General features: G+C 46.9%; 2 protein-coding genes across 2 annotated transcripts; one reads left to right on the forward strand and one right to left on the reverse strand.

The window, feature by feature from the left end:
* Positions 1 to 12,730: 12,730 nt before the first annotated feature.
* LOC132571034 (oocyte zinc finger protein XlCOF6-like) lies at positions 12,731 to 38,916 on the reverse strand (the record flags this gene model as incomplete). Its single annotated transcript, XM_060237665.1, has 7 exons — positions 38,852 to 38,916; positions 17,415 to 17,918; positions 16,687 to 16,801; positions 15,770 to 15,846; positions 15,428 to 15,554; positions 14,330 to 14,502; positions 12,731 to 14,110 (listed from the first exon to the last, which is right to left on the reverse strand). Coding segments are annotated over exons 2-7 (2,295 nt in total), but the record flags the coding sequence as incomplete, so codon positions are not given.
* A 4,957-nt stretch (positions 38,917 to 43,873) lies between these two features.
* Positions 43,874 to 58,512, forward strand: LOC132572089 (oocyte zinc finger protein XlCOF6-like). The gene is made up of 6 exons (XM_060238883.1): positions 43,874 to 44,009; positions 49,385 to 49,885; positions 50,263 to 50,377; positions 51,169 to 51,245; positions 51,462 to 51,588; positions 56,242 to 58,512. Exons 2-6 carry the CDS (start codon positions 49,463 to 49,465, stop codon positions 58,086 to 58,088), a joined length of 2,589 nt encoding a protein of 862 aa, XP_060094866.1. The 5' UTR covers positions 43,874 to 44,009; positions 49,385 to 49,462; the 3' UTR covers positions 58,089 to 58,512.
* Positions 58,513 to 60,948: the final 2,436 nt, after the last annotated feature.

A 60,948-nucleotide genomic window follows, 5' to 3' on the forward strand; every position in this document is an offset into this window, starting at 1 on the left:
ATAGAAGAGCGAATTTGATTCTAGGTGGAATTTCAGAGGAAATAAATAATAAACTGCTGGAAGGAACTCTTATAGACTGGATGGAGGAGCAAGGAGTTACTCTGCAATCTCAGGACATTGAGAGGGCTCATAGACTGCAAAGGAGACAAGATGGTGGTGCCCCAAGGGAAGTCATAATTAAATTTTCAAGGGAAAAGACTCAGCAGACAGTTTTCAAGACTTTGAAAAAAAAGAAAGACCTTTCTTTTAGAGGAAGGAAAGTTTGGGTGAGGAAAGACTTCTGCCAGGAAACCATCAGAAAGAGAAGGCTAATGAGACCCTTTGGGCAAAAATTATATGACAATAAGATTAAATTCTCTTGGGGATACCCTTCCTCAATAATTATTTTTAAAGACGAAAAAAGGTTGGTTGCCCGCAACCCTAAGGAAGCAAGAGATCTCCTTACTCACCTGGGCATCGCCACAGACGACCTGAGAGACCTGAGAGAGAAAGAAGAAGAAGAAACAGTGGATCTCGAAGCGGACCAGGGAGAAGGAAGCTCAAGTAGACAAGAGAAAAGGCCAAGAATGGACTACTAAAGGGAAGTATAAAACAATTTGAGCTAACTTTAGGTAGAAGCTAGAAGGGGAGGGTCGGGGTGCGTACTCCCTGGAAGGTGGAAGACAGGATGATTGCTTCATCCAGAAAGTTGTCTGTGCCACAGGGGAAGGGAATGGGGGGTGGGTTTTTAGTAAGAATTAAAGTAAAATACCCTCAGCCAGTAGGGCCCAAGTTTGTTACAAATAAAGAGAATGGATAGATCTTTAAGAGTGCTTTCACTGAATGTGAATGGCCTAACATCAAATCTTAAGAGATTCAGAGTAATTAAAATGGCTAAAGAACAAAGAATTAATCTGTTGTGCCTACAGGAAACTCACAAAAAAATAAATGATAGAAAACCATTGATAAAAGATTTGAGGTGGCAGGTTTTAGCAGAAGCAAGGGGGTCTTCCAAAGCCAGAGGGGTAGCTACATTGATTCGTAAGGATACTAAGGTGGAGGACATTGAAAAATTAGTAGATAAGGAAGGTAGATACCTGTTAGTTAAGTTTAAACTGGAAGCCATAAAAATCACTATAGTAAATGTTTATGCACCAAATAAAAGACAAAGGAAATTCTTAAACTTGGTTTTTAAGAAGATACAACAGTTTTCAGAGGGCGAATTAATTGTAGTGAGTGATTTAAATACGGACATAACCAAGAACAATAGTATTAAGCTAAGAGATTGGGGCTTGAAGGACGCTCATGAGTTTACCGACATGAGACCCAGCCCGACACACATTTCTAGTAGACATAAAACAGCATCCCGCTTAGATTATATAATTTTGGAAAAAAATAATAATATGGCGGTTAAAGAGATCAAGACCCATCCAATTTTGATTTCTGACCATGCCCCTTTAAGTATAGAATTAGAACTAAATCTTCCCTCGACAAACAGACCTTGGAGGTATAACAACCTGGTAATGGCAAAAGAAGAGGATAGGGAATACTTAATGACACAGTTAAAATTATATTTTAAGGAAAATAGAGGCACTGTGTCAACTAATATATTATGGGACACTGCTAAAGCGGTAATAAGGGGCCATTTGGTTAGGAAAGAAAAATACATAAAAAGGGAATGGTATAAAAAAAGGCAAACAAAACTTAATGAATTGGAGGTGTTACAAAAAGAAATAATGGGAAAGTGTAATCCTAGCTTACAGATTAGAATTAAAGAGATTCAAAAATAGTTGGAAGCCCTAGATATGGCAACAATGTGGAAAAAGGAAATAATGGTTAGGAACGATTTCCAGAGGAATAGTATTAATACAGCAAAAAGGTTAGCTAATTATTTGAAAGTTAAAAAGGCAAAACAATCAATTAGGAATATAAAAATTAATAATATTACAAATCAAAACTCTAAGGAAATCACTAAGGCATTTGAGGACTTCTATAAAAAGTTATATATGAAAAAGAATATAACGGAGGTGTGGGACGCACCTAAGCTAATCATAGAGGAGGAAGCGAAAGCCTCACTGGGAGCTGAGATTACACTCCAAGAGATAAAGGAAGTAATAAAAGCGCTCAAAAAAGGTAAATCACCAGGGCTGGATGGCTTTACTTCTGACTTTTATAAAGAAATGGTAGAAATTATAGCACCTGAATTGCAGGTAGTTTTTAACGAAGTCTTGGAAGGAAAGAAAGCCCCGGACTCATGGAAGGAAACATAAATAATTTTGATATTAAAGCCCCAGAAAGACCCAGAAGAAGTAGGTTCGTATAGGCCCATTAGTTTACTAAATCAAGATTATAAGATCTTTGCTAAGGTTTTAGCAAATAGACTTAAGAGAGTTATCCTGTCAATTATACAAGGGGACCAATACGGTTTCATTGAGGGTAGATCTATTGCTCATCCCATTAGAAATATCTTAAATGTACTTAAATGGCCAAAAGAAAAAAAATAGCTCTGTTAAAGTTGGATGTTTACAAAGCCTTTGATACTCTCTCACATGAATTCTTGTGGCAAATATTAAAGAAGATAGGTTTAGAGGAACGGTTCTTACACGCCATACAGGAAATATACAACAGTGGTAAGGCAAAAGTTAGAGTCAACACTGACCACTCACAAGCGTTTCCAATTCAAGGGGGGGTAAGACAAGGCTGTCCACTATCCCCGCTCATATTTATAATAGCTATAGAAAAATTAGCAGAGCGAATTAGGAATGCGGGGAGAATAGAGGGGTATAAGTCAGGTAATGAAGAAATGAAAATTAATTTATTTGCGGATGATATCATAGTAATTATGTCTAACCCCAAAGACGGAGTTAAAGAGATTAAGATAATTTTAGATGATTTTGAAAAGTGTTCAGGACTAGGAGTGAATATGGCAAAATCAGAAATTTTATACCTTAATGTTAATAGAGAGGAAAAACAGGAAATAAATAGGATTACGAATATAGGAATGGGGGCCAAGAGACTTAAATACCCAGGGATAGTCCTGCAAAAAAATATGGACAAAATGATAAATGAGAACTATGGTAAAATATGGAAGAAAATAGAGAGATATGAATAAATGGAATCATAAAATACTAGGGATATCAACGAGAATAAGATCCCTTAAAATGTTCTTGATACCAACGTTAATGTATTTATTCCAAACGTTGCCCTTAGGTTTGAGGAAAAATCAAATTGAACAATGGAATAAAGCAATTAAAGTGTGGATTTTTAATAATAAAAACTATAGGTTTCATAAGAGAATTCTATACAACCATAAATCAGAATTAGGTTGGGGAATCCCAGATTTAAGTAAATATTATGAGGCCTTCCAACTAAGAGTGTTACTAGAACTGAGTGAGGATAAGGTACAGAAGTGGATTAATTTCGAGAATGCAGTTAACAGTGGTATTGGAAGATTTGGTATTTTTTCCACAGTGTCGACAAAAGATCTAAAATTAGCCATAGGGCCCAGAAGAGCATCATTAGAAACCTGGATGAAATGGTACCCACAGTGGCTAGGAAAGCTTTCAAGATGGACCCCCCTAGAAGCTATTGTTAAGGAGGCGCATGCTATAAAATGGTGGGGAAGGCTTAAAAACAAAGGCTATTATAGAGTGGGCGATATGTTTAGGGGTGGTAAACTAAAACCTTTACAGGAAATTACAGAAGATTTAGGTAATCAATACTGGTTAAACATAGCAGGCTTACATAAGATAGTTAAGAAGATCAGTGAAAAGGGAGAGCTTTGGTTAGACGCTCCAATGGAAGAGATATATAAAGTAATGGCCAAACAAAGGAAGGGTCTAGTAGGGTTACTATACAGAAAAATGATTTCAAATAAAGATAAAATAATACTACATTTACAAAAGATTTGGAGTCATGAAGGTCAGTTAACAGAGAGGTTGGCTGGGAAAATCTTGGAAGGACTAGAAGGGATTAAAGTAATCAAATTTAAAGAACTGGAATATAAATTTTTCACAAAATGGTACAAAACACCCACACAAATAGCTAATATATTCCCAGGAATGAGTTCCAAGTGCTGGCATTGCAAACAATTTAAGGGTTGGTTTGCACATATGTGGTGGGAGTGTGAAGAGGTTAAACCCTTCTGGGGGGAAATTATTGAACTTATTAGAAAAGTCTCCAATGTACCATTAACCATTGGCTTTAATATGATGTTGTCAGGTACAATAGGAAGTCCGGCACTAAGTAGACCCACTCAAAACCTTGTCAAGGCAATGTTGTTAGCGGGGAAGGCGGTCATCGCTTTGCGGTGGAAAGATAAATTTATTAATAAGTTTAGGAACTAATGAATGCATATGAATTCAAACTAATTGGTTGTAAGGTAGATTGGGAGGGTTAACTAAATTAATTAATTTAAGACATGAGTAGTGGGTTTACTAGCCGGGAACGCGCCAGCTAACGCCTTACCATCACTATTGGAGGCAGTGGCGGGCTGGGCGTTGGAGTACCCGAGGCTTATGGTCCTGGGTGACTTCAACGTCCATGCCGACGACACGGCCTCCGTTCAGGCGATGGACCTAGTGTCGTCCATGGCGACACTGGGACTCTCTCAATTTGTCACGACTCCCACGCATCAGGCCGGGCACACATTAGACCTGATCTTTGCAGCCGGGATTTTGGTGAACGATATCGCCGTAGAAGCGGTACCATGGTCGGATCACCTAGCCCTTAAGGCCCGTGTGGGGATGCCGCCCCAACCCTGTATGGGCGGAGAGCCTATTTTGGCTCGCCCTCGGGGCCTGATGGACCCGGAACGGTTCCAAACGGCCCTGAGGGATCCCTGGCCCACTGGCAATTCCCTCGATGACCTGGTGGAAATATGGCAGGGCCAGCTGTCCAGGGCTATCGACGAAATTGCACCCCGGCGCCCTCTGCGCCCTCGTATGAAGCTGGCTCCATGGTACACCTTGGAGTTGCGCCAGCTGAAACAAGGGCTCAGACGACTAGAGAGGCAATGGAGGCATACTCGGGACGAAGCAACGAGAACATCCTATAGAACGTTTATGAAGTCTTATGAGATGGCAGTCAAGGCTGCAAAGAAAGATTACTTTGCAACCAAGATTGCATCTGCAAATTCGCGCCCAGCACAATTATTTAGAATAATTGGGGATCTTACAACGTTGCCACAAGGCAAACCAAATGTTAGAGAATTAGAAATAGGCTGCGAGGCATTTGCGAAATATTTTGCAGATAAAATCTCGCTGCTCCGCCAAGACCTGCCTACCACATTAGATACAGTGAGTGAAATTGAGGCTCCGTGCCTGTCTTCGGGTTTAGTGCTGGACCACTTCGACCCACTCAGCCTGGAGGAAGTCGACAGAGTCCTCTCTGCTGCTCGCCCGACAACATGTGATCTGGACCCTTGCCCCTCTTGGCTGATTAAATCCTGCCAAGGGGAGCTTAGATGTCCTTTACGGGACATCATAAATAGATCCCTTTTAGAGGGGCATTTTCCAACACCTCTGAAAGAGGCTTTGGTCCGCCCTCTCCTGAAAAAAGTTACAGCAGACCCGGCTGAATTGGCGAATTACCGGCCGGTGTCCAATTTACCGTTTTTAGGTAAAATTATTGAGAGGGCCGTGGCGCAGCAGCTACAGGGGTTTCTGGATGACGCTTCTGTCCTAGACCCATGTCAGTCTGGTTTCCGGCCGGGCCATGGGACGGAGACGGTGCTGGTCGCCTTAGTGGATGACCTCCAACGGCAACTGGATCGGGGCGGCGTTGCGGTACTGATGTTGTTAGACCTGTCGGCTGCATTTGATACAGTCGACCATCGGTTACTGACGCGCCGCCTCGCCGACATTGGGGTTGAGGGGTCGGCCTTGCAGTGGCTTTCCTCCTTTCTCCTAGGTCGGGGACAGAGGGTGGCTATCGGGAGCGAGCGGTCCCGGAGGCGCACACTGGATTGTGGGGTGCCTCAGGGAGCAGTTCTCTCCCCGATGTTGTTTAACATCTATATGCGCCCCCTTGCCCAGATTGCCCGGCGGTTTGGGCTGGGTTGCCATCAATATGCAGATGACACCCAGCTCTATCTACTAATGGATGGCTGGCCCAACTCCGCCCCAGGGAACCTCGACCGGGCATTACAGGCTGTTGCGACATGGCTCAGGCTGAGTGGGCTGAAGTTGAATCCAGCGAAGACAGAGGTCCTATGCGTGGGTCGCGGCGCTCTGGGAAGGGAAATAGCTCTCCCGACCTTTGATGGTGCGCCATTGAAAGCAGCGCGCCAGGTAAAGAGTCTGGGTGTTTTACTGGAGCCTTCACTATCGATGGAGGCCCAGATAGCAGCCACTGCCAAGTCAGCATTCTTCCATCTGAAGCGGGCAAGGCAGCTGGCCCCTTTCCTTGAGCGCCGGGACCTCGCAACAGTGATCCACGCAACGGTCACCTCAAGACTAGACTACTGTAATGCCCTCTACTTGGGGCTACCTCTGTGCCGGACCCGGAGATTGCAGCTAGTGCAGAACGCGGCGGCCAGGCTGTTGTTGGGACTCCCAAAACGGGAACATATACAGCCGGGGCTACGTGAACTGCACTGGCTGCCGATTATATACCGGGTCCAGTACAAAGTGTTGGTCGTTACCTTTAAAGCCTTATATGGCCGAGGACCTGTCTACCTGAGGGACCGTCTTTCCCCATACGAACCCCAGAGAGCACTGAGGTCAACCGGGAAAAACCTAATGACTGCCCCTGGGCCGAAGGAAATTAAATATCAGAGTACCAGAGCACGGGCCTTTTCGATCGCGGCCCCTACCCTGTGGAACCGACTCCCAGAGGAGGTGCGGGCCCTGCGGAACCTTGAACAGTTCCGCAGGGCCTGCAAGACCACCCTTTTTAAATTAGCATACTCGGACTGCTAGGAAAAACGGTAACCAAGGGTCCGCCAATGCGGTCTAAAGATCTATACCGCATCACAACTGTATTACTGGATTGGTTTTAAGTTAATATTTTAATGTTTTATTGCTCTATATTGTAATTTTAAGGTTTTACTTGTTATTGTATGATTGTAGAATGTTGTTAGCCGCCCTGAGCCTGCCGTGGTGGGGGAGGGCGGGATATAAATGAAATAAATAAATAAATAAATAAATAAAAATAAAAGTAAATGGTCAATAGAAACCTGGCACAACTATTTGTTTGATTACATACAGTCTGACATCGTGGCAACAATTAACAAGGATTCCACGTGGGAAGATAAAGCCAAGGAAATGGAGACCAGATGGAACCCTTACTTAGAATGGATCTCGGGAGTAACAAGGAAGGACATTCAGTGGAAGATCAAGACTTTGTGCCCTTGGCTGAGGGGGAAAGACTAAGAGAAGATGGGGAGGGTTGGGGGGGGGGGAAGGGTTATTTGTAATTCTAACATTTATATGTTGTAATGGTCAATAAAACATAAAAATATTTATTAAAAAAAAATTATCACTTCCGTTGTCACAATCCAAAGCGTTTTTCTCTCATCCCCAAATCTTTTGTATTTCGACCATATATTCAGCAAATTTCTTCTTATATAGTGATGTGAAAAAAAAGTCCATCTTATTTTTTTCCATAATACATATATGCATGCCAACCAAAAATATTCCATGACCTTCTAGTGTCAGTAGCTTTCTATTTAATAATGTCATCCATGCTTTGATCCACACCAAATATACTGCATCGTGGTACAACTTTAAATCAGGCAACTGGAAACCTCCCCTTTCTTTTGCATCAGTCAAAATTTTCATTTTAATTCTTAGTTTTTTCCCAGCCCACACAAATTCTGAAATCTTCCTAAATTGTTTGTAATCCTTCACGATTGGGATTGTCTGAAACAAAAACATAATTCTTGGTAGAACATTCATTTTGATTGCAGAAATTCTGCCCAGCAAATACAAGTTCAATTTATTCCATTTTAGCAAATCTCCATCGATCTTACGCCAAAGCTTCTCATATTTGTTTTTATATAGATCTATATTTTTCATAGTGATTTCCATACCCAGGTATTTTACCTTTGAAACAACTTCACAATCTGTTGCATTTTGTAATTCTTCCTGTTGATTCTTTGTCATATTTTTACATAAAATTTTTGTTTTTTCTTTATTTAGATAAATTCCTGCCAATTCTCCATACTCTTGTATCTTATGAAGCAGCAATGGTGTTACATATATAGGATTTCATTAATAAACATTACATCATCAGCAAACGCTCTATATTTATAGGAAAAACCTTTCCGTTTCAGTCCCTCTATCTCCTTATCTTCTTGTATTTGCATAAGCAAAATCTCTAGAGTCATTATGAATATCAATGTAGAGGGCAACCTTTTCTCGTACCTTTGTTGATTACCATTTTTTCCGTCGAATCTGCATTTATACAGAATCTTGCTTGTTGTTCAGTATATCTTTCCTTAACCATTCTTATAAAATTTTCTTCTAATCCTAATTTCTCCATCACTGCAAACATAAAGTCCCAATTCACATTATCAAAGGCCTTCTCTGCATCATAATAATAATAATAATAATAACTTTTATTTCTATCCCGCCCTCCCCGCCTAGGCGGCTCAGGGCGGCTAACAACAACTTACACATTAACATAAATAATAAAACTTTAAATTTAACAATTAAAATTAAACATAAAAACCAGTCAGTTAAATTAAAATACATGATTTTCATTAGACTAAATATATATGAGTATATCTGGCAGCGATAGAGCTGTTATGGCGCTGGTTCTGCCAGTTTAGGTAGTCTTATGGATGGCGGTTCTTACACCAAGCAACTCAGCAGTCAGTGTCATTATAGGCTTGCCTAAAAAGGGCGGTCTTGCAGGCCCTGCGGAACTGGCCGAGGTCCCGCAGGGCCCGCACCTCCTCCGGAAGCTGGTTCCACAATGCCGGTGCAGCCGCTGAAAAGGCCCGTACTCTAGTATGTTGGAGTTTGACCTCTCTCGGCCCAGGGATGGTCATTTTGTTTTTACCCACTGACCTCAGTGCCCTCTGGGGTTCATATGGGGAGAGACGGTCCCTTAGGTAGGCTGGTCCTCGGCCATATAGGGCTTTAAAGGTGATAACCAACACTTTGTACTGGACTTGGTAGATAATTGGTAGCCAATGCAGTCCGCGCAGCCCCGGCCGTATGTGCTCCCATCTCGAGAGCCCTAACAGTAGCCTGGCCGACGCGTTCTGCACCAGCTGTAACTTCCGAGTCCGGCACAGAGGTAGCCCCAAGTAGAGGGCATTACAGTAGTCCAATCTTGAGGTGACCGTTGCATGGATCACTGTTGCGAGGTCCCGGCGCTCCAGGAAGGGGGCCAACTGCCTTGCCCGCTTCAGATGGAAGAATGCTGACTTGGCAGTGGCTGCTATCTGGGCCTCCATTGATAATGAAGGCTCCAGTAAAACACCCAGACTTTTTACCTGGCGCGCTGGTTCCAATGGTGCGCCATCGAAAGTTGGGAGAGCTATTTCCCCTCCCCGAGCGCCACGACCCACACAGAGGACCTCTGTCTTCGCTGGATTCAACTTCAACCCACTCAATCTGAGCCACGTCGCCACAGCCTGTAAGGCCCGATCCAGGTTCCCCGGGGCGGAGCCAGGCCGGCCATCCATTAGCAGATAGAGCTGGGTGTCATCCGCATATTGATGGCAACCCAGCCCAAACCTCCGGACAATCTGGGCAAGGGGGCGCATGTAGATGTTGAACAACATTGGGGAGAGAACTGCTCCCTGAGGCACCCCACAATCAAGTGTGCGCCTCTGGGATCGCTCACCCCCAATGGCCACCCTTTGTCCCCGATCAGAGAGGAAGGAGGAAAGCCATTGTAGGGCCAACCCCCCAACCCCTATGTCGGCGAGGCGGCGCTTTAGCAACTGGTGGTCGACTGTATCAAATGCCGCCGACAGGTCTAATAACATCAGTACCGCAGCGCCGCCCCGATCCAGATGCCGCTGGAGGTCATCTACCAAGGCGACCAGCACTGTCTCCGTCCCATGGCCCGGTCGGAACCCAGACTGGCACGGGTCAAGAACGGAAGCGTCATCTAGGAACCTCTGTAGCTGCAACGCCACTGCCCTCTCAATAATTTTACCAAGAAATGGTAAGTTAGACACCGGACGGTAGTTTGCCAATTCGGCCGGGTCTGCTGTACTTTTTTTTTAAGAGAGGGCGAACCAACGCCTCTTTCAAAGGCGTTGGGAAGTGCCCCTCTACGAGGGATCTATTTATGATGTCCCGTAAAGGACATCTAAGCTCCCTCTGGCAAGATTTAATCAGCCAAGAGGGGCAAGGATCCAAATCGCATGTTGTTGGGCAAGCAGCGGAGAGGATCCCATCGACTTCCTCCAGGTTGAGCGGATCGAAGTGATCCAGGGCCAAGCCCGAAGACAGGCACGGAGCCTCAATTTCACTCACTGTTTCCAAGGTGGTAGGCAGGTCTTGGCGGAGCAGTGAGATTTTATCCGCAAAATATTTCGCAAATGCCTCACAGCCGATCTCAAATTCTCTAATGTTTGGTTTGCCTTGTGGCAATGTTATAAGATCCCCAATTATTCTAAACAATTGTGCTGGGCGCGAATCTGCGGATGCAATCTTGGTTGCAAAGTAGTTTTTCTTTGCAACCTTGACTGCCATCTCATAAGACTTCATAAACGTTCTGTAGGATGTTCTCATTGCTTCGTCCCGAGTATGTCTCCACTGCCTCTCTAGTCGTCTGAGCCCTTGTTTGAGCTGGCGCAGTTCTGAGGTGTACCATGGCGCCAGTCTCGTACGAGGGCGCAGAGGACGCCGGGGTGCTATTTCCTCGATGGCCCTGGTTAGTCGGTCTTGCCAGATTTCCACAAGGCCATCGAGGGAATTGCTAGTGGGCCAAGGATCCCCCAGGGCCGTTTGGAACCGTTCCGGGTCCATCAGGCCCCGGGGGCGAGCCAAAATAGGCTCTCCGCCCATACAGGGTTGGTGTGGCATCCCCACACGGGCCTTAAGGGCTAGGTGATCCGACCATGGTACCGCTTCTACCGCGATATCGCTCACCGAAGATACCGCTCATCAGCAAAGAATAATGCCACTTCTTTTTCAGGGTGCTTCTCATAATATTCAACCACATCTATGACAGTTCTAATATTATCTCTAATTTGTCTCCTGGGAAGAAAACCTGCTTGCTCGTCTTTAATAAAATTGTTCAAGTGCTGTTTGAGTCTTTCTGCTAGTATCCTAGCATATATTTTGTAATCATTATTAAGTAATGAAATTGGTCTATAATTTTTTACATTTGTGGTGTCTCTATCTTCTTTCGGTATCAATGAAATTACTGCTTCCTTCCATGTATTTGGCACTTTCCCATCAGTTCTTATTATATTCATCAATTTTTGAAGTTTTGGTACTAATGTCTCTGCGAGGACTTTGTAAAGTTTTGCTGTAAAGCCATCTGGACCCGGTGCTTTTCCCAGTTTCATTGCATTTATTGTTGCTTCAACTTCTGTTTTTCCAATTGGGTCATTTAAGACCTTTTGCATGTTTTCTGTTAAGGGACTTACTTGTATTTTCTGTAAATAAATATTTATTTTACTCTGCTCTACCTTTTGACATTGGAACACCTTAGCACCTCTCCTGTTCTCCAAGAATTCTCAAAAATAATAGCCAGAGGCTCAGAAATTACATCTGCAAGCTCTTTTAGAACCCTTGGATGCAATTCATCTGGCCCTGAGGACTTAGTTTAATTTAAAGAAACTAGGTGTTTATGTACTACCCCTATACTGATCCTAGGTTGGAACTTCATACCCTCCATATATGTTCTGTTTTTGCCATGTTCAGCACCGTTTCCCTCAAAAGAGAAGACTGAGGACAAGTAAGAATTGAGCAGTTCCGCCCTTTCTTCATTACCTGTTACAATTTCACTTTCTTGCCCTCGCAATGGGCTTACCATGTCCTTGCTCTTTTTCTTACTCTGAACATAAGAAAAGAACCCTTTTTTGTTGTTTTTAGCATCTTTGGCCAGCCTAAGCTCATACTAAGCTTTAGCTTTCCTAACTTTTTCTCTACAAGCACTGGTGATTTGATTATATTCATCCTTGGTTATAAGGCCCTCCTTCCATTTCCTAAAGGAGTCTTTTTTATTTCTCAAGTCCTTAGAGAGCTCTTTATGGAGCCACTTCGGCTTCTTTAGGCTTTTTCCATTTTTTCTTCTCATAGGAATATGAGTCTCTTACCACACTCCAAGCTTTCAAAGGGTTTCTCTGCTGTGTGGGTTCTTTGATGGTCTTGAAGAGTGCTCCCTTCACTGAATCTCTTTCCACACTCTGTGCATTCAAAAGGTTTTTCCCGTGTGTGGTTTTTTTGTGCTTTTGAAGGTGTGAATTCACACCAAATCTCTTTCCACAGTCTTAGCATTCAAAAGGTCTCTCCCCTGTGTGGGTTCTCTGATGGTCTTGAAGATGACCACTTGTAATGAATCTCTTTCCACACAATGAGCATTCAAAAGGTTTTTTCCATGTGCGGGTTCTCTGATGCTCTTGAAGATGACCACTTGTAATGAATCTCTTCCTACACTCTGAACATTCAAAAAGTTTCTCACCTTTGGGGGTTCTCTGATGTTGGTGAAGATTGCCACTCCAACTGAGTCTCTTTCCACACACTGAGCATTCAAAAGGTTTCTCACCTGTGTGGGATCTTTGATGCCGTTGAAGATTACCACTCCAACTGAATCTCTTTCCACACTCTAAGCATTCAAAAGGTTTTTCCCCTGTGTGGGTTCTATGATGCTCTTGAAGTTTGCGACTCTTACTGAATCTCTTCCCACACTCTGAACATTCAAAAGGTTTTTCCCCTGTGTGGGTTCTATGATGCTCTTGAAGTCCGCCACTCCGACTGAATCTCTTTCCACACTCTAAGCATTCAAAAGGTTTTTCCCCTGTGTGGGTTCTATGATGCTCTTGAAGTTTGCGACTCTTACTGAATCTCTTCCCACACTCTGAACATTCAAAAGGTTTTTCCCCTGTGTGGGTTCTATGATGCTCTTGAAGACTGGAACTGTGACTGAATCTCTTTCCACACTCTAAGCATTCAAAAGGTTTCTCACCTGTGTGGGATCTTTGATGCTGTTGAAGACTACCACTCCGACTGAATCTTTTCCCACACTCTAAGCATTCAAAAGGTTTCTCACCTGTGTGGGATCTTTGATGCTGTTGAAGACTACCACTCCGATTGAATCTCATTCCACACTCTAAGCATTCAAAAGGTTTCTCACCTGTGTGGGTTCTCTGATGCCAATGAAGACTATCATTCCGACTGTATCTCTTTCCACACTCTGAGCATGCAAAAAGTTTCTTGCCTCTGTGGGTTATCTGATGTTGGTGAAGATGGCCACTGTGACTGAATCTCTTTCCACATTCTGAGCATTCAAAAGGTTTCACACCTGTGTGGGATCTTTGATGCTTTTTAAGTTGGCCACTCTGACAGAATCTCTTTCCACACTCTGAGCATTCAAAAAGTTTCTCCCCTGTGTGGGTTCTTTGATGATACTGAAGACTGCAACTCTGACGGAATCTCTTTCCACACTCTGAGCATTCAAAAGGTTTCTCCCCTGTGTGGGTTCTTTGATGATACTGAAGACTGCCACTCTGACTGAATCTCTTTCCACACTCTGAGCATTCAAATGGTTTCTCACCTGTGTGGGTTCGCTGATGCTGTTGAAGATTGCCACTCTGACTGAATCTCATTCCACACTCTGAGCATTCAAATGGTTTCTCACCTGTGTGGGTTCGCTGATGCCGTTGAAGTTGGGCATTGCTACTGAATCTCTTTCCACACTCTGAGCATTCAAATGGTTTCTCACCTGTGTGGGTTTGCTGATGCTGTTGAAGTTGGCCATTGCTACTGAATCTCTTTCCACACTCTGAGCATTCAAATGGTTTCTCACCTGTGTGGGTTCGCTGATGCCGTTGAAGATGGCTATTGCTACTGAATCTCTTTCCACACTCTGAGCATTCAAATGGTTTCTCACCTGTGTGGGTTCGCTGATGCTGTTGAAGTTGGCCATTGCTACTGAATCTCTTTCCACACTCTGAGCATTCAAATGGTTTCTCACCTGTGTGGGTTCGCTGATGCCGTTGAAGATGGCCATTGCTACTGAATCTCTTTCCACACTCTGAGCATTCAAAACGGTTATCATCTTTGCATATTCTTTGCTGTTGGAGATTTCTACTCTGATTGAATTTCTTTCCACACTCTGAAGGTTTCTCTCCTCTGTGTATTCTTTGCTTCACAGAAAACTGTGATCTATATTTGAAGTACTTTCCACACTGAATGGTTTTACTTGTCTTCATTACATTGTGCTTTGGAAAATGTATGTTACGCTTTCTTCCATTATTCTCCTTAACCCAACAGCTGTCTTTCTTTCTCTTAGGTATACTTTTATTCCTGATGTTTCCTCTTATGTCTTCATTATTAACTCTGTCTGGCAATTGCTGATGAAGTTCCTCATTCCTCTGACCATCCTCTGCTGGAATAATGGGAGAGAGAGAGTGTTAGCACCTGGGAGGGAAGGTAACATCCAAATTCATCTAATTGACTGCAGAAAGAAAAGACTGACAGCCCTTCATTCATTCATTTATTCATTCATTCATTCATTCAATTTGTGTCCCGCCCTCCTCGCCAAAGCAGACACTGGGTGGCACACATTAAGAGGTCACAAGACCAATATTATTAGATAAAAATATAAATATAAGTACATCATAAATAAAACAAATAGATACAACAATGGTAGGCGCTTATAGATCCAATATATTGATGTATTAAAATGTATTAAAGATGGCAGATACTTCCAACTCCATCGGTGTTTAGATTTTATTGTTCAAGTATTTCTGCTAGATGTCCTATAAGAAAAAGATCCCAAAGTCACAGAATGGTGTTCGAGGTGGGCCAGATGGATTAGTTTCTGCCTGAAAAATACCCTTGGCGATATGCACATTCTGGAAAGCCAGAAGGTTGCACCCTAATGCCAGGGAGCAGACATCGGGATGCAGAGCAAGGGGTTCCAAAGGAATTATCTCACCTTGGGGGGATTCCTCTATCCAAGAATAGAACTCTTAGAACTGTGGCTGTTGAGTCTCTGAATGGGGCTGGGGGCTCAACTCCTGACACAAGAGCTTTGTGCAACAGCAGTCAGACCATCCAGGGGAAAGGAGTGTTGAAAAGGCAGACCACAGAGAAATGAGGATCTGGCCCCTTCATCCCTTTCATCCCACCTTTGCCTCAGGCCAGGACACTTTCTCTGGATCGGGTGATGGCCACAACACTGGCCTCAGTTGCCCCTCAGCAAGTAGCTGGAAAGGACTCAAAATGGTGTATTTATTGTTCAGTGTTTTGAGTCATGCCTCATCCCAATGGCAGAATTCGCACCTTTGTCACCTAGGAAAGATCCTTACCCAGAGAGGCCACGTTCCCATAGTTCTCCAGCATGACTTCCCGGTAGAGAGCTCTTTGTCCCGGATCCAGCAGGGCCCACTCAGCCTCAGAGAAAGAGACGGACACCTCCTCCAAGGAAAAGGGGCCCTGGAAGAAAAAGCAGATCCCTCCTCTTCAGAGGTCATTCCATGCAGAGACTGCACAAGGGAGGGATTGTCTTGGGAAGGTGCAGGATGTGTGGCTGGGGGTGGGTAGAGGGAGTGGCCTCCAGAGCCTCTCTCACCTGCTAGAAACTGCAGAAGGAACCCCCCCCCCCGAGAAAGGTGAAGGGGCCCAGGCTGTGCCCTGCTCAGATCCCCTACCTGGGCTGGAGGTTCAGCAGCCGCTTCCACACCTCTGAAAAGACAACGGCTCAACAGCATCTCTCCACAGCCTGTTCCTGAGACAAAGGAGGAAAGAAGGGTGTTTTTCAGGATTTTCGATTCCATTTGCTTGTTTGTACCCTGCTTCACACACCCCCTTCTCAGGGGTGCGAAACCTCAACCTGTCTACACTCAACAATCTTCTAAATACTTTTAACTAAATCCTGGGAGAGGCAGAAGAGGAGCACCAGGGACCTGTGAGCCTCGGGGATTACAAAAGCTGACAACGTACTTCAGACTTCTGGGAGACCCGTGTCAGGTCGGGGGGGGGGCGGAAGAGGGGTGGAAATAATGTCGAGTGACACGTCACTGTCACGTTTGGCCAGAGGTGACTTGAGCACATCTGGAGAGTCAAGGGTAAGATGGATGAGTTTTCAGGCAGTCTCTACAAACAGCTTTTCAGACAGATGCAACAGCACAACATCAAGTCTGCCCCAAGCCCAACCCCAGAGCCCCTGGGGGGAGCAGGCCACACCCTGTCCCCCCACCCCAGTATCCTGCTTCCCACAGAGGCCCACCAGATGCCCCTATAAGAACTGTTATAGAAGCCAAATTTGTCCCATATTATTGGCCCCAAGAAGGTGTTTTCCAGAGCTCTGCTGCACAGAGGGTGGAGGGTCTTTTTCTTCATTGGGTAGAACTGAAGGAGGGTGAGAGATGAACATTTTTGTTCATGTGAAGAACCGCCTTCCATGAACTTATCAACCCCCCTTTGAGAGGTTTCACAGTTGGTGGACATGGAGTGCCACAAATTCACTCTGTGTTCTGTGAAGAAGAGTTTAATTATTTCCCCTGACCTGAACCGTCTATCCATTTAGAGGGTGCCCCAATCACACCCAGGCACAAAAGGCCCTTACCACAGGAGAGGGCATCTTGGGCACACTCCATAGCCTGAGCCCTCTGCCCTTGCTCCAAGGAATCTCCTTCCGTCTCAGGGAACATAGCTTCTTTCTTCGCGGATGAAGCCCAAATCTGAAAAAGCAGCGCGGGGGGGGGAGGGGTAAGAGATGGAATGGAAAATAGGCCAAGGAATGGATCCTGCCCCCCTCCCAGACTCTGCACCCTTCTGTCAGCAGACCTGGTGGGTTATCTGGAGGGAGAAGAAATTCTCTAGAAAAAGCGGCTAGGGAGGGAGGGAAGGAGGGAAGGAGGGAAGGAGGGAAGGAGGGAGGGAGGGAAGGAAGGAAGGAAGGAAGGAAGGAAGGAAGGAAGGAAGGAAGGAAGGAAGGAAGGAAGGAAGGAAGGAAGGAAGGAAGGAAGGAAGGAAGGAGGGAAGGAGGGAAGGAAGGAGGGAAGGAAGGAAGGAAGGAAGGAAGGAAGGAAGGAAGGAAGGAAGGAAGGAAGGAAGGAAGGAAGGAAGGAAGGAAGGAATTTTTCCCCTGCTCTTCACTTTTAGTGTCAGAGCAGTTTAGTAATCTCCTTCCCTTCCTCTCCCCACAACAGACACCCTGAGAGGTAGGTTAAAAGGCTGTTACATCTCCCACTTGGATGATTAACACTTAAGACAAATATCTGGCAGGGAACCTTTAGGATAAGGCCAGCTATCGTTGCTTGAATTGGACACACCTGGAGGGAATCCCCTCACCTGTCCTGCCTGCCTCTTCTCCTCTGCCTGGCTCAGGAGGAAACCTTCGGCCAGGGCCACCGCCTGGGAACTGGTCTCCGGCCCACATCCTCTGACCCAGCCCTGCATTTCCTGGGGCAGGAGAGTCAGGAACTGCTCCAGGATCACCAGGTCCACGATCTGCTTCTTGGTGTGCCTCTCCGGCTCCAGCCACTGGCTGCAAAGTCCATGGAGCTGGCTGCAAACCTCTCGGGGCCCATCGGCCTCATGGTAGCGGAACTCCCAGAAACGCTGGCAATGCACTTCTGAAGTCATGGTGCCCTCAGCCAGGGTCTCTGGCCCAGCCCTTTCCCAGAATTCAACCCCACTCCCAGCTTGGAGGGGAAGGGGTCCTTTGCTTGATGCCTTGCCAGTCCCAGCTCCTTCTGGGTCCTGCTCCTCCATCTCCTGCCCCTTCTACTGAGTCACCTCCGTCTGTGGAAAGATGCCTTTGTTCAGTTGGCTGTGAAGAGGAAAGGCTTCTTTCTGAGGAAAGGAGAGAGACAGGCAGTAGCATCTCACAAAAATAAATGAGAATGGACACACACTAGCAAAACCCACAAACCTTCATATGCTCTGGGGACAGATTACAATTGCCCAGGTGGAGATTAAAAAAGGGGCCTTCTTTTGGTCTGTAAGGTAAAGGTAAAGGTAGTCCCTTGTGCAAGCACCAACTCGGGTGACATCGCATCACAACGTTTTCACGGCAGACTTTTTATGGGGTGGTTTGCCATTGCCTTCCCCAGTCATCTACGCTTTCCACCCAACAAACTGAGGACTCATTTTACTAATCTCAGAAGGATGGAAGGCTGAGTCAACCTGGAGCTGGCTACCTGAACCAGCTTCCGCTGGGATCAAACTCAGGTTGTGAGCAGAGAGCTTGGACTGAAGTACTGCAGCTGACCACCTTGCTATAGAAAAACAGGGAAGTAGCAGAAATGGACCATCTATCAGTGAGATTAAAGGAAGGGAATGTTCAAATGTGCAAAGATACATGGCAACCGTTGTATGTCTGGTTAAAAATGATGTGAAAACAAAGGTTTTGGTAAAGAGGGCAAAATAAATATGTGAAATAAGAACAAGATGGGGAAAGTTTTGGAAAAGTCTACAATAGGATAGGAAATTTGAATGCTAGATTAATAGTAAATGTATTATACTATGATATGCATTAATTTGGATGTATAGCACAGATGTCTAGACTAATTTAGTTCCACCACTATTCTCCAGTATATGTCAGGCTCTGTAACTCTATCATATTAAAATTATAGAATACTAACCAAATGGACTCTTCACACTAACCCAAAGCCTTTTGTTGTACTTTAGCTAGCATGCATATCAAAGGGGGGGACGTTGGAAGTGTTAACTTTGTTTAGGTTTTAAAAGGAGCAAAGGAATGTGACCGTTAGTAGATACCGCGGTTGACCAGCATCTTCCCAGAGGCAAAAAGATAAGCGGAAGCTCTCGTGTGAAAGCTTGCACCTTCACTCCCTGTTGTTTTGAGAATAGTGGCTTTGTTTAGATATTGCTTTGATGTAGATTCCTTAAAACTAAGAGACACCCAGTCCCAGGTATTAGTCTCAACTTTTGTATCCAGCTATGAGTTTCCAATAAAGTATACATTGTTTCAATGAATACTGCCTTGAATCTCCATCTCCTGAGATTTTGGGACTAATCCTTGAAAAGGGGTTTATCTGAACCGGCCACTTTGAAGTCGACTGGCTGAAAAAGTTCCTGATAACGGAGAACCTCCAGGGGAACAGAAAACTCCCCCGTGGCCCGTCCTTGGACATAGGCACGCCACGGGGATCGAATCCCCTTCCTACATCCAGACCCTGTTCATCAGCTCGCAGCAGTGGAAGCCGAGGACCTCTACCGCACTGAGGGACGCAGCCCCGGCCCGGAACGAGACCCTCCTCACCCGGCCGCCTACGGAGGAGTCAGGAGAAGAGGTCGACGAGTCACGCATGAGCCTACCCGACCCAGAGGACGGGGTCGAGGGCCGTGGAGAGAGAATGAGGCCGCCCGCTTGGAAGAAAAGATCTTAGGGAAAGTGAGGTCTCACAGAGGTCTAAGAGGAGCGGAGCAGAGCAGCTCTGATAGCTGAGACAGCTGGAGAAGTTGCTGAGAATTTCTGAGTTTTGAAAGACTTCATTCTGAGGTTTGTGGGGCTGCCTAAAATTCTGAGGTGTGATAGCTGGGGAACTGCTGTTTGTTTGGCCTTTGTTTGCTCTTTATTTGGTTGAATGGGCTAAAGGAGAAAGAGATCGAGAACGATTGAGAGTGATTGCTGCTGATTGCTGAGGAGTGCCTCTGCTCCACCCTCTTTGCATTTTAAGCTGTGCCTTGCCAAAGGCGCAAGCCGAAAGGTGAGAGCTAAAGGGCTCTTGGCCTGTGGCTCTTCGCCTGGGGGCTCCCTAACGATCAGGAACCCAGATCCCTGATTTCCTTGTTCTCCCAATAGGGTTATATATATATATATATATATATATATATATATATATATATATATATATATATATATATAAAAGATATATATAAGATAGAATGCCAGCAGGGGGATGGGGGCTTTCCAGTGTTTTGCACTGCGTGTCACATGTACGACTATCTGCCCAAAGGACAGAAGTCTTGGTTGTGTGCTTGATGCAAGGAGCTCCTGGTCCTCAGGGAACGAGTTCGTACCCTTGAGGCCGAGGTGACTTCCCTGGAGAAGCAGAGACGTTCAGTTAGGTACTTGGGGAAGACTCTCAGGGGCGTATTAGATGAGCCCCGCTCTGAACGTAGCAGCCCTGTTGCTGCCAGAGAGCGTGAGGGTCGAGAGGGAACAGGGCACTGTGCTGAGGATAAGGGGAATGCGCCCTCAGAAGGGACCTCTTCTTCGGTTGGTGAGCGGGAATCCTTTCGCGCCAAGGAACCATCCCTGGGTAGGGGGAGAGGGGGGGTCTGGGTAGTTGGTGATTCGATCCTTAGGCAAGTAGACAGCTGGGTGGCAAAACCGCGTACTGACCGTATGGTGACTTGCCTGCCTGGTGCGAAGGTAGCGGACATTACGCGTATAGTAGATAGGCTGATAGACAGTGCTGGGGAGGAGCCTGTGGTCGTGGTGCATGTGGGCACTAACGATGTGGGGAAATGCAGTCGTGAGGTCCTGGAGGAAAAATTTAGGCTGCTAGGCGGGAGACTTAAGGCCAGGACCTCCAAGGTAGCCTTCTCAGAAGTGCTACCTGTTCCACGTGCACGGCAGGAGAGCCAGGCACAAATTAGAAGTCTCAATATGTGGATGAGACGATGGTGTAAGAAGGAAGGGTTTAAGTTTGTTAGGCACTGGGATGCTTTCTGGAACAAGCGGGAGCTGTACAAAAGAGACGGTCTCCACTTGTCCCCGGATGGAACCAGGCTGCTGGCGCTTAAAATCAAAAAGGTGGCAGAGCAGTTTTTAAACTAAATCTTGGGGGAAAGCCAACAGGAGATGAAATGTCTCTGGTTCGGGAGGACTCATCTCAAAGAGATGAAGGGTTGGCTGCTATCTTTCTACCGGGTAACGGACCAGAGTTGTCCACTGTGATGGTGACAAACAGTATGGACTGTCTGCCAGAGTCTCGAGGCGGCAGGAGGAAGGTGGCAGGCCTAGCTTGCTTGGGAAATTATAGATGTTTGTATGCAAATGCTAGAAGTGTTCGAAGTAAAATTGGTGAATTGGAATGTTTAGTGTTGGGAGAAAACATAGACATTGTGGGAATTTCAGAAACTTGGTGGAATGAGGAGAAAGTGGGACACGGTGATTCCTGGATATAAGTTATATCGGAAGGATAGGGAAGGAAGGGTTGGAGGTGGGGTGGCTCTGTATGTCAGAGAGGATATACGGTCCAGTAAGACTGAGGTCAAAGAATTAGATTCACTTTTAGAAATGCTTTGGGTTGAAATAGAGGGCCCAAAAGGAAATTTAACGATGGGAGTTTGTTATCGCCCACCAAATCAAAAGATAGAGGACGATTATAATATGATGGAAGGCTTAAAGATAGCGGCTAAATGTAAAAACTGTGTCGTAATAGGTGATTTAAACTACCCACAGATTGATTGGGTCAATATGTGTTCTGGTCGAGAGAAAGAGATTGAGTTTCTTGATGCTCTCAATGACTGTGCTATGGAGCAGATGGTCTCAGAATCTACCAGGGGTGGGACGATCCTGGATTTGGTCCTAAGTAATGCCCAAGACTTGGTGAGAGATGTAAAAGTGATTGCGCCGCTTGGGAGCAGTGACCATAATGTTATTGATTTCACCGTTTGTATAAATAGGAAGTTGCCCAAAAAGACCGCCACAACCACGTTTAACTTTAAAAGGGGTAAATACGCTGAGATGAGGAGGCATGTGAGGAGGAAACTGAAAAGAAAGGTAAATATGGTCAAAATCCTTGGGGAAGCTTGGAGACTATTTAAAACTATAATCCTAGAAGCTCAGATAAAATACATACCACAAGTTAGGAAAGGCACAAACAGGCATAAGAAAAGGCCTGCATGGTTTACAAACAAAGTAATGGAAGCTGTAAAAGGTAAGAAGGACTCCTTTAAGCGGTGGAAAACCAGTCCAAGTGAGATTAGTAAAAGGGAACACAGGCTGTGGCAAATCAAATGCAAGACTGTGATCAGGCAGGCAAAAAGGGACTATGAGGAGCATATTGCAAAAAACATAAAGACCAACAATAAAATTTTCTTCAAATATATTAGAAGTAGGAAACCAGCCAGAGAGGCAGTGGGGCCCTTGGATGACCATGGGGTCAAAGGATTACTGAAGGAGGATAGGGAAATGGCTGAGAAGCTGGATGAATTTTTTGCCTCTGTCTTCACTGTGGAAGATGAGAACTTTTTGCCCGCCCCAGAACCCCTAATTTGGGAAGGGGTCTTGAAAGACCTGAGTCAGATTGAGGTGACAAAAGAGGAGGTCCTACAACTGATAGACAAATTAAAAACTAATAAGTCACCGGGTCCGGATGGCATACATCCGAGAGTTCTGAAAAAACTCAAAGTTGAACTTGTGGATCTTCTAACAAAAATCTGTAATCTTTCATTGAAATCTGCCTCCGTTCCTGAGGACTGGAAGGTAGCAAATGTCACCCCCATCTTTAAAAAGAGTTCCAGAGGAGATCCTGGAAATTACAGGTCAGTCAGTCTGACTTCAATACCGGGAAAGTTGGTAGAAAGCATTATCAAGGACAGAATGAGTAGGCTCATTGATGAACACGGGTTATTGAGGAAGACTAGCATGGGTTCTGTAAGGGAAGATCTTGCCTTACTAACCTGTTACATTTCTTTGAGGGGGTGAACAAACATGTGGACAAAGGAGACTCGATAGATGTTGTTTACCTTGACTTTCAGAAAGCTTTTGATAAAGTGCCTCATCAAAGGCTCCTTAGAAAGCTTGAGAGTCATGGAGTAAAAGGACAAGTCTTCTTGTGGATCAAAAACTGGCTGAGTAATAGGAAGCAGAGAGTGAGTATAAATGGGCAGTCTTCGCAATGGCGGAAGTAAGCAGTGGGGTGCCGCAAGGCTCGGTACTGGGTCCCATGCTCTTTAACTTGTTCATAAATGATTTAGAGTTGGGAGTGAGCAGTGAAGTGGCCAGGTTTGCGGATGACACTAAATTGTTCAGGGTGGTGAGAACCAGAGAGGATTGTGAGGAATTCCAAAGGGATCTGTTGAGGCTGGGTGAGTGGGCGTCAACGTGGCAGATGCGGTTCTATGTGGCCAAGTGCAAAGTAATGCACATTGGGGCCAAGAATCCCAGCTACAAATACAAGTTGATGGGGTGTGAACTGGTAGAGACTGACCAAGAGAGAGATTTTGGGGTCGTGGTAGATAACTCACTGAAAACGTCACGATAGTGTGTGTTTGCAATAAAAAAGGCCAACGCCATGCTGGGAATTATTAAGAAGGGAATTGAAAACAAATCAGCCAGTTTCATAATGCCCCTGTATAAATCGATGGTGTGGTCTCATTTGGAGTACTGTGTGCAGTTCTGGTCGCCGCACCTCAAAAAGGATATTATAGCATTGGAGAAAGTCCAGAAAAGGGCAACTAGAATGATTAAAGGGCTGGAACACTTTCCCTATGAAGAAAGATTGAAACGCTTGGGACTCTTTAGCTTGGAGAAACGTCGACTGCGGGGTGACATGATAGAGGTTTACAAGATAATGCATGGGATGGAGAAAGTAGAGAAAGAAGTACTTTTCTCCCTTTCTCACAATACAAGAACTCGTGGGCATTCGATGAAATTGCTGAGCAGACAGGTTAAAAAGGATAAAAGGAAGTACTTCTTCACCCAAAGGGTGATTAACATGTGGAATTCACTGCCACAGGAGGTGGTGGCGGCCACAAGCATAGCCACCTTCAAGAGGGGTGTAGATAAAAATGTGGAGCAGAGGTCCATCAGTGGCTATTAGCCACAGTGTGTGTGTGTGTGTGTATAAATTTTTGCCACTGTGTGACACAGAGTGTTGGACTGGATGGTCCATCGGCCTGATCTAACATGGCTTCTCTTATGTTCTTAAGACCCAAATGAAGGGGCTGGCGAAGGACCTCCGAAGCGAGATCCAGAGTAATACACAGGCAATCGCCTGGGAAGTGGGGAGGCGCCTGCAGTCCCTGTGGGATATGGAACGCCGGCAATCCCGGGGGTCGGGACTGCGCGCACAACCACCTCTGGCGAATCCCGGTGGGTCCAGCACCTCGAGAACCGTGAACTCGACCTCAAGTTTGACGGGGACCCAGAGGAAGTGGAATACTTCACCATCCAGGCAACCAGCTATATGCACTACTGGGGAAACACCTTCCCCGATGAGCCGAGCGGACTACCTAGGATCGAAACTCACGGGAGCGGCCCGGACTTCCTGTTTGGCTTGGAAGGCAGACTGAAGCTCCCTACGAAGGGGGATTTTTTTTTCTCTGTTCAGGGTATAAAAGACCTCTTTCGGGGGGTCTATGCCTATTAATTTTAGTTAAAGATTAATCCAAGATGACGTCACGACCCTTGAGCTGTTGATATCGATTTGGAAAAGGTGGGGAGCCACCTCTTTTAAATCTTGATGTCCGGTGTTATCAGAGGGACGTCAATCAACACCTGCAGAGGATTAAAAAGTCATTAATTTGACTTAAGCCTGCCGGAATCCAGACACTTAAGAAAGGACTTATAATTGCAAGAAGACGAAAAGCCGAAGTGCCAAGAATATCTATTTAAGGTGCTTTTGATTTACATTTCTACTCTTGAGACTTTCCAAGCTTATCTAAAAGTTGTGGGAGTTTATAAACAGATGGAATCGAGGAGTGACTGGAGGAGGATGGTTGCCTGCCAATTTTGAACTTTTAGAACTTTGTATATTTGGGGGCATTGGCAAGGCTCGGGAAAAGAGAAAGGTGTTTCGAACAGTTGCAGTGGATGACGTTGGTGTTTTCTTTCTGTGGATATCATTCACTTCTACAGGCTTTAAACATCGTTGGAATTTATAAATGAACTGAGTTGAAATACAACTGAATTAATGAAGTTGGCAGCCTGCCAGAACTGAGTTTAATAGCTTTGAAAGAGCTAGGAGAAAAAAGAGAAAGATTTTCTGGATGTTTGCAGCTGGGATCAGTGACGCAGACAAATTTTACATCCCTACAAATTCCAAAGACTGCGATATTTGACACGTGAACAGAGCAATTTGACCCAGGAAGTTAAAGGTTTGGACTAATTAAATAAAGTCTGTAAGGATTATAAAAGCTGTGACATTTGAACCAGGAAGGAATTAAGACAAAGACCAAGAAGGACCCCTCTAACCATAGAGAAAGAACGAGTGCCATTTTAAAGGGAAATAAAACTGTTAAATTGGTTAAAAATCAATATCTCAGCTTAGGAAGCTAAGAGAAAAACAGGACTAGTTTTGTTTGATACAGCAGGCCCTAAGCTATTGGATTTTGTGTTGAACTTTGATTGGAAAAACTTTTAAGTTTTGGGGGGGGGGGGGTTATGTCAGAAGGAAGGGTAACTCGTGCAAGGGCCCACTCATTTGATAAAATGCAATCTCATTTGATGCCCTTGAAGCTAAAATGTTAAAGGCAATGGACAAGATGCAATTTGCAATGAGAAAAGATTTAAAAAAGGAAGTTGGAGATCTTAGGAAAGATATTGAGGGCTTTAAGGATGAGATCAAGGACAGAGTTAAGGAGGTAGAGGAAAAAGTGGATATACATGCTTCTACCTTGTTAAAACTCCAAGAGAAGGTTACCATACACGATTGCAAGTTGATGGAAACACAAGTTCACTTGAGAGGAGTACCTGAAGGGGAGGAGGCAGATTTTATGGACCACATGGTGAATATTATTTCTGAATACTTAGAAGAAGATCCTGAAAAATTTAGAAGTATGTTGGATGGAGCTTACAGAGTTAACTCAGCATATGCAAAGAATAAAGGCCTACCAAGAGATATTGTTATAAGACTAAGATCTAAGGATATAGCAGGAAAAATCTTAAACAAAGGTTTTCAAAAAGATTGGATCATAGAAGGGAGCAAAGTCAAAATAATGAAAGAGCTACCAAAACAAGTGATTAATGACAGGAAGAAATACAAGAAGTTAACAGACAGACTACGTACAGAGGGCACAAGATTTAGATGGATATTACCTGAAGGTCTTGGCTTTGAACAACATGGAACAAGGATTACAATAAAGAGTGAACAAGAGATGCATAGTTTTTTTGAAGAGAATAAAAAGTCTACATCATAATGGAGTACAAGTTACTATCTTGGAACATAAATGGACTAAATTCACCACAAAAAAGAAGAACAACATTTCATTGGATTAAAAAGCAAAAATGTAACATAATATGTCTACAGGAAGTTCATATACAACAAAAAGATCGTAAATTTTTGTGGAATAAAAATTTGGGACTGGAATTTTTTTCATTGGCGGAACAGAAGAAAAGAGGGGTAGTCTTCTATATTAAAGAACAATTACAACCAAAACTAATATTTAAAGACAAGGAAGGAAGATATATTGCTGTAGAAGTGATAATTGAGGCGAAAAAAACATTACTATTAGAATTATATGCGCCCAATGGAGCAAAAGATAAGTTTTTTAAAGAAATTAATCGACAATTAGATGAAGACATATGATCAAATTTTGATGATGGGCGATTTCAGTGGGACAATACAAAACAATATTGATAGATCAAGTCAAAAGAAGAATGACAAAGAGGGGAAACTACCAAACTCTTTCTTTGAGTTGGTTAAACAAGAAAATTTGGAAGATATATGGAGAAAATTCAATCCTGAAGTAAGAGACTATACTTTCTTTTCAGCTAGACATAATTCTTTTTCTAGAATAGATATGTTATGGGGTTCCAAGACTTTGGGCCTTATAACTAAAACAGTAGAGATTCTACCAAAGGTTTGTGCAGACCATAACCCAATATGTTGGATTACAAAATTGCAAACGAAAACAAGAAGATGGAGAAGTAATGAGGATTTGCTAGAAGATAAAGATATTGTGACATTTTTAGAAAAGGAAACTGCGGCTTTCTTCCAAATAAATGAAACTGATGACATGGAATTTCAAACAGTATGGGACACTTATAAAGCAGTAATGAGAGGAATATTAATTACATTGAACAATAAAGATAAGAGGGCTAAAGAAGAATGGTTGTCAACATTACAAAATGAAATAAACAAAAAAGAAAGGGAATTGAAAAAAAGGCCTGGGAAAAAGAAATTAATAAAAGAAATTACAATATTACAATCACAAGTAAGACATTTGCTGAATAAAGAACTAGAATGGAACTTAAAAAGTCTGAAACAGAAATCGTTTGAAAGTGTGAATAAACCTGGAAAGTATTTGGCTTGGCAACTGAAGAAAAAGAAAGAAAACAAAACTATTAATAAAATTATGGCTGGTGGAAAAACAATAGATCAAGATGGAATTAAAAGAGAATTTTTTAAATATTATGCAAATTTATTTAAGGGTGTGAAAATAAAGAAAGGAAAGATGGAAGAGTATCTATGGAATTTTCAAGTGGCACCTTTGACTGAATACATGAAAAAGACTTTAAATGACCCAATAGAGAAAATTGAAATTGAAGCAGTAATAAAAGCAATGAAAGAAGGTAAGGCCCCTGGGCCAGATGGATTTACATCTAAATTTTATAAAATTCTCAAGGACGAGATAACACCCAAACTGATGAAATTGTTAAACATGATAAGAGAAAATGGAAAAATTCCAAATACTTGGAGAGAAGCTGTAATTTCTTTGATTCCCAAAGAAGACAAAGATGCCACAAATGTAAAGAACTACAGACCAATTTCATTGCTAAATAATAAGATCTATACAAGAATTTTGGCAGAACGATTGAAGCAATATTTGATTAATTTTATAAAAAAAGACCAAGCCGGATTTCTTCCTAAAAGACAGATAAGAGACAATGTAAGAGCTGTTATCAATGTTGTGGAATATTATGAGAAACATCCAGAAAAGGAAGCGGCTTTATTTTTTGTGGATGCAGAAAAAGCCATTGATAATTTAAATTGGGACTTTATGTTTGCAGTAATGGAAAAAATAAATTTAGGGGAACATTTTATAAAGATGACGAAAGCAATATATACGGAACAATATGCAAAATTGTGTATAAATGCAGATCTTACAAAAGAGTTGAAGGTAAGCAAAGGTACAAGACAAGGATGTCCGTTGTTGCGATTATTGTTTATAATGACTCTTGAAATTTTATTACAACAAATACAAAATGACAATGAAATAGAAGGATTAAAAATTAGAGGATTCTCTTATAAATATAAAGCTTTTGCATATGATATTGTGTTCATAATAGAGAATCCGATTCAGGTGTCACCGTTGCTGTTAGCTAAGATAAAAGAATATGGAGAGTTAGCAGGATTATACATAAACAAAGAGAAATCAAAATTTTTATGTGAAAATATGCAACCAAATAGACTTAAAGAATTACAAACGGTGACGGGTTGTGAAGTCGCGACCAAAATTAAATATCTTGGAGTGGAAATAACTATGAAGAATATTGATTTGTTTAAAAATAATTATGAAAAATTATGGTGTAAGATGGACAAAGATTTGATGAAATGGAATAGACTCAACTTGTCCTTATTGGGCAGGATTGCTGCAATAAAGATGAATATTTTGCCAAGAATAATGTATTTGTTCCAAACTATCCCGATTGTGAAGGATACTAAACAATTTAACAAATGGCAAAGGAAAATTTCTGATTTTGTATGGGCTGGAAAGAAACCAAGGATTAAGATGAAGATTTTAATAGATGCCAAAGAGAGAGGTGGTTTTCAGCTCCCGGACTTAAGATTGTATCACGATACGGTCTGTTTGACATGGATCAAAGATTGGATAATGCTGTTAGATAAAAAACCTTTATGGTTAGAAGCTCATGGGAATAAATTCGGCTGGCACGCATATCTGTGTTATGGGAAGAATAAGATGGACGGCTTTTTCTCTCACCATTATATCAGAAATAGTTTGTTAAACACTTGGATAAAATATAAGAAATATGGCGATGAGAGAAAGCCGCTTTGGATAGTGCCAGCAGAAGTAATAAAAATAACAGCTAAATCTGATGAAGAAAGAGCGATGTCATACAATCAACTGCTTAAGATCCAAGGAGACAAAATTGAATTAAAATCTGCGGAAGAGTTAAATAATATATATGACTGTTTTCAGATGCAACAAATTAAAAGCTTGATGGAAAATGATATTAAAACGGATGGAATTAGACGCGAGCAAACAGAACTGGAAAGGGTCCTGCTTGGAGATAATGAAAAATTAATATCGAAAGTATATAAATTACTATTGAAATGGTTTACAGAAGAAGAAGTAGTAAAGTCTCAAATGGTAAAATGGGCAATTAATGTGAACAGAGAAATACAAATGGATACATGGGAGCACCTTTGGAAGAACTCGATGAAGATCTCAACTTGTCAGAGTATTAAGGAGAATTGTTTTAAGATGATGTATAGGTGGTACATGACTCCGAAAAAGCTGGCTAGGATGAGCAAAAAGATGTCGGATAGATGTTGGAAATGTAAAAAACATGAAGGTTCTTTCTTTCACATGTGGTGGACTTGTGAAAAAGCGAAGGAGTATTGGAATAGGATACAACAAGAAATCTCCAAAATTTTGGGTTATGATTTCAAGAAAATTGCAGAGACTTTTTTGCTTGGATTACAATTAGAAAAATTTCCAAAGGAAGACAGGACTTTAATTTGGTACTTGTTCTCAGCTGCTAGGACATTGTATGCGCAGCTTTGGAAGCAAGGAAAAATACCAGAGAAATGGGACTGGATTGTGAAAGTTGTATCGTGGAGTGAAATGGACAAATTAACTAAAATTTTAAAAGACTATGACTTAGACTTATTCAAAAAGGAGTGGAAGAAATTCAAAGGATATATGGAGAAAGAGTGGAACATAAAAAGATATTGGACAATTTTTTAGTAGTAATTAAAAGTATTTTTTGATTGATTAGTGGTACCTTTAAAATTGAATTCAAATTTTTAACTTCGGGGAAGTCAGTATTGGAGGGAGGGGGGGGTGAAATATCATATGGTTTAGTATAAGAAAAAGATAATTAAATATTGTAACCATGTGTTATTAATAAATTGTTAAAACACACGAAACTCACGGGAGCAGCCCGGAGATGGTACGTGAGTCTATACGAGTCGAGAGGTCCGGAACTGGGGAATGTGCACGCTTTCTTACAAGCCATGCTGCACCAATACGAGGATCCCCTTCAAGAGGCTTGGGCCCTCAACGTGTTGAAAAACCTGAAGCAAGGGGCCCGCTCGGTAAGAGAATACACAGCGGAGTTCCAGACCCACTGCGCCCAGTAGAGAGGATGGAACGAGGTGATGAAAATCGAAGCCTACCAGAGTGGCCTCAGATCCGCCCTCCTGTATCAGGCCCTCCACCAGGCATGGCCGACGATGCTGGTGGGATGGGTCCAATTGGCAGACGAAGTTGAAACCAACATGGATTGAGTGGCCCTGCAGCGACAGTGGGTGGGGAGCAGAGGGGGACGTGAGGCTCGGTCAGGGGCAAAGACTGAGTCCAAAAAATCTATCCCTCCCCCCGAGCAGCTCCGCAAAGGGATCCACCACCTGCAGATGCTACCGATGTGGCAACCCGGGGCATCTAGTTGGGGAATGCCCCGAGAAACCTCGAGCCCCCCCCCCCTGCACTGAAGACCATGGGCCCCAAGGTGAAGAAAATGCCGGGAAGACCGAAAGAGCCCAGCTGGGGCAACACCGCATTGTCGGCGGTGCTTGACGAGGATTTTACCAGGGAGAACGAGTCGGTAGACGAGTCAGAGCCGTCGGGAAATGAGCACGACCTGCCCTAAGCGGTGCCGAAAGGCAGGTTGACATCACACCGGCACCACTGCGGGTGAGAATATCCGGAGAACTATTTTTAGTCCCTCTGACTTTACTGAACCCCAATTCCAAACGGTTTATGCACGGCCGAGCGCTAATCGACTCGGGGTGCACTAGGGAAATTATCACCCCGAGGCTAGTGGAAGCGCTAGGATTAGCAAGAAAACCCCTACCTCACCCGCTACAATTTGAGCAAATGGACGGGACGGTAATGAAGGGGGAGCCGTGTGTAGAAGAAACCCAATTTTTCCCAGTAGGGATTAAAGAGCACTGGGACATGGAGGTGTTTGTAATTGCACCCTCCTCATCCTTCGATGTAGTAGTGGGGGTAGGATGGCTAGCGAGGCACCAACCAAACATCCAGTGGGCCGAGCAAACCATAGACTTTGACAGCAAAAAATGCACCCACCACCAATGGTCGGTAAAGTGGGGCCCCGCGCCTCCCCCCAAGAATGAGAGACTATGCCTAACAATAGAGGAAGTACGATCCATCCCGCAAGAGTATCGGGACTTACGTAGAGTGTTTAGTGAGGAAGAGGCAAACGAACTCCCCCCCCCACAGAAACACAGACTGTGCCATTGAACTCATGCCGGGGCAAGAGTTACCCAAAGCGAAACTGTATTCAATGGGATGGGCAGAGAAGGCAGAACTGAGAAAGGTCTTGGACAAGAATTTAAAATGGGGGTTCATCCGACCAGCTATGGCCCCGCACGCGGCCCCAGTACTCTTCAGGAAGAAGAAGGACGGGCGGCTCAGACTTTGCACAGATTTTCGTGGGATAAATGCCATATCCATGTCAAATGCCTACCCCATCCCACTGATTAAAGACTTATTAAGCACAGTATCGGAGGGGTCCATCTTTACAAAGTTAGATCTGAGGGACGCTTACTTCCAAGTCAGAATTAAAGAAGGAGACGAATGGAAGACAGTGTTCAACACCCCCTTGGGACAGTTCGAGTATTTAGTAATGCCGTTTGGGTTGCAAGGGGCCCCCGGAGTGTTTATGAACTTCATCAACAAAGTACTGAGGGAGTACCTATACAAAGGGGTGGTGGTGTACCTGGATGACATCATTATCTATTCGAAAGATCTACCCTCCCACATAAAGTTGGTGAGGAAAGTGCTCAACACCCTGCTAGAGCACAAACTCTATGCTAAGTTGTCGAAATGTGAATTTCACCAAAAGGAACTAGATTACTTGGGCTTCAGAGTATCGGGAAAGGCTTAGCCATGGACCCAGTGAAAATCCAAGCAGTATTGGACTGGGAACCCCCGAGGACACGTAGACAGCTCCAATCTTTTATCGGATTTGCAAATTTTTACCGTGGGTTCATAGAGGGCTTTGCCAAAGTGATGCTACCACTAACCGATCTGTTAAAAACTAAGGGGCGGGGACCCGAGGCGAAAAGACCAGGCTCGAGATTAGCATGGTCCCCCGAGTGTCAGAAAGCGTTTGAAAAATTAAAACAACTGTTCACTAGTGAACCCACCCTAGAGCACCCAAATGAACTGAAACCCTTCATGGTGCAATGTGACGCCCCCGATGTAGCCGTCGGAGTCATACTGATGCAAAAAGACCCTGAGGGCAGACTAAAACCCTGCGCCTACATATCCAAGAAATTTTCCAATGAACAGAGTAATTGGTCAGTCTGGGACAAAGAAGCCTTTGCCGTAACCTTCGACTTAAAGACATGGCGGTCCTGGCTGGAAGGGGCCAGGGTACCATTTGAAATATGGACGGATCACAAAAACTTAGAGGCACTTACCGGGCGCCGAAAATTAACCGCCAAACAGATCAGGTGAGCGGGGTTCTTCGCCAAATTTGATTTCACGTTACGACACATCCCCGGCTCAAAAAACTTTTTAGCAGACGCCCTCTCTCTGCTGCCGCAACACGAAAGCCAATGGGAGGAAACCATAGACTCTCTCATCCCACCTTCAGCTGTCACAGTAGGCGTGACTACCCAGTCAGGGAAAAAGACCGGGAAACCAGAACCGTGGGGGGGAAACAAACCAATCACAGAAGCAGAACAAGAAGGGGAGGAACGGCCGGAAGGGCTAGTAAAGGGAGAAGGAGGATTTTGGTATCATGAAGGAAAGTTATACGTCTCCAAAAGCCTCCGCCAGGAAGTACTACAGCACTGCCACAGTAGCAAATTAGCAGGGCATTTTGGCTACGTAAAAACACTGCACCTAGTAAATAGGCTATTCTGGTGGCCCCAAATGAAAAAAGATGTTTCAGAATTTGTAGCGTCTTGTCCAACCTGCATAATGGCCAAAAGGAGGGGGGGGAACCACCAGGTTTACTGCGTCCCACTCCCACCGCCGATCGACCTTGGTCAGCGGTGTCAATGGACTTTATAGTCAAACTACCTGTCTCGCAAGGACGGACAGTAATTCTAGTAGTGATTGACACGTTTTCAAAACAAGCCCACTTCATCCCTTGCAAACAACTCCCCACCGCTAAGAAACTGGCACGCCTGTTTTTCCAACACATTGTGGAACTACACTCATTCCCAGACAAGGTCATTAATGACCGCGGCCCACAATTTGTTGCCAACTTCTGGCGGGAGTTTTGTAAGCTGACAGGTATTGAACAGGGACTGAGTTCCGCCTACCACCCACAAACGGACGGACGGAACGTGTGAACTCTCTTCTCGAACAATATCTAAGGTGCTTCATCAATTACCAACAAGACAACTGGGTGGAACTATTGCCTTCTGCAGAGTATGGCTACAACAATAGCCTGCATAGCTCAACAAAAACCACCCCATTCCAAATTATGAATGGATACGAAGGGAAACCCTTCCCCAATTTGCCAGCCACCAACCCTACAGCCAACCCAATTTGCCAGCCACCAACCCCCACCTCGTGTCACCAATGGTGGGAAACTCTTACCAAAGGGTGGGGAATAATCCAAGAAAACCTAGAGGTGGCCAAACGGGATTACAAGGCGCACTTCGACAAAAAACACTCACCCGAATGGAACGTCAAAGTAGGGGATTCTGTATTCCTCTCAACCAAAAACTTACCATTACCACAGTCATCCAGAAAATTGGCATACAACTACTTACGACCTTTCAGAATCAAAAGAGTGATAATGTCAGCGTAGGGTTCATGGAGTTTCCAACAATGAAGAGTCTCTTTTCATTTGAAAATAAATTTCATTTATTAGATACAACAATGTTACTCCTGCAAAAGGCCTTTGAGAGTGATAACGTATAGAAGGCAAGCATTGGCATTTATGGGGGCACATCAAAGCATAGGGGATGTATTTATTTATTTATTTAGAATTTATATCCCACCCTTCCCACAAGTGGCTCAGGGCGGCTTCCAGCATTAGATCCAACATAAATTAAACAATATTTAAACATGTAAGGGAATAACTTTAAAACAGATAAAACCATAAAAATTAATAAATATTCCAATATATACAGAGATCTGGCAGGTTGCTTTAAAATTCTCAAGCTAGGTGTAGGCTAACCGGAAGAGGGTTGTTTTACAGGCCCTGCGGAACTGAACAAGGTCCCGCAGGGCCCTCACCTCTTCCGGTAGCTGATTCTACCATGTAGGGGCCATAACAGAGAAGGCCCTTTGTCTTATGGCTTTCAAGCGGGCTTCTTTCGGCCCAGGGACAGTAAGGAAGTTTTGTGATCCCGACCTCAGTACTCTCTGGAGAACATGCGGGGAGAGACAGTCCTTCAGGTAGACAGGTCCCAAGCCATATAGGGCTTTAAAGGTGATAACCAGCACCTTGTACCGGACTCGGTATATCACTGGAAGCCAGTGCAGAGTCCGAAGACCCGGCTGAATGTGCTCCCACTTTGGGAGGCCCAATAACAGCCGGGCCGCGGCATTCTGCACCAGCTGCAATTTCCGAGTTCGGGACAGGGGCAGCCCCATGTAGAGGGCATTACAGTAGTCCAACCTCGAGGTGACCGTAGCATGGATCACTGTTGCTAGGTCGTCGCGCTCCAGGAAGGGGGCCAACTGCCTTGCCCGCCTAAGGTGAAAAAACGCGGACTTGGCAGCGGCTGCTATCTGAGCCTCCATCTTTAAGGAAGGCTCCAATAACACCCCCAAGCTCCTGACCTTGTCCGCCACTATCAGCGGCGCACCGTCAAAGGCTGGTAGGGGGATTCCCCCTCCCAGGCCGCGGCGACCCAAGCAAAGGACCTCTGTCTTCGCAGGGTTAAGCTTCAGCCCGCTCAGTCTGAGCCACTCAGCCACGGCATGCAATGCCCGATCTAGATTTTCCGGGGCGTAGGTCGGCTGGCCGTCCATCAGTAGATAGAGCTGGGTGTCATCAGCATACTGATGACACCCTAGCCCGTACCTTCGGGCAATCTGGGCAAGAGGCCGCATGTAGATGTTAAATAACATCGGGGAGAGAACCCGATGTTAAATCATTCTCACAACATAGCTACATTCTACTTTCCCGAGGTGTTTACTTCACACGCCTGTTATCTCTCCTCGGTTTGAGCAATGTCCTTGCGGCGCCTGGGAAGTGGCTGGTAACTCCCGGACTTCAAACACCCTTTATTGCTCATGGCGCCCATTCCATCCCTCCTCCCTTTCCTTCCCTCGGGTCAGTTTGAAATACTACTAAGGTTCAGTCAGGTTAGTGGCTAAGGTAAACAACATAGGCAACATGGTTAGTATCAATAGTTCATATGAACACAAGCTGACAGATAAATGCGGTGACTGTTGAACTAGAACTACCTAAAATGTTTAGTAAAATTCACCCTGTTTTCCATTGCAGTCTTCTGAAAAAAGATCCTGGAGCTACGTCTTGGCATCCACGCCCTACGACGCCCACCCCTATTCAAGTGGGGGGTCAGAGTCATCATGAAGTGCAAGAGATACTAGATGCCAAGCTAAAGCGAGGGATAGTGTACTTCCTGGTTCGGTGGAAGTACTTTCCCCCCTCTTGCGACGACTGGGTTAAATCAACAGATCTAAGGGCACCTTTTCTTTTAAAAAGATTTTACCTACTGCACCCAGACAAACCCCAAGCACGAGCTCTGTAACTCTATCATATTAAAATTATAGAATACTAACCAAATGGACTCTTCACACTAACCCAAAGCCCTTTGTTGCACTGTAGCTAGCATGCATATCAAAGGGGGGGACGTTTGAAGTGTTAACTTTGTTTAGGTTGTAAAAGGAGCAAAAGAATGCGACCATTAGTAGATACCACGGTTGGCCAGAGGCAAAAAGATAAGCGGAAGCTCTCGTGTAAAAGTTTGCACCTTCGCTCATGTTGTTTTGAGAATAGTGGCTCTGTTTAGATATTGCTTTGATGTAGATTCCTTAAGACTAAGAGACACCCAGTCCCAGGTATTAGTCTCAACTTTTGTATCCAGCTATAAGTTTCCAATAAAGTATTACATTGTCTCAATGAATACTGCCTTGAGTCTCCATCTCCTGACAGTATGCTGATATGTTTTGTTTTGTGATTGTATTGGTTATTTTTGTTTGTTTGCATGGTATTACGTCTGTATTGTTTTCGGTTGGTTGTATAGTGCTGGTTGGTTATATAGCGTTTTGTATTGTACGTTTTGAATTAATAAATCTATAAAATCGCTTAAAAGAATAGAAAAAAGGGGACTCCTTGAATATAAATATTACTATCAAAACATGTATATGTAACAGGAAAACCCCTTTTGGCCTCTACTTCTGAGCAGACTCTGAAAACATAAATGTGCACAAATTGAAGGCACTTCAATATTCCCAGTCTGCACTAAAATGAATTCAAACCGCCTGCAGAAAAACCAACCAGAGTGCACACAGGCACTTAATGAAGGTTAAGAGTCTGCTATTGACTCCTAAACCAAAATCATGAGAAAACAGCCTGTAATGAATTCTTACATCCAAACTGCACACAGATACTTGAAGAAACAAATCATCCCCTTTCACAGTCTTGCACGTTCAGTCCACTGTTTTTTCAGCAAGATGTAGGTTAAAGAATTAAGTCCATCCACAGAAAGCCAGTCCATGTTATCTGGTGTCAAACATTTTGTTGCGTTTTTCAAGACTGATGGCTTTTAAGCGGAACCCAAAAATCCTTCTCTTCCTCAACCTTGAGGGCTACCAAGTGTGCCTGGAGATCTGCCCACCCAAAGCCGCACCGGTGCCCTGCTGGTGTAGGGCAAAGGTTAATCTGGCGCTGGCATAGACTGGGATTGTTCCCGGGGTGGGGTTTGCTTGGGGATGGGGTTCAGTCCCCCAGTGAGGGCACCAGGGCTGCTGGGAGGAAGGGGGACTGGGGGAGGCGAGAGACTCTGCAGGATGCACAAGGTTGCCAACTCCAGGTTAGGAAATTCCTGGCAATTATGGGGGGGCTGGTGCCTGTGGAAGGGGGGGGAGGGGGGCATCGAGCCCACCCCCCAAAGCAGCCATTTCCTGCCCTCAGACTGATCTCTGGAGTTGTAATTTGAGATGCTCTCCAGCCCCTCCCTGGACACTGGCAACCCCACATCAGAGAGATGGAAGGACCAGTCAAAATGTTTGGCATTCTGGCCACCCAATCAGCATGAAGGAGTCGCCATCAGTCCTCCTACCCACCAAAAGGCAAGTTTTGTATTCCTGCTGGCAGCCCCCTTAGCAGGACCTGAACCCCCCCCCTCTTGTTTCTCCCTGTTGTGTTGCCCCAGGTGGTGGTGGGGAAACTTTCCCTCACTCCACCCAAGCCCCGCTGCAGGAGGGAGAATTTGGGGTTGTGTTACGGCTGCCTCTCCCAAGTGAGTTGTGGTGGGAGGGGGCAGGGGTGATGTGGCTGCAGCAGCGGTGTGTGTTCGCTCCCGGTGTGTTGAGTGTGCACAACACCGCTGTGTGTGCGGGGGTACTTGGACTTACAGCTGTGGCCCTCCTTGGGGCATCTACATCTTTCATGCCACAATCCTCACAGGGATGTGTGCCCGTGTGCAACTGGTTCCTGGGTCTGAGAAAGGCTGATGCCAGGGGGTGTGGCCACCCCAGCATGCCCCTCCCCTGCCAGTCAGAGGGGAGCCCCCTGCTGCAGTGCTGGGTGGGCACTGCCTCTGTCTCCATGGTCTTCCCTGGCAGTGCCGGGCTCTATGGTCCCCTGGCAGCAGAGCTTGCCTGCTTTTCCTCTCCTCCGCTGGGCAGCCCCCAGCCCCACACTAGGCCCACGTCTGGGTCTCAGGAGGGGGTTGTGGCTGATTCCACCGCAGAGAGGAGCCGTGTTCCCTCTAAGCTGCGAAGTCTTGTGAGCAAAAATTCTACTTTGTGAGCTACTGGCATTAAAGCTGTGAGCTATTGCGTGAGCTATTGTGTCTTGGGGGCATTTTTCCTGAGCTAAGGCAGGAATGTGTGAGCTGGAGGCTTAAAACCTGTGAGGGAGCTCACACTAACTCAGTTTAGAGGGAACACTGGGCAGGAGTCCGTCCCCCCCCCCCCCCTGTGCCCCTTTTCACCGAAGCCCAGCATTTTTGGGGAGGGGGAGGGGGGGCTGCCCATTAAAATGCCCAGAGACAGAATGTCAGATCCATACGTGTAATTTTGCTTGTGCTGAAAGGCACTGATTTTAGATCCCCCCTCCCCAAAAAAGAAACCCCCCTTACCCCGTGGAACAAAACTGGTGCCTAAGAGAGTTGCGCTCTGGTGTATTCTCTCGCAGCCTGCTCAAAAGCGGGGCTCTGCGCTGCGGAAGTCCCGGCGGCCCTCTTGCCTTTGTCATCTGGACTTTGGCGCAGACGGTTTAGAAGTCGCGGAGGGGACTTAGCAGTGGAGCCCCCCCTCTGGCTGCAAGAGATCAGCCCCCCCCCCCGAAAACGACCGTCCTGGGGGGCGTGGGGGGGCTCTCTGGCCTTCCTCCCCTCTCAAGTCCCCCCCCCTTGGGCACAAACCTTTCCCTCCCCCCCCCGCCCAAATGTCCAGCAACTTCCCCAGAGTTGCCCCCCCGCTGAAAATGATAACCCCCTCCCCTCCCTCCCTTGCAAGATCTCGAGGCTGCCCCCCCCCCCGTGCCTTACTTCTGAGTAGGCCTCCCGGGAAGCTCTTGCTGCAGCTGCGTCTTTGCAGCCCCCTCCTTCGCCCTGCAAATGCAAACCCCTCCCTCGGCCAACCCCCAGGAAATGCGCCTTCCTCCCTCTCCCCCCCCCCCCCCCATTGCACGGCCTTTCTAGCCAGCAGCTCGGCTCTTTTAACCGCTTGGGGAAAAGGCGACCCGTGCGCAACTCAGTGGGGTTCCTCGGGAGTAACTCTGCTGCAGGGGGCTGCGCATTTGCAAACAGACGAGGGTCAGATCCGTCCCTTTCTCTGCCCCCCTGCAGCCAGCCAGAAAGTGGCCCCCCTGGGCTGGGGGAGTTTGGGCCAATATTCGGGGGGGGGGGGATTGTTTGCAGTAATTAGCCTTGTGCTTTTGTGAACAGCTTTTTGGCAAACCGCCCCCTAAAAAGTCTGCCGTGAAAACGTTGTGAAAGCGACGTCACCCCAGAGGGGAAACGACTGGTGCTTCTCGCACAGGGGACCTTTCCTTCCCTACTTGCATGGCTTCCTCTTTCATGGCGCAGCGCCTTCTCTACAATGCCACAAACCTCCCTTCCCAAAACAAAGCAATAGACAAGTGTACCTTTAAGACCAACTAAGTTTTCAGAAAAAACGGGAATGGCAAGCAGCAGTACTTAATATAAGTGGGCAGTGTGGAATCCTGGGAATGTTTTCTGCAGATTAAAAGCATCACAAATAGGGATCTAAATGCAATAAATAAACAAACAAACAAACATGCACATTGGGGCCAAAAATCCTAGCTATAGATACAAGTTGATGGGGTGTGAACCGGCAGGGACTGACCAAGAGAGAGATCTTGGGGTCGTGGTAGATAACTCCCTGAAAATGTCAAGACAGTGTGCGTTTGCAATAAAAAAGACGAGCGCCATGCTGGGAATTATTAGGAAGGGAATTGAAAACAAATCAGCCAGCATCATAATGCCCCTGTATAAATCGATGGCGCGGCCTCATTTGGAATATGGTATACAATTAGATGAAGATATTGGATTTATATCCCACCCTCCACTTTGAATCTCAGTTTCAGAGCGGCTCACAATCTCCTTTCCCTTCCTCCCCCACAACAGACACCCTGTGAGATGGGTGGGGCTGAGAGGACTCTCACAGCAGCTGCCCTTTCAAGGACAACCTCTGCCAGAGCTATAGCTGAACCAAGGCCATGCTAGCAGGTGCAAGTGGAGGAGTGGGGAATCAAACCCGGTTCTCCCAGATAAGAGAGCTCTGGCTGACCCAAGGCCATTCCAGCAGGTGCAAGTAGAGGAATGGGGAATCAAACCCGCTTCTCCCAGATAAGAGAGCTCTGGCTGACCCAAGGCCAATCCAGCAGCTGCAAGTGGAGGACTGGGGAATCCAACCCGGTTCTCCCAGATAAGAGAGCTCTGGCTGACCCAAGGCCATTCCAGCAGGTGCAAGTGGAGGAGTGGGGAATCCAATCCGGTTCTCCCAGATAAGAGAGCTCTGGCTGACCCAAGGCCATTCCAGCAGGTGCAAGTGGAGGAGTGGGGAATCAAACCCGGTACTCCCAGATAAGAGAGCTCTGGCTGACCCAAGGCCATTCCAGCAGGTGCAAGTGGAGGAGTGGGGAATCCAACCTGGTTCTCCCAGATAAGAGAGCTCTGGCTGACCCAAGGCCATTCCAGCAGGTGCAAGTGGAGGAGTGGGGAATCAAACCCGGTTCTCCCAGATAAGAGAGCTCTGGCTGACCCAAGGCCAATCCAGCAGCTGCAAGTGGAGGAGTGGGGAATCAAACCCGGTTCTCCCAGATAAGAGAGCTCTGGCTGACCCAAGGCCATTCCAGCAGCTGCAAGTGGAGGAGTGGGGAATCAAACCCGGTTCTCCCAGATAAGAGAGCTATGGCTGACCCAAGGCCATTCCAGCAGCTGCAAGTGGAGGAGTGGGGAATCCAACCCGGTTCTCCCAGATAAGAGAGCTCTGGCTGACCCAAGGCCATTCCAGCAGCTGCAAGTGGAGTAGTGGGGAATCAAACCCGGTTCTCCCAGATAAGAGAGCTGTGGCTGACCCAAGGCCAATCCAGCAGGTGCAAGTGGAGGAGTGGGGAATCAAACCCGGTTCTCCCAGATAAGAGAGCTCTGGCTGACCCAAGGCCAATCCAGCAGCTGCAAGTGGAGGAGTGGGGAATCAAACCCGGTTCTCCCAGATAAGAGAGCTCTGGCTGACCCAAGGCCATTCCAGCAGGTGCAAGTGGAGGAGTCGGGAATCAAACCCGGTTCTCCCAGATAAGAGAGCTATGGCTGACCCAAGGCCATTCCAGCAGCTGCAAGTGGAGGAGTGGGGAATCCAACCCGGTTCTCCCAGATAAGAGAGCTCTGGCTGACGCAAGGCCATTCCAGCAGCTGCAAGTGGAGGAGTGGGGAATCCAACCCGGTTCTCCCAGATAAGAGTCCGCACACTTAACCACTACACCAAACTGGCTCTGGTCACTGCAGCTCAAAAAATATATAGCTTTGGAAAAAATGATTAAAGGGTTGGAACACTTTTCCTCTGAAGAAAGGTTAAAGGTTATTTAGCTTAGAGAAATGTCAACTGGATGGGGCGACATGATAGAGGTTTACAAGATTATGCATGGGATGGAGAAAGTAGAGAAAGAAGTACTTTTCTCCCTTTCTCACAATGCAAGAACTCGTGGGCATTCAATGAAATTGCTGAGCAGTCGGGTTAGAATGGATAAAAGGAAGTCCTTCTTCAACCAAAGGGTGATTAACACGTGGAATTCACTGCCATATGAGGTGGTGGCGGCTACAAGCATAGCCAGCTTCAAGAGGGGACTGGATAAACATTTGGAACAGAGGTTTACCAGCAGCTCTTAGTCACAGCATATTTTTGGAACTCTCTGTCTGGGGCAGTGAGCTCTGTATTCTTGGTTCTTGGGGGGGGGGACAATAGTGGGAGGGCTTCTAGTCTCCTGGCCCAACTGTGGACCTCCTGATGGTGCCTGGTTTTTTTGGCCACTGTGTGACACAGAGTGTTGGACTGGATGGGCCATTGGCCTGATTCAACATGGCTTCTCTTATGTTCTTATGTGACACAGAGTGTTGGACTGGATGGGCCATTGGCCTGATCCAACAGGGCTTCTTATGTTCTTATGTGACACAGAGTGTTGGACTGGATGGGCCATTGGCCTGATCCAACAGGGCTTCTTATGTTCTTCTGTGACACAGAGTGTTGGACTGGAGGGGCCATTGGCCTGATCCAACATGGCTTCTCTTATGTTCTTCTGTGATACAGAGTGTTGGACTGGAGGGGCCACTGGCCTGATCCAGCATGGCTTCTCTTATGTTCTTATGTGGACCAGATCATCCTGTTTAAAACCCCTAGACTTCCCATGTGGGTGGGCCCCTCTCTTTTAGCCCCTGTCTTGCAATCTGGGGTGGGGGCCCCTGATGGGATCAGATTCTGTGGCCCAAGGTAGTTCCCCCCACCCTCGGCAACTCCTTCAGAGCAGCAGGCGGCCTCCCCCCCTTCCCCTGATTTTCTCTCCAGCAGCTTTCCTCTTTCCAGGCAGGGAACCCCCCCCCCTTCTGTCTCTGGGGCTGCTGCACACAAAAGTAGACACCTGGAGTAAAACGTGGTTGGTGGTGTGTGTGCGGACCAAAGTGAAGACTTACTGGGTGTTCCTGCAAGGCTCATTGGAAGGTGAAGGTAGTCCCCCGTGCAAGTACCAGTTATTTCTGACTCTGGGGTGTCTTTGCTTTCACAACGTTTTCAGATCCTCCTTTTTAAAACCCTGAGGAGACCTTCCAGAAGGTGAAGGTAGTCCCCTGTGCAAGTACCAGTTATTTCTGACTCTGGGGTGTCTTTGCTTTCACAACGTTTTCAGATCCTCCTTTTTAAAACCCTGAGGAGACCTTCCAGATGGGTGGACCCTTCGAAAGAATTCTTCTTCTTCTTCTTCTTCTTCTTCTTCTTCTTCTTCTTCTTCTTCTTCTTCTTCTTCTTCTTCTTCTTCTTCTTCTTCTTCCTTAAATAGTGGGTTCGATGCACGGAGCGCCTCGGCTGCGGTGAATCATTACAGGATTGCAACGGAGCTCAGGGCTTTTTTGTAGCAGGAACTCCTTTGCATATTAGGCCACACCCTAATATGCAAAGCAGTTGCCGCTACAAAAAAAAAAAAAGCCCCGATTACTGGGGCAATGGGGCCAAATATACACACTCTAAAGTCCCCACGCTAGAACCCCACTGGGTCCGCGGACTGGACCGGGGGAGCAGAGGGTGGGGTCCTGTCTCCCATGCTTCTCCAGACCCCAATCTCAGCGCTCAAGGCTCCAGTGAGCCAGGCAGGAGCTAACGGCCCGCACGGAACAGAGAGTCCACATGCATTACCTTCTTCCTCTTCTTCTTCTTAGTCTGAGGCCCAGAGGAAGCCAAGACAGGGGGAGGGAGGCCTCCCACTCCCCCCCCCCCGCTTTGCTGGGGTGATGCTCTGGTTTGCCCAGCCCCCCCCCCGGAGGAGGACCCCCTTCCCCTCCCCGTCCTCTGCCCCCCCTGCCCTCCTCACCGAAGCCCAGGCGCCCCCTTGCAGCCCGGGGGGGGCATGCATGGGGGTCCATGTCGGGATCAGCTTTTCTGACCCCTCCCGCCCCCCCCCCCGCCTCTCCCCTCCTTCCAGGCGCGGATCCCGCCCCCCCTCTGGGGCTGCTGCAAGCGGAGGAGAGTCTCTGGCAGGGAGGGGGCACGAAGCCCCGGGGGGGGGCTCTGCCTCTCCCTCCCTCCCCCTGGAATATTGGCCCAAGCTCCCCCACTTTCTGGCCGCATTTAGGCTCCGGCAGGGCAGCATTTTTTCTCCAACGGGGGGGGGCAGAGAAAGGGATGCATCGTCTGTTTCCAAATGCGCACCCTCTGCAGCAGAGTTACTCCCGAGGAGCCCCACTGCATTGCACAGGGCCCGGCAGCCCGGGTGGGTCGCCTTCTCCCTTCCTCTGCAGCACCCGAAGGGTTAAAAGAGCCGAGCTGCTGGCTAGAGAGGCCGTGCAATGGGGGGGGGGGGGGGTGGAAGGAAGGTGCATTTCCTGCGGGGGGGGGGAAGAGCGGGGTTTGCATTTGCAGGGCGAAGGAGGGGTCTGCAAAGCAGCAGCTGCAAGAGCTTCCTGGGAGGTCTACTCAGAAGTAAGGCACGGGGGGGGGCAGCCTCGAGATCTTGCAAGGGAGGGAGGGGGAGGGTTCATCATTTTCAGCGGTGGGGGGGCAACTCTGGGGAAGTTGCTGGACATTTGGGCGGGGGGGGGAGGGAAAAGTTTGTGCCCAAGGGGGGGGTGACTTGAGAGGGGAGGAAGGCCAGAGAGCCCCCCCCCCCCCAACACACACACACACCCCAGGACGGTCGTTTTCTGGTGTGGGGTGGGGGCTGATCTCTTGCAGCCAGAGGGTTGGAAGAGAAGAAACTATTCACACTCTTCTGCCAAAGTCTGGATCAGAAGTGCAAGAGTCCAGGGACTTCCCCAGGCCAGAGCCCCCGCTTTTGAACGGGCTGCGATAGAATACACAAGAGTGCCACTCTCTTAGACACCAGTTTTGTTCCACGGGGTAAGGGGGATTTCTTTTTTGGGGAGGGGGGGATCTAAAATCAGTGCCTTTCAGCACAAGCAAAATTGCAGGTGTGAATCTGACATTCTGTCGCTGGGCATTTTAATGGGCAGCCCCCCTCCCCCTCCCCAAAAATGCTGGGCTTCGGTGAAAAGGGGCACGGGGGGGGCGGGACGGACTCCTGCCCAGTGTTCCCTCTAAACTGAGTTGGTGTGAGCTCCCTCACAGGTTTTAAGCCTCCAGCTCACACATTCCTGCCTTAGCTCAGGAAAAATGCCCCCAAGACACAATAGTTCATGCAATAGCTCACGACTTTAATGCCAGTAGCTCACAAAGTAGAATTTTTGCTCACAAGACTTCACAGCTTAGAGGGAACGCGGCTCCTTTCTGCAGTGGAATCAGCCACAGCCCCCTTCTGAGACCCAGACGTGGGCCTAGTGTGGGGCTGGGGGCTGCCCTGCGGAGGAGAGGAAAAGTGGGCAAGCTGTGCTGCCAGGGACCATAGAGCTGGCACTGCCAGGGAAGACCATGGAGACAGAGGAAGTGCCCACCCAGCACTGCAGCAGGGGGCTCCCCTCTGACTGGCAGAGAGGGGAGGGGCATGCTGGGGTGGCCACACCCCCTGGCATCAGCCTCCCTCAGACCCAGGAACCAGTTGCACACGGGCACACATCCCTGTGAGGATTGTGGCATGAAAGGTGTAGACGCCCTGAGGAGGGCCACAGCTGTGAGTCCAAGTACTGCCCCCCCCCACACACAGCAGTGTTGATCACACTCAACACACCGGGAGAGAACACACACGGCTGCGGCAGCCACATCACCCCTGCCCCCTCCCGCCACAACTCACTTGGGAGAGGCAGCCGTAACACAACCCCAAATTCTCCCTCCTGCAGCGGGGTTTGCATGGAGAGAAAGACATCTTTTGCCAAGGGAGAGAGGGAAAGGTCCCCCCCCCCCAGGCAACACAACACAGAGAAACAGGAGGAGGGGCGGGTTCAGGTCTTCCTAAGGGGGCTGCGAGCAGGAATACAAAACTTGCCTTTTGGTGGGTAGGAGGACTGATGGCGACTCCTTCATGCTGACTGGGTGGCCAGAATGCCAAACATTTTGACTGGTCCTCCCATCCCTCTGATGTGGTGTTGCCAGTGTCCAGGGAGGGGCTGGAGAGCATCTCAAATTACAACTCCAGACTCCAGAGATCAGTCTGAAGGCAGAAAGTGGCCGCTTTGGAGGGTGAACTCAATGCCCCCATCCCCTCCCCTCGCCAGGCACCAGCCCCACCCATAATTGCCAGGAATCTCCTAATCTCCTCAGCTCCCCCGGCCCCCCTTCCTCCCAGCAGCCCTGGTGCCCTCACTGGGAGAGGCCTCAGGAAGGGGACTGAGCCCCATTCCCCAAGCAAACCCCACCCCGGACACAATCCCAGTCTAGGCCAGCGCCAGATTAACCTTTGCCCTACACCAGCAGGGCACCGGGGTGGCTTTGGGTGGGCAGATCTCCTGGCACACTTGGTAGCCCTCAAGAGCTGGGCTTAGACTTGTTCCTGAAACAGGCTGGACTCTGGGAAAGGGCCCTTCTGTCACGGGGAGTTGCCCCCCCCCCAGTTCTTGCCTGACACTTCCGGGCTGCGGAAAAGATGTGTACAAAGGGAAAGGGGTCACCAGTCTCTCACGTCCTTTGGGGGCTCTGGTTTCCCTAAGGAATTAGGCCCCAGGACAAGAGTGTAGAATATCCCTAAGAATGAGAGAGTTTGCCCTTGGGGAGCCGGGAACATGTTTTCCTCTCATGCCAATTTTACCAGGAGATACGGGCAAGGTTCATGAGTCCCATAATAGGTAGATTTCAGGGCCATTCCAGTCTTTCTGATTCTGAGGTCACAAGGAAATTTCTTTTGGGTTTGAACCCACAGGTTCATGTGCAAAGTCCATGTGCAAAGTTTTCTTCAGTTGCATGTAAAGTTTGCAAAGATATGTTCTGAAGCTTTTGTTAACTTGTTCTATTCTGTGCTGCTCATTGACCGTATTAAAGTCGAATGAAATTTAACAAAACAGCCCCAGGACAGACGGAGCCAAAGGAATGGGAAGCTGAATTTGTAAATTCTCTTAAAAAACCCAACAGAGACACTTAACTTCCCCCCAAAACCAAAGCGGCATATTTAAAATGCCTTGGTAAACAATATATAGCAAAATGATATTAAACCTGATCTACAGACCTCCCAAGATTGTGGTGCAAAGTGGTAAGGCAGCCTTCCGAGAGAGAGGGATACAGTGGTCCTTCTCATGGTTTTGGTTTAGAAGTCAATAGCAGACTCTTAACCTTCAAAAAGTGCCTGTGTGCACTCTGGTTGGTTTTTCTGCAGGCGGTTTGAATTCATTTTAGTGCAGACTGGGAATATTGAAGTGCCGTTTGTGCACATTTATGTTTTCATCTTAGATTATTTAGGAGCAGAGTCTACTCAGAAGTAGAGGACAAAAGAAGAAGAAAAAGACATTGGATTTATATTCCACCTTCCACTCAGAGGGGCTGAGAGGGCTCTCACAGCAGCTGCCCTTTCAAGGACAGAGTCTCAGAGCGGCCTACAATCTCCTTTCCCTTCCTCCCCCACAACAGACACCCTGTGAAGTGGGAGGGGCTGAGAGGGCTCTCACAGCAGCTGCCCTTTCAAGGACAGAGTCTCAGAGCGGCCTATAATCTCCTTTCCCTTCTTCCCCCACAACAGACACCCTGTGAGGTGAGTGGGGCTGAGAGAGCTCTCACAGCAGCTGCCGTTTCAAGGACAGAGTCTCAGAGCGGCCTACAATCTGCTTTCCCTTCCTCCCCCACAGCAGACACCCTGTGAGGTGGGTGGGGCAGAGAGAGCCCTCCCAGAAGCTGCCCTTTCAAGAACAGAGTCTCAGAGCGCCCTTCTATCTCCTTTACCTTCCACCCCCACAACAGACACCCTGTGAGGTGGGTGGGGCAGAGAGAGCCCTCCCAGAAGCTGCCCTTTCAAGAACAGAGTCTCAGAGCGGCCTACAATCTCCTTTCCCTTCCTCCCCCACAACAGACACCCTGTGAGGTGGGTGGGCCTGAGAGGGCTCTCACAGCAGCTGCCCTTTCAAGGGCAGAGTCTCAGAGCGGCCTACAATCTCCTTTCCCTTCCTCCCCCACAACAGACACCCTGTGAGGTGGGTGGGGCTGAGAGGGCTCTCACAGCAGCTGCCCTTTCAAGGACAGAGTCTCAGAGCGGCCTACAATCTCCTTTCCCTTCCTCCCCCCAACAGACACCCTGTTAGGTGGGTGGGGCTGAGAGGGCTCTCACAGCAGCTGCCCTTTCAAGGACAGAGTCTCAGAGCGGCTCACAATCTCCTTTCCCTTCCTCCCCCACAACAGACACCCTGTGAGGTGGGTGGGGCTGGAGAGGGCTCTCACAGCAGCTGCCTTTTCAAGGACAACCTCTGCCAGAGCTATGGCTGACCCAAGGCCATTCCAGCAGGTGCAAGTGGAGGAGTGGGGAATCAAACCCGGTTCTCCCAGATAAGACTCCGCACACTTCACCACTACCCCAAACTGGGTCTTTTCCCTATTACATATAAATGTTTTGATAGTAACATTTATACTCAGGGAGCCCCTTTTTTCTTTTATTTTCAGCGATTTTATAGGTTTATTAACAATTCAAAACATACCATTCAAAACGCTATATAACCAACCAGCACGATACAACCAACCGAAAACAATACAGACGTAATACCATGCAAACAAACAAAAATAACCAATACAATCACAAAACAAAACATCTCCGCATACTGTCAGGCGATGGAGACTCAAGGCAGTATTCATTGAGACAATGTAATACTTTATTGGAAACTCATAGCTGGATACAAAAGTTGAGACTAATACCTGGGACTGGGTGTCTCTTAGTCTTATGGAATCTACATCAAAGCGATATCTAAACAAAGCCACTATTCTCAAAACAACAGGGAGTGAAGGTGCCAACTTTCACACGAGAGCTTCCGCTTATCTTTTTGCCTCTGGGAAGATGCTGGCCGACCGCAGTATCTACTAACGGTCACATTCCTTTGCTCCTTTTAAAACCTAAACAAAGTTAACACTTCAAACGTCCCCCCCTTTGATACGCATGCTAGCTAAAGTACAACAAAAGGCTTTGGGTTAGTGTGAAGAGTCCATTTGGTTAGTATTCTGTAATTTTAATATGATAGAGTTACAGAGCCTGACATATACTGGAGAATAGTGGTGGAACTAAATTAGTCTAGACATCTGTGCTATACATCCAAATTAATGCATATCGTAGTATAATACATTTACTATTAATCTAGCATTCAAATTTCCTATCCTATTGTGTACGTTTCCAAAACTTTCCCCATCTTGTTCTTATTTCACATATTTATTTTGCCCTCTTTACCAAAACCTTTGTTTTCACATCATTTTTAACCAGACGTACAACGGTTGCCATGTATCTTTGCACATTTGAACATTCCCTTCCTTTAATCTCACTGATAGATGGTCCATTTCTGCTACTTCCCTTTTTTTCTATAGCAAGGTGGTCATCTGCAGTACTTCGGTCCAAGCTCTCTGCTCACGACCTGAGTTTGATCCCAGCGGAAGCTGGTTCAGGTAGCCAGCTCCAGGTTGACTCAGCCTTCCATCCTCCTGAGATTAGTAAAATGAGTCCCCAGCTTGTTGGGGGGAAAGCGTAGATAACTGGGGAAGGCCATGGCAAACCACCCCATAAAAAGTCTGCCGTGAAAACGTTGTGATGCGATGTCACCCCAGAGTTGGTGCTTGCACAAGGGACTACCTTTACCTTTCAGACCAAAAGAAGGCCCCTTTTTTAATCTCCACCTGGGCAATTGTAATCTGTCCCCAGAGCATATGAAGGTTTGTGGGTTTTGCTAGTGTGTGTCCATTCTCATTTATGTTTGTGAGATGTTACTGCCTGTCTCTCTCTTTCCCTCCAGAGAGAAGCCTCTCATCACAGCCAACTGAATGAAGGCATCGTTCCACAGACGGAGGTGACTCAAGAGAAGGGGCAGGAGATGGAAGAGCAGGACCCAGAAGGAGCTGGGACTGGCAAGAGAGCAAGCAAAGGCCTCGTTCCCCTCCAAGCTGGGAGTGGTGCTGAATTCCGGGAAAGGGCTGGGCCAGAGACCCTGGCTGAGGGCACCATGATTTCAGATGTACATTGCCGATGCTTCTGGCAGTTCCGCTACCATGAGGCCAATGGGCCCCGAGAGGTTTGCAGCCAGCTCCATGGACTTTGCAGCCAGTGGCTGGAGCCGGAGAGGCACACCAAGAAGCAGATCGTGGACCTGGTGATCCTGGAGCAGTTCCTGACTCTCCTGCCCCAGGAAATGCAGGGCTGGGTCAGAGGATGTGGGCCGGAGACCAGTTCCCAGGCGGTGGCCCTGGCCGAAGGTTTCCTCCTGAGCCAGGCAGAGGAGAAGAGGCAGGCAGGACAGGTGAGGGGATTCCCTCCAGATGTGTCCAGTTCAAGCAACGATATCTGGCCTTATCCTAAAGATTTCTTGCCAGATACTTGTCTTAAGTGTTAATCATCCAAGTGGGAGATTTGACAGCCTCCTAACCTACCTCTCAGGGTGTCTGTTGTGGGGAGAGGAAAGGAAGGAGATTACAAACTGCTCTGACATGAAAAGTGAAGAGCAGGGGAAAAATTCCTTCCTTCCGTAGCAGCTTTTTCTAAGGAATTCCTTATCCCTCCAGATAACTCACCAGGTCTGCTGACGGAAGGGTGCAGAGTCTGGGAGTGGGGCAGGATCCATTCCTTAGTCTCTTTTCCATCCCATCTCTTACCCCCCCTCCCTCCCTGCTCTTTCAGATGTGGGCCACATCCCTGGAGAAAGAAGCTACGTTCCCTGAGGCAGAAGGAGCTTCCTTGGAGCAAGGGCAGAAGGTGCAGGCCATGGAGCGTGCCCAAGATGCCCTCTCCTGTGGTAAGGGCCTTTTGTGCCTGGGTGTGATTGGGGCAGCCTGTAAATGGGTAGAGAGTTCAGGTCAGGGGAAATAATCAAACTCTTCTTCACAGAACACAGTGTGAATTTGTGGCACTCCATGTCCACCAACTGTGAAACCTCTCAAAGTGGGTTTGACAAGTTCATGGAAGGCAGTTCTTCACATAAATAAAAATATTCATCTCTCACCCTCCTTCAGTTCTACCCAATGAGGAAAAAGACCTTCCACCCTCTGTGCAGCAGAGCTCTGGAAAACACCTTCTTGGGGCCAATAATATGGGACAAATTTGGCTTCTATAACAGTTCTTATAGGGGCATCTGGTGGGCCTCTGTGGGAAGCGGGATACTGGGGGGGCAGGGGGGCCTGGCTCCCCCCAGGGGCTCTGTGGGGGGGGGGGGCTTGGGGCAGATCTGATCTTCTGCTGTTGCATCTGTCTGAAAAGCTGCTTGTAGAGATTGCCTGAATACTCATCCAGGCCAAATTTGACAGTGACGTGTCATTCGAAATTATTTCCACCCCACTCTCCCCCCGTGACACGGGTCTCCCAGAAGTCTGAAGTACGTTGTCAGCTTTTGTAATCCCCGAGGCTCACAGGTCCCTGGTGCTCCTCTTCTGCCTCTCCCGGAATTTTGTAAAAAGTATTTAGAAGATTTTTGAGTGTAGACAGGTTGAGGTTTCGCACCCCTGAGAAGGGGGTGCTTGAAGTAGGGTCCAAACCAGCTAGTGGAATAGGAGGTCTTAGAAAGCACCCTTCTTTCCTCCTTTGTCTCAGGAACAGGCTGTGGAGAGATGCTGTTGAGCCGTCGTCTTTTCAGAGGTGTGGAAACGACTGCTGCGCCTCCCATCCAGGTAGGGGATCTGAGCAGGGGACAGTCGTACCCCCCTTCCTTATTTAGGGGACTTTTACTCCTGCAGTTTCTAGGTGTCCAGGCGAGAGAGGCTCTGAAGGCCACTCCCTTTCCCCACCCCCAGCCACACATCCTGCACTTTCCCAGACAATCCCTCCCTTGTGCAGTCTCTGCCTGGCGTGACCTCTGAAGAGGGGGGATCTGCTTTTTCTTCCAGGGTCCCTTTTCCTTGGAGGAGGTGTCCGTCTCTTTCACCGAGGCTGAGTGGGCCCTGCTGGATCCGGACCAAAGAGATCTCTACAGGGAAGTCATGCTGGAGAACTATGGGAACGTGGCCTCTCTAGGTAAGGATCTTTCTTGGGTGCCAGAGGTGTGAGTTGCTGTCATTGTGATGAGGCATGACTCAAAACACCGTTTTGAGTTCTGTCCTGCTACTTGACAGTGTTGTGGCCATCACCCGAGCCGGAGAAAGCATCCTGGACTGAGGCAAAGGTGGAATGAAAGTGATGAAGAGGCCAGATCCTCATTTCTCTGTGGTCTGCCTTTTCAACACTCCTTTCCCCTGGATGGTCTGACAGTTTTCGCACAAAGCTCTTGTGTCAGGAGTTGAGTCCCCAGCCAGAGTTCTAAGATGGGTGATCCGTAGATCTTTTATTGCGTATCGATAAGCAGTAAAAACACTTGTCTCTCTGTACCAACAAACATCCGTAGTCCCTGAGTTTTCCTCAAGGTTTCTTTCACAAAACATAATATTTTATACCTTTCTAATAACAAAGCTGGCACGCTTAACATAAGGTAGAAGGGTGATGTTTGGTTCCAAAGTTCTGGCTTCTGGCATTGTGTTACATTTCATTAGTCCAGAGGGTCCTCGCCTCAATTCTTGGATAGAGGAATTCCCCCAGGTTAATTCCTTTGGAACTCCTTGATCTGTACCCAATGTCTGCTCCCTGGCATTAGAATGGAACCTCGTGGATTTCCTTTATCTTCCTCCCCCACAACAGACACCCTGTGAGGTGGGTGGGGCTGAGAGGGCTCTCACAGCAGCTGCCCTTTCAAGGACAACTCCTGCCAGAGCTATGGCTGACCCAAGGCCATTCCAGCACATACAAGTGGAGGAGTGGGGAATCAAACCCGGTTTTCCCAGAGAAGGTTCCACGCACTTCACCACTACACCAAACTGGCTCTCATAAACTGTGAATATTACCAGGGGTATTTTTCAGGCCCTTTGTCTTAGATATTTAGCTCAGTTCCAGAAAATGTTTAAAAAGCACAACTTCCACTCTGCAGTGCCATCTGGACCTTATAGCCTAGGAAGCCTGTCCGGAGGTATGGAGATTGTTTATAGTTCGAAGGGTACGTGGCCTTCCTTGCGTTTCCTAGTTCCTGCTAATGAAAATCCACTTTTCTACTGTAAAATGCTCAGTGAATGGCTTTGGCTCAATAGGGAATCACATCTTCCTTTGTGCTGGAAGGCTTACGGCTATGATCACTAAGAACATAAGAGAAGCCCTGTTGGATCAGGCCAGTGGCCCCTCCAGTCCAACACTCTGTGTCACATAAGAACATAAGAGAAGCCCTGTTGGATGAGGCCAAGGGCCCATCCAGTCCAACACTCTGTGTTACATAAGAGAAGCCCTGTTGGATCAGGCCAATGGCCCATCCAGTCCAACACTCTGGGTCACATAAGAGAAGCCCTGTTGGATCAGGCCAAGGGCCCATCCAGTCCAACACTCTGTGTCACATAAGAACATAAGAGAAGCCCTGTTGGATGAGGCCAAGGGCCCATCCAGTCCAACACTCTGGGTCACATAAGAACATAAGAGAAGCCTTGTTGGATCAGGCCAGTGGCCCCTCCAGTCCAACACTCTCTGTCACATAAGAACATAAGAGAAGCCATGTCGAATCAGGCCAGTGGCCCCTCCAGTCCAACACTCTGTGTCACATAAGAACATAAGAGAAGCCCTGTTGGATCAGGCCAATGGCCCATCCAGTCCAACACTCCGTGTCAGATAAGAACATAAGAGAAGCCATGTCGAATCAGGCCAGTGGCCCCTTCAGTCCAACACTCTGTGTCACATAAGAACATAAGAGAAGCCCTGTTGGATCAGGCCAGTGGCCCCTCCAGTCCAACACTCTGTGTCACATAAGAACATAAGAGAAGCCATGTTGGATCAGGCCAGTGGCCCATCCAGTCCAACACTCTGTGTCACATAAGAGAAGCCATGTTGGATCAGGCCAGTGGCCCCTCCAGTCCAACACTCTGTGTCACAGAAGAACATAAGAGAAGCCATGTTGGATCAGGCCAATGGCCCATCCAGTCCAACACTCTGTGTCACATAAGAACAGAAGAGAAGCCCTGTTGGATCTGGCCAATGGCCCATCCAGTCCAACACTCCGTGTCAGATAAGAACATAAGAGAAGCCATGTCGAATCAGGCCAGTGGCCCCTCCAGTCCAACACTCTGTGTCACATAAGAACATAAGAGAAGCCATGTCGAATCAGGCCAGTGGCCCCTCCAGTCCAACACTCTGTGTCACATAAGAACATAAGAGAAGCCCTGTTGGATCAGGCCAGTGGCCCCTCCAGTCCAACACTCTGTGTCACATAAGAACATAAGAGAAGCCATGTCGAATCAGGCCAGTGGCCCCTCCTGTCCAACACTCTGTGTCACATAAGAACATAAGAGAAGCCATGTTGGATCAGGCCAGTGGCCCCTCCAGTCCAACACTCTGTGCCACAGAAGAACATAAGAGAAGCCATGTTGGATCAGGCCAGTGGCCCCTCCAGTCCAACACTCTGTGTCACATAAGAACATGAGAGAAGCCATGTTGGATCAGGCCAGTGGCCCATCCAGTCCAACACTCTGTGTCACATAAGAACATGAGAGAAGCCATGTTGGATCAGGCCAGTGGCCCATCCAGTCCAACACTCTGTGTCACATAAGAACATGAGAGAAGCCATGTTGGATCAGGCCAGTGGCCCATCCAGTCCAACACTCTGTGCCACAGAAGAACATAAGAGAAGCCATGTTGGATCAGGCCAGTGGCCCATCCAGTCCAACACTCTGTGTCACATAAGAACATGAGAGAAGCCATGTTGGATCAGGCCAATGGCCCATCCAGTCCAACACTCTGTGTCACTTAAGAACATAAAAGAAGCCATGTTGGATCAGGCCAATGGCCCATCCAGTCCAACACTCTGTGCCACAGAAGAACATAAGAGAAGCCATGTTGGATCAGGCCAGTGGCCCCTCCAGTCCAACACTCTGTGTCACATAAGAACATAAGAGAAGCCATGTTGGATCAGGCCAATGGCCCATCCAGTCCAACACTCTGTGTCACATAAGAACAGAAGAGAAGCCCTGTTGGATCAGGCCAATGCCCATCCAGTCCAACACTCTGTGTCATATAAGAACATAAGAGAAGCCATGTTGGATCAGGCCATGTTGGATCATTGCGGCCTTTGGCCATCCAAGAAAGAGGGTGATACTGATTCATGTGTGTTAAGACAGAGTCAGTGCGATGTGCTGGGCACTCTGTGCATGTTCTAGTGCAGATCTGAATCTGCATCCTACACTGTGATCTGGAAATGATCCCTCCCCCCTTATACTGGTTGGGATTGTGGGCTTTGATCTCGACCAGGTTTCTGTCCTTCTGGAAGACATTTTGCTCCTGCGTGGATTTCTCTCCTTCCCCGTTTAAGAATTCTCTCTCTCTCTCCCCAAAAGAACTCAGAGAGACTATGGTGGAGAGAGACAACAGGCCTGCCTCCCAAGAAAGGCTCGAGAGTTCCTCCAGAGAATCTCCAGAGAGGATTCCCTTCCCAAGTGAGCTGGCAGAGAGTGGGTTTCCTTCGCAGTTATCTCAAGGCAACAAGCAAGGAATGCCCAGGGGACTTTTCTCCTTCACTTCTAAGCAGTCTTAGTTTGGTAGAATAATAAAGCTGCTGGGTGAGGCAGGAGGGTGGCCTTCTTGGACCTGGAATCTGGAGCTTCAGAAGAAGAAGAAGATATTGGATTTATATCCCGCCCTCCACTCCGAAGAGTCTCAGAGCGGCTCACAATCTCCTTTCCCTTCCTTCCCCACAACAGACACCCTGTGAGGTGGGTGGGGCTGAGAGGGCTCTCACAGCAGCTGCCCTTTCAAGGACAACCTCTGCCAGAGCTATGGCTGACCCAAGGCCATGCTAGCAGGTGCAAGTGGAGGAGTGGGGAATCCAACCGGTTCTCCCAGATAAGAGAGCTCTGGCTGACCCAAGGCCATGCTAGCAGGTGCAAGTGGAGGAGTGGGGAATCAAGCCCGGTTCTCCCAGATAACAGTCCGCACACTTAACCACTACACCAAACTGGAAAGAGGCGCAGGCACTACACCAAACTGGCTCTTCAGAAGCTCCTTCTGGGCAAGACTACAGCTGTGGTTCTTGAAAGGCCGTGTTGTCCTTAAATCCTGGCTATTCTGGGGAGAGATGGGGGGTTAGTTAAGGTCAGCCTAGCTGGATGAGGCCAAAGGGCCTGCAAAACTGCGCTCTTCCGCCAGGCATTTTTGAATTAAAATCGACAGCAACAGGAAGGCAGAAACTAATCCATCTGGCCCACCTCGAACATCACACAGTGACTGGGGATCTCTTTCTTATAGGACATCCAGCAGAAATACTTGAACACTAAGATCTAAACAGTGATGGAGTTGGAAGTATCCGCCACCTTTAATACATTTTAATACATCAATGTATTTGATCTATAAGCACCTACCATTGTTTTATCTAATTGTTTTATTTGTTTTATTTATGGTGTACTTGTATTTATATTTTTATCTAATAATATTGGTCTTGTGACCTCTTAATGTGAGCCTCCCTGTGCCTGCTTCAGTGGGGAGGGTGGGACACAAAGATGAATGAATGAATGAATGGCTGTCAGTCCTTTCTTTCTGCAGTCAATTAGATGAATTTGGATGTTACCTTCCCTCCCAGGTGCTAACACTCTCTCTCTCCCATTATTCCAGCAGAGGATGGTCAGAGGAATGAGGAACTTCATCAGCAATTGCCAGACAGAGTTAATAATGAAGACATAAGAGGAAACCTCAGGGATAAAAGCATACCTAAGAGAAAGAAAGACTGCTGTTTGGTTAAGGAAAGTTATGGAAGAAAGCGTAAGATACATTTTCCAAAGCACAATGTAATGAAGACAAGTAAAACCATTCAGTTTGGAAAGTACTTCAAATATAGATCACAGTTTCCTGTGAAGCAAAGAATACACAGAGGAGAGAAACCTCCACGGTGTGGAAAGAAATTCAATCAGAGTAGAAATCTCCAACAGCAAAGAATATTTAAAGATAATAACCGTTTTGAATGCTCAGAGTGTGGAAAGAGATTCAGTAGCAATGGCCATCTTCAAGACCATCAGCGAACCCACACAGGTGAGAAACCATTTGAATGCTCAGAGTGTGGTAAGAGATTCAGTCAGAGTGGTAGTCTTCAGCGGCATCAAAGATCCCACACAGGTGAGAAACCTTTTGAATGCTCAGAGTGTGGAAAGAGATTCCGTGAGAGTGGCAGTCTTCAACGTCATCAAAGATCCCATACAGGTGAGAAACCTTTTGAATGTTCAGAGTGTGGAAAGAGATTCGGTGAGAGTGGCCATCTTCACCAACATCAAAGAACACACAGAGGCGAGAAACTTTTCGAATGTTCAGAGTGTAGGAAGAGATTCAGTACAAGTAGTCATCTTCAAGAGCATCAGAGAACCCACACAGGGGAAAAACCGTTTGAATGCTCAGAGTGTGGAAAGAGATTCAGTCTAAGTGGCAATCTTCAAGAGCATCAGAGGACCCACACAGGGGAGAAACCTTTTGAATGCTCAGAGTGTGGAAAGAGATTCAGTCGGACTAGCAGTCTTCAAAATCATCAGCGGACCCACACAGGGGAGAAACCTTTTGAATGCTCAGAGTGTGGAAGAAGATTCAGTATGAGTGACAGTCTTCAAAAGCATCAGAGAACCCACACAGGTGAGAAACGATTTGAATGCTCAGTGTGTGGAAAGAGATTCAGTACAGGTGGCAGTCTTCAGTGTCATCAGAGAATCCACACAGGGGAGAAACCTTTCGAATGCTCAGAGTGTGGAAAGAGATTCAGTATGAGTGGCACTCTTCAAACACATCAGAGAATCCACACAGGGGAGAAACCTTTTGAATGCTCAGAGTGTGGAACAAGATTCAAGCAGAGGAGCCATCTTCAAGACCATGAAAGAAGCCACACAGGGGAAAAACGTTTTGAATGCACAGACTGTGGGAAAAGATTCAGTAGACGTGCTCATCTTCAAAGTCATCAAAGAATCCACACAGGGGAGAAACCATTTGAATGCTCAGAATGTGGAAAGAGATTCAGTGAGAGTAGCACTCTTCAACAGCATCAGAGAACCCACACAGGTGAGAAACCTTGTGAATGCTCAGAGTGTGGAAAGAGATTCAGTACAAGTAGTCATCTTCAAGAGCATCAGAGGACCCACACAGGGGAGAAACCTTTTGAATGCTCGGAATGTGGGAAGAGATTCAGTCGGACTAGCACTCTTCAAAAGCATCAGAGAACCCACACAGGGGAGAAACCTTTTCAGTGCTCAGAGTGTGGAAAGAGATTCAAGCAGAGTGGCCATCTTCAAGACCATGAAAGAAGCCACACTGGGGAGAAACCTTTTGAATGCTCAGTGTGTGGAAAGAGATTCAGTCGGACTAGCACTCTTCGGCAGCATCAGAGAACCCACACAGGGGAGAAACCGTTTGAATGCTTCGAGTGTGGAAAGAGATTCGTTCAGAGTGGCCATCTTCAACAGCATCAAAGAATGCACATCTTTTGAATGCTCAGAGTGTGGAATGAGATTCAATTTGAGTTCCAATCTTCAAGAGCATCGGAGAACCGACACAGAGGCGAAAGCTTTTGAATGTTCAGAGTGTGGAAAGAGTTTCATTCAAAGTGGCTATCTTCAAAACCTTGAAAGAACCCACACAGGGGAATAATTCTTTGAATGCTGAGTGTGTGGAAAGGGTCATTCAGAAATCATATTGCCATCTCTCTACAGCAAGCATTAGCCAAAGTGCTGCCAAGTAACAGGTACAATATAAATGTTAAATTGTAGGACATTCTAGTACAGAGTTTAAGTCTCACATGTGAATATAGTGTATTCTTTGGTGTGTTATATACTGTGTAATTGGCATGATATATTGCTCTGTTGCAAATGCTAGAGAGCTTATACATAAAGAAGGATTGAACACAAGAGTCAATAATTTTTTGAAGAGTGGTTTATTTGATCCATGGTGTTATTCTTGTTTTGTTACAACTCGTACCCTGGTTGCTGTTGTGGTTGTACACAAACAGTGACAGGCTCACCCTCAGAACACTTGTGCTGTGTCCACCAGTGAGGTCTATGCCCTGCATGGGACCCTCCCCCAAAGATCAGGGTGTTCTTCTTGGCACCCTCACCCACAGCTCATGCTGGTGCGCAGGGGTGACCTTGGCAGCCTCGCTGTGATCGCAAACCCCACACAATGCACCCCCCCCTTCAAAAAAAACCCCAGTACTTCCTTCAAAGCAACGGCACAGAAAAGTGCACTGTCAACAAATTCAGATAGAGTTTATCCAGTGCCCTCATTCATCTCACAAGTCCCCTTTTGTCCAATGCATGGAGGCTTCTTCAAAACATTTCTGTTGCCCCTCCCCACTGCAAGAACGTTGCGGAGCTGGTGCTGGAACTTGGCTGACCTGCTGCACCGTGTATTGACAGTGGCCGAGAGATTTTAGGGCCGCAGAAGCTGTGGGCCTGACTTGGGTGTTCTTGTCCGTGGCATCTTTGAAGGTTTTCCTGTCCATTCTAGTCTGCCCCAGCCTGCACTCCTATAGCCTCTCCTCAGCCCCCAGGATCAGTTCTGCATAACGCAGTGTGGAACTTTGATTTTCACGCTCACACTGGCAATCCAAGTGGAGACATTTCATCCAGAAGCCCTATAGACGAACAGGGCAGTGGAAAGAATAGGGAGCTGTGGGGCTGCTGCTATAGAAGGGTGGGGGGGATAATGCAACATTTTGGGAGAAAGTGCTTACTCACTCATGACCCCCCTCCCTCCACCCTCTTTACTGGGAGCCTGACTGCCAAAACAGTTCCTCCAAGGCCTTGCTTACTAAAGCAGTAAAGCTGAAAACTTTTTCCAAAAAATCTGAGAGAACTGGGTTTGATTAAGCAATCCTTCTCCACATTATTGATTACTCTCTTTATTGTAAAAGGTCCCGAGTATTTCCGCCCCAACTTCCTTGACGATTGACTGGTAGGGAGATGTTTGGTGGAGATATACACTTTGTCTCCAGCCTTAGAATCCCACACTCCTCTCTGTTTTTTGTCAAAGTATTCCTTGTAAGTCTTTTTTGCCTCATCTCCCCATAATGCCCAGAGATCACTACGATGTGGCACACAGCATCTGCTGACCAGCCCTGGCCCGAAGGACGTCCGTCTTCCCTCAACTAGGGACAGGGCCTTTTCGGCCTTGGCCCCAGCCTGGTGGAATCGGCTCCGCTTGGAGATCCTGGCCCTCACTGAACTGTTACCCTTTCATAGGGCCTGTAAGACGGAGCTATTCCGTCAGGCCTTTAGTTGAGGCGGTGGGCATCCTACTTTATCGGGCGTTCCTTCCATCGGCCGGCCTTGTGCTGTGGTACCATCTCTGCTGTAATATTAAACTACCTCTTTACTGTGCCAGCTTCTTAATCCATAAAGTGTGCCTGATTGATTCCCCACCTGTAACTGTTTATGATCAAATCTTATTGTTTTATTGATATGAAATGTTTAAATTGTTATTAATATGATTTTATAATGTTGCTCTCCACCCCGAGCCCTTTTTGGGATAGGGCAGGATATAAATAGTCTAAATAAATAAAGTAGTTAAGTTGGGCTTGGATCATTTCCCACGAGGCGCTCAGTTGTTCCCACCACTCGTTAAAGTCTTCATAGTCGCGCGCTCTGTCTCGACGAGGAAGCCGTGTGTCAGCTCTGCAGCTATCCTCAATTAAAGACACTCTCCAACTTTATTGAAAGATAGACACACAGACACTTCCAGGGAAGAACTAAAGGTGTCACAGGTAATATACCTTATCTGGGGCCATGACATTGTCCCGCTGACATTGAAGCCTCTAGATGCCCACCTTTGCATTAGCCATTAGTTCTCACAGAAAACTAAGTGCAATTAGTTTGGAATTACATTGAGCTCACCACAAGGTAGAGATGACCTTGAGAGATGGTTCGCTACAGCAGGCAAGGTAGTGACATGGAAACGGATCTTGACACTCTGGGAACGGTTTCCCTTAACACCCGTTGACAATCGTGAAAGGGCTGGCCTGGGGGGAGGCATGACTGCCATTGTTATAGGTATACTGGGCAAAAGGAAGAAGGGGGACCCAGTTGTCCTGAAAGTTGATGTAACATCTCAGGAATTGCTCCAGCGCCCCATTGATCCTGTCACTTTCTCTGTTGGTCTGGGGTAACCCGAACTGAACCCCTGTTCTATGCCAGTAAGTTTACAAAGTGCCACCCCCCCCCAACCTCCCCCCACCCCGAACTTGGAAACAAACTGTGGTCTCCGAACAGAAATTATCTTGCTCTGGAACGAGTGTAATTTGACCACATGACGTAAGAATAACTCAGCCAATTTCAGGGCAATGGCCCATCAAGT

The sequence above is a fragment of the Heteronotia binoei genome, chromosome 5 (genome assembly GCF_032191835.1).
Source record: "Heteronotia binoei isolate CCM8104 ecotype False Entrance Well chromosome 5, APGP_CSIRO_Hbin_v1, whole genome shotgun sequence".
Taxonomy (NCBI): domain Eukaryota; kingdom Metazoa; phylum Chordata; class Lepidosauria; order Squamata; family Gekkonidae; genus Heteronotia; species Heteronotia binoei.

Coding starts and splice junctions, on each gene's coding strand:
- LOC132572089 (XM_060238883.1), top strand. CDS start 49,463: ATGGAAGAGCAGGACCCAGAAGGAGCTGGGACTGGCAAGAGAGCAAGC. Junction 50,378..51,168: donor CCAAGATGCCCTCTCCTGTG/GTAAGGGCCTTT, acceptor CCTTTGTCTCAG/GAACAGGCTGTGGAGAGATG. Junction 51,246..51,461: donor CTGCTGCGCCTCCCATCCAG/GTAGGGGATCTG, acceptor TTTTTCTTCCAG/GGTCCCTTTTCCTTGGAGGA.